This window comes from Drosophila montana, unplaced genomic scaffold (assembly GCF_035044405.1).
Source record: "Drosophila montana isolate Dmon_TW-CO22-7 unplaced genomic scaffold, ASM3504440v1 contig_2438_1, whole genome shotgun sequence".
In the NCBI taxonomy this organism is placed as follows: domain Eukaryota; kingdom Metazoa; phylum Arthropoda; class Insecta; order Diptera; family Drosophilidae; genus Drosophila; species Drosophila montana.
In genome coordinates this window covers 74,560-135,507 of record NW_026997315.1, presented here as the reverse complement: position 1 = coordinate 135,507, position 60,948 = coordinate 74,560, and the positions used below count along the sequence as shown (strand labels likewise).

Genomic DNA, 60,948 nt, shown 5'->3' with positions numbered 1-60,948 from the left:
CTATGCTCCTCATATATATGCAAAATCTTATCATCAAAATGATCAATATGTATATATATATTTAGGTTTCATTTTTAAATTAGAAGTGACATTCAGGTCATAGTCCATGTTAATGCTCCATAATTATCAAAAATAACATAAAGTCTTCTAAAAGTCCGAATAACATTTATTTCAACAGTATTTACACAGTTTATAGTCATTTAATATTATATGTTTTGTTTAAACTCAATTAAATTTTTAAAACCTGTGCAAATTTTAAACTTAAATCAATTACGCAACTTAGCAGGGGTATTCATACAAACAGCATTTTATTGCATCCACTTTCGTCGGCTTTTCTGCGCGTTTTTCAATTGTTGCCCATTTATCAAACTCCGCGTCCGCCCAGGGCATTCCGTGCAACATTTTAGGTTCTTGTATTTTAAAAATTTTATTCGTGTTATTTCGTTTCTGGTTTTATGCTGTATACACACACCAACACACAGAGCATCAGCCTGAGGCCACTTTGAAGAATATTTTAGTGACTTTGGCAGCGTTTGAAACGTTTACCTTTCAGCAGAAGCGCAAGCAACAAAAATAAATAGAGTTTTCATGTTTGTTTGTTTTTTTTCTCTGTTTTTATTGCAGCAAAGGATATTACGAGTGTTTTTGCATTGCCCAAGCAGCCATCAAATAGCAGTGCACCTGTTTGGCTAATAGATTTTAAGCCCCATGCAAACTGGCTTAGCTCCGAAAAGCATTCAATTTGCTCTAAGCTGCTCCCAGCAGCCAAATCGTGTTGCAAGAGGCTCATTCATGCCACATCAGGCACTTTGCATAATTAAAATTGCACCTACAGCTGGACAGCTGGACAGTTGGACAGCTGGAGAGTTGGACGGCAGGAACTTGATTGGTGGCCTTTGGCTGTTGGTCAGCAAATATTTTAGACAAAAGACCAAGTAATTATCATTATATAGTAGCTGCCCACGGGCTGCCTGTCAACGTTGACCCGATGACTTTTGGCATTTGGTAAACGTATTGTCATGCATGAATCAAGCAAATTTCAGCAGTTGACTTTTGACCCACAGATGCAATTAACTTGGCCTGCGGCTTGCCTCATAAACGTTTCTCCCATTGCCAATGGCAACTGGGCAAAATGCAAATACTCATATCATTATTATGCGCACCTAGGATTTTTGCAAAAGCTTAACAGAGAAATATGCAAACAACTAGCAGCTGGCTAAAAGAAGTTGGTAAATCCTTGCAAATGGGTACAAGCGCAAGTTGAAAGTTGCAAGCAAGGGGAATATGCATAAAAGATTCCTTAAAATGTTTTTGCATTACTAATTTAAGATATAAAATAATAATTAAAATAATTTAAATAACAATTTGTATTCACACATATTGTCGATCAAACATCCGAATAAGCCAGAACTTATAATTTCCTTCAACAAAAACCGTTATCATCTAAAAAAGATTTAGTCGATTGAATTAAGAAAAAAAACAATTTAGGAAAATTATGTGCCATATCTATATATCTTAATTCAATAACAAGTAAGAATGCTCTAGTCGGGAGTGCACGAATAGGGGATACTCTGAACATACTTCAACCAAGTATGAAGGATACTTACTCTGTATATACTAGCCATTGAAACCTAAAAGATTTGCCAAAATTTCGCGAAAATTTGAAGTTTTTAGTTGTGAAAGACAGATGGACATGGCTAGATCGACTCGAATATTGATGCTCATCAAGAATATATATAATTTATGGAGTCGGAGATGATTCCTTCTGCCTGTTACAACAAAATATTATACCCTTTATTTCCATGGTTTTCGGGGTATAACAACGATGAGCTTAGCCGCAGAAGCAGTTAGTTAAAAATTATATGTAAACAAAATATTACATTTTCACAGAGAAAACATCTCAAAAATGTTTATTTTTTTTGGGTAAAGCATTGAATTGAACCAACAAAATAGTTTAATTTGATTTAAAACTAATTCCCAAAACGTATAAATAATTTACAAAAGGCTTTCCGAAATTATTTTACTAACGTTTCAAATGTATATCATATCTCGCCCCAATCTAGTTAGTAGCTGTTCATTATTTACCCATAGAAACCCAGTCGAGGAGCAAATAAAACACAAAGCGAGTAACACATTTAATCTCAATTTATTCTTAAACTCACTGACAATGCAAAAAGTTTTCGTACATTTATCTTATTTGCCAATTTTACCAATTTCGAATCGATCGATTTTTGCGGTAATTTCGTGTTGCGAAATGTGGAGAAAGAGTTCGCATTGTAATCGTAAATTGCATTTCAATTTGTCTTTGAATGACTTTTCATTTTGTATTCTTTTCATGGTTAATTGCTAAACAAAGTGCACAGATATACACAGATACACACACATACATACACAATGATGTAGCATATTTATAAAACATATATTTGGATTTCTATTTAATTTTTACAATTTAAATATTTAGTATTTGGGCAATTTATAAAGATATTTGTTTAATTCAAATTGATTTAAATGACATGCATTGTTTAAAAGTCGAGTTGCTCCCTATTAACCAAAACTATGTGTGATAAATTTACAAACGTTTTCATTGAAAATATATATACTATATATATACAGATATTTTCTACTATAATCGAATATCAAATAAATAAATAGATCTGGCAACCCTGTTTGTGGTTTGGATTGTAAACACATGCGATTGCTTTTCAAGCAGCTAAAGTATCTTAGGTAGATAAGATAGACAAAGGGCTTTATTGAACTTTGGTCTACATATGTTGCATATTGGTCTAGGAACAGACTAGTTTTCAATTCGAAGTGTATTTTAATTTCACATATTCATATTCACAAGGTAGGTTTAAAAAAATATGATTATCCTGAAGATACTGTGGCCTCTAGATTATTGTGTCCGGAAGTGCTCTACAACTAGAATACATAAATATACAGTATACATATATATGTTATATAATTGTCTAAATCGTCGCTCTCAATATGTGCTATCAAAACATGCTCCAAAAATACCCGAAACTGCATTCTCTGATCAGCTCCAGCTTGACATACAAAACTCTTACAAATTCCTTACAAATCTATCATAAGCGACGGTTCACTGTGCTATGCTATTTCCCATATGTGCAGGAATATTGGGTAGGTTTCTAGGTGTTTCAAATTGAATAGACACAAATATTCGAAGAAATCATGACTAATGGCAACAATTGTTGCAATCCATTTAACAGGACAACTCCGTAGATCGTCGTGCTGCCTCGCTCTGAACACAATAATCGCTGTCCTTCAGCTCACGCCCGGTGATGTCTGCCAGTGAATTGGGATCCATATTCGATAGCTTATCCAAATCGGCATCGTTGAGCAGATTCTGCTGCAGCTTACCCACCAGCTTGCGTAGGCGCTGAGCGTCCAGTGAGCTACGGCGCATATTTGCATTATAATCGCTGGGCTGTAAAGACGGACATAATTTGCACAGTGAAGCGTGGTTAAAACGTAAAGTAAACTTACATCCCTCCACTGTTCGCCGGGGAAAACGGCAATTAACTCTGCATTCGCCTCCAGTGTGGAAAAATACTCCTCATCATCAATTTCTGTGCCGTCGCAGTCCAAATGAATCGCCGGCTGAGCTCGCTGAAACTTTGCGGCCACCTTGAGGCGCAGCTCGGCCAATGTTGTGGCTACAACGGCCTTGCGTATGTTACGTGTGATATCCTTGACCTGTGTGTGTGTGTGGGATGTTAATTAGTTTTCATTGCCCAAAGAGTGCGCTGTTACAAGCCCAATATTATCAAAGCATTCAAATAAATGCTTACTGACTGTCGCTTTAATTCTTCGTCAATGTCATGCCTGCCACTACGAATTTCTCTATTCCATTGTCAAAAGCAAATACGTTACATAACATGCTTGGTTCCTGTTTGCTTATCTTAGCCTTGTCATTTTCCCTCCATGTGCACTTTCCAACACTGTCCGTGAAGCTGTAACATTCTCAATACTGAACAAATTTCCTGCTGTGACACCTAATTGTTTATTCTTAAGAACTTGTGCCTTAAATTCTCTCAGCTTTTTATTTTGAAGAGGACAAACACTTATTTAAATGTCCTTGAATTGAGTTACTTCTTCGATTTTTAAATGAAAAAAGTTGGTAAATCGATTTTAATGATTGTATGGCTTAGCTCTAGATTTCCTTTAAGGGACTTTAGATATTTCTATAATATATAAGCCGATTAATATTATCTCTTTAGCAACTATTTGGAAACAAAAATTACAAGAGTATTTAATCTTTGGCAAGTTCGAAAGTAAAATTTCATTCTTGTTATTATGAAATGCTTTAACATGAATGGAGCTCACGCTGGGACACTTGATTGTATGTACTCGACAGCATACAAAAAGTTAACGACTTTCGTTCAAAATTCTCGCACCCATTTAATTATTATGAAAATGTCACTTCTTTTGATTGGACGCAGGCGTGAAACAACAAAGCAGAAGGAAAGCGAAAGAAAAAACAGAAAAAAGGAGAAATCAGAAACGATGTTAGCCTTAATTTCAAATGTGCCAGAAGCATTCTATTATGACCGCCTTCTGTTAAGCTGCCAATAAAAACAATAAAAACAAAAGTCAGCGAAGCGCAAGACTGCGATACGGAGGTAGTACTATATTATACAAGGGCAACCGAAGCCAGCAACTAATCAATTTATAATTTGCCAATGGCAATAAAGCCACAACAATAACAAAAACAACCCTAGCATGTCATGCGTTCAGGTACCGTATTGTGTTTCGGGCTCAAAAAGATGCTGGCCTGCTTAAAGATGGCCTGCTTAATATTTAAAGCGCAACGCTGTCCATGTGAAATGCCCAAATGCGAGAGATCTGAAGCTAAGTGGAGGGGTAGGATAAACAAAATAAAAGGACAAAGAAGCACTCAGCAAAAGGTAAGCAGCCCGAACGAAGCTGGCGTATTGTATGGAACGCCCTTTTATTAATATTAAGTATACGTCATGCTGTACACAATTGTGGGTGGAACATCTGATAACTGAGCCAACACGTGGCATTTGATCGATCTAGGTTTGAGCCCACATCATCATAAGCATCATTAACATCATCATCATCATCATCAACAATATTATCTGCATGGCCTTAAAGTCAATGACATGTGAGGGCGACACTGTCTGGGCGCGACAATGGAGCTGTCATTCCATTAAGCCAAGAAGCAGCACCTACGCCAGCTGCTTATCATATCAATCATTGATCGCCACGTCTGCTAAAGCAATTATGATGTCTGGCAAATCCATCAACTGGCCAACAATGTTGCGTCTGGCAACAACAATGAAAATTTATCACGCATTTTATGCGAATTTCCATAAACGACGCACGACAGGAGCAAACTGACCGCCTTCCTTTTAGTCGGGCCACTTGGCACTTGGCTTGGCTGGGCGTGTTAACCATTAAACTTATGTTTACATTTGGCATAGCCCGAACTGAACTAAACCAAGCTGAACAGCACTGAACTGACTTTTATTGTGTTGCTCAACATGTTGGCGCACGAGGTTAGATCAACAAGTTATTTGCCAGACTAATAGCTGATGTCGAAGATCGATAATTATTGATTAAGCTACCCTTCGGTAATAGGTTATACTGTTGATAGAACTTACAATTGGGGCACTATTTATTGTTATAAACTCTTTATCCTGATTGATTGACTGACTGATTCGCTTACTGATTAACTGATTAGTTGACTAACTGACTAATTGACTGATTGACTGACGGATAATTCGACACGCAAGTGCCGAAAATAGGAGGAAAACGACTGTTTCCATTGACCTGAAACTCATTTTAAGAGATTTTCATAAAATGCATTCGAGTTTGCTCCGATCAGCTTTAAAGTAATGTTCCACTTTTTACATAAATTAAAAAATGTGTGTCTTACAGATTTTGATAGGTCGCAAATTTAAACAATGAGTTCAAAATAGAACGAAAAATGAAATGTATGCATAACGGTTGAAAAAAATACCCTACCCAGAGCTCCTTGCGGATAATACATTCAGCTGGAAAATGATATCAAAAATATTTCTAGCGATAAGCTATATTAAATTAAACTTTTCCTTTTCTATATTCAATACAAATCCACAAACTCTTTAGGCAAACTTCGCTTGAGCAACGCGCTGACTTGCTGATTGCCACTTTACTGGCTGGGAAACTGGCTGCCTGGCTGGCTGGCTGGCGAACTGAAAGGAAGACTGGCTGGCTGACTGGTTGCCATATGCCAATGGCCTGTGGCTTTGTTTGCGCCAAATGCGTTCCTTGACTTTGTTTTGCTGCGTATTCGCAACTCTACATGGCCCTAACCCACAAAAAAAAAAACGAAATACACCGCAATACGTGCAGTTGTTTTCTTCGACTGAACCATGTTTTCAGATTTAGATTTTCCATTGACCCTGGCCTTGACTTTAACCTTTTGTTGAACTTAAGTATCTGCTACTCACAATATAAAGCTGCTCAATTTCAATCAATTATTCAGAACACTTTGTCACTTTGCTTGGCTCAGCAAACCATATCCGTTGTGTCAAGTGCTTTTAATCATTCTATATGTTTGTCATAAATTTAATCAAGTGTTATTGTTATGAGAACCTTTTGGATTGAGCTAATCAGACGCCTATCAAAAGCTATCAGCTAAATACTTTTGTTTTCTCATATTAATGTTTAATGTGTGACAATGAGAAAGCTTATTTATTTTGCCATTGATTCTAACAATTTTATTCCTGGTCTGTCTGGCAAAGTTATTTTTTTTAATTTAATAATTTATTTACATATAATTAATTTATGTACATAAATAATTAGCATAAAAACATTATGGATTTGCCATCTTATCCATGTGCCACAGTTGCATTAAGATATTTATCTTCATGTTAAGTAACATGATTTTCAACAGAAGTCTGTTAGCACAGCCATAACTGTTCGCTTTGATAAGGCTATTATATCAATTGACTTGTAAACTGCATCGACAAATATTTAAGCCAAGTAACTAAACTGTACAAAAGTGCCTAAATCAATGGTACAGTGTCTGTGTATTTCACCTGCTCCCGCATCAATATTGGTTCGGTAAATTTACGAAAGGCACCAGTCAACTACCAAGACCTGAAAAAAGCATACACTAAAGAGTCCAGCAAGGACAATGGACGGATTCCAATGTACTCATGCATTTATAATGACACGCGTGCGCTCTGTCTCGCTCGCTTGGTAAAGGTACGAGTGCAGGTCGTGCGGGCCAGCAATTGTCAAACTTAATCAGGAATGCGTATGTGCATCTGGATGCGAGCATCTGCAACTGAGCTGCTGTTAAGCCAAAATTAACACAAACTACTGGGCATGCAAATGCATTCGCAACAATACGGCTACAACGGGCACAGAGCCCAACAAAACTATCAACTCCAGGCGAATCTCGCTAGACAAAGGATTTGATCTAAAACAATTTTATATATTAGCACATATCTTTAAATTTAATTATTAATTGCACTTTATTTGACACCAGAAAGATAATGAATACAATGTTTAATCAACTCTCTCTGTAAACCTGACCTAAGCCAACAAATCTTTTCATTCAAAATGAAAATTAGCCAATTTAAACCCAAGTTTGACAAACGGTCAAAATGAATGTGATTATCTTAAAGATCTAAGCATCTAAGGCTTGTCATGAAAATAAGAGCATATCATATTAAATTGAATTAATTGTGACCTGCAATTCTCCGTATGATTTAAATTATTATAAGTTCTCCAGCCAGAGGCTGCACAAGCTCAACTTCAATTAGAATGCTCAATCTCGTCGGCCCTGCGGGACTGGGCCTTTGTTTATTATTGACCTTAGTTGTATTGCTATTTATTTGTTGTCTATTTGTAATTGTTAGTTCTGTTATATTCGATTTGTTCAATTCAATTCACAGAAATATAATAGGCAAGGCGTATCTCGTACTGTTGACTAGCAGTTGTTTTGCCAACGCTCCCCCTGAGCTTTCACTCCATTCGGCTAGACCTTTGTGAAAATTGACCCACTTATACGTGGCTCTATTGAAGTATGAATTGTTTGTATTACATTTCAGCACTCTGCACAGCTTTGCTTTGGGCTACCATTGCGCGGAGTCAGGTTCCTCGCCGATGCTATTTGCCGGCACTAATTTCCCACAATTGTCATCAAAATGCCATAGTAACCGGGTCCTGCCTGCAGCCTGTTGTTGTCCCATCACATTATTGAAATAGTTTACTCTCTGCTATTGCGAGACCATTAAGTATTTTACAGCAATAACAAACAAGGAAGAGCGAAGGGATGACAGCGGAAAGCATCGCAATTTACAAGCTTGTCACCGCATTGACACGCATATTATTAGCAGATAGTCAACAGACGGGCAACAGACAACCCCCTTCCCCCCTCTGGCAACTGCTGCAGCTTATTGCTACTTGGTATTGCCCCATGGAGTGGCATAGTTATGTTGCACGCTTGCTTGGACATGAATAATGCCCGCTTATTTATTTTAATGCGCAACGTTGCGTATACGCAATGTGTGCGCCTGCTTTTACCTTACCAGGCTTTTACTTGTTGTAATTGCTGCTGCTGCTGCTGTTGTTGTTGTTGTTTCTGTTGTTCTTGTCATGTTTGTAGCATGTGTGTTTTCTAACTTAATTCATTCCGGCCAGCCCTCCCACTTTGCCCGCCTGCCCATTCATTTTGCATGACATTTGTATAAGGATTTTGGTTTTGGTTCTTCGCTTTTGAACCATGGCTTTTGCATAGTAGGTAGAACCGAGCAGTTCTCAGACGACATTAAAAGAAAAACAAATGCGTTTTCCATGTCGCATTCGTATTAGTCCCACAGACAGCAACATGCCGGCGGGGAGTCCTGTTCACCACATAGGGACCTCGGTGGGCTCCACTCTCATTTTTATGACCGCATAACGAGCTATTAAGAGAGTGTGATTGTGCCGGCACAAAAGTAAGTTGAAATTGGTTTACTTCAATATGTACTCATGCATAGCAGATAACTGATTTCCATAAGCGTAGTAATTAGGCTTGAATCGGGGCTAATAGCTTTTCAATGAAAACAGAAATATACTCTTCAAAATGCAGCAAAACTGATTGGACACTTGCGTACGGGCCTTGGATTTCTCTGGAGAAAAGTCGAAGATGCAAAAAAGATATTTAAAAACAAAATAAAACAATACTTATTTGAATAAGTAATTCGAGTATTTAATAAAATATGTATGGTTACTTTTCATTGACAAAAGCAACATAAGAAAAATTTGTCACAGCGTATATTAATTCAAACCCTTTCAATTAAATAAACTTTTCTATAATTATAGCTTTTAGCTTCCTTTAAATTAATTACCTATAATTAAAAGCTAAATGAAAATTTTAAGCTCTGCTCCCTTTTTGTTTGGGTCAGTATGCTCTTAAATTGTTTTTAATCGATATACTTTAAATTTACCCATACTAAGAGATACCCTGAACCTAGTGCAAACCTTCTGTTGCAAGCACTTAAGCTTCTTTCATGGTGCGCTATCGATCATTTGAAATAAATTACATCTGTGCGGGCAAGTCTCTATGTTTTATAGTCTCTGGGGTTGACGCGCTCTTACATAAAGCTGGACAGACTCTTCTATTGATGCTGACTAAATAAATATGTGTATACTTTATAGGGTCCCTTTACACTCGTCTTACTCATTTTCAATGGGTTTAGGACTTACAAACAATAATTTGTTTACATGTAGCTTATTTTAAAGCAATGCGCATATCAAATTAAATTCAAATATTCGGATACTTCGTAAATCTCGTGGATTTTAAGAGCTTAACATAAAATATAATGGAAGTATATAATAAATGCAATTTTAGTTGTACAATATTCATGTTAATCATCTATATTTATGTAAGTCTATCGATAAATATGAATGTATTGTGAAATAAAGAACCAATTCAGGTATCCATATACAGCCTAGAATATATTACTTTTTGGATATCGCCCACCACCGGCAACATTTAATATGAGTTAGAGGTAAGTTCTATTTCACGGCCGAATATCACAAAGGATACTACCTATGAATGGAAGGCCCCCCTAGCACGAGCTGCATTTGGCGATTCTAGAAGGAGGTTCTGGGCACATTATCATAGCGCTTGATGGCATGGGGCAGAGCGTATTCTAGTCCTATTGTATTTAACATCCCCAAAGTTAAAACATATGGTATGCCAACCCACACACACCTATAAAAACGCACACGTCCCTAAATACACACGGACACATTATGTGGCTCATTTAATTAACTACAATTGTTGAAAAAGTGGTGAACGTCGGCCGTAAGGATAGTCAAGCTGTCAGATAGGCATGACATTGGATGCCTGTCAAAATCATGTCACATGCCGTGCATGTTTATTAATTAGATAAAGGCCACACAAATTGCGCATACGACACGTGGCCCTGCCAGCCACTCGCAGCCGCAGTTGATTCTAGTCGAGAAACGGGAAAAGAAGGCAAAACTTTTCCCAGACTTTGAGCGAATGACAAATTTGACAATGAAGAAGAAAAACATCTGAGAATTACAAGCTGTCAGTTAATAATCGCGTCCTGCTAAATTTACAGGCACTTGCGCGAATTTCAACTCGTGGCCAGTTATAAAGTTTTGCCTGTCGCTGATCCTTCAACCCAGTTGATTTTGTTATGGCGCTTTTTAACGTTCTCAGCATACCATAAATCGATTAGGGGCAGACAGCCAGGCAGACGACGCACACACAATCGCTCAAGGAGTGGCTCCTTGCCGGGTCCGTGTCTGGTGACGCATGGCCAAGTGGCAGCAGCATCGTTATCGGCACCAACGCGCACCAGACACGACGGCAGCTTAGTTGCGCCTCAACGACAGTGGCAGCCACTAATGATATACGAGCTATCCAGACCGAGTATGGGATGGCAGCGCGTTGCGCTTTCTGGCCAAAGTGCTGTGGCTTCTCGGGATGCTGCTCGCCTTCGCAACACGGTTAGTCCATTTTATCCCTCGGAACAGTTTTAATTAATTTCAATTGTAAGCTAGCCGCAATATTGGCTTCTCTTGGCTTGTTATTAAAACACAATTTACAAATTTCACGAAAAACCTCTACTTCAAGTTGGCCAAAACGAAGTCGCTGGCCAGGTTTAAGATGTTTGGGCTAATTGAATTTCTAGCATATTTAATGCAACCCAAAATGTTGTCAGCTGCTGCCTTCTATAATGGGTACAGTATTAATATAATATACTTAGATCAAAGATGATATAAACGCATAATGTACATTCATTTACATGTTAAAAGTCTATGAAAGGCATTGTTGCATGTTATAATGGTAACTGTGGCTAGATGGCCTTTTTGTGGCTGCCTCTTCAATTATTTAAATTTGAGTTTAACATGAAAAAGAAAAACTTGCAACCAGTTTATACAGTCTCTGGTGTATCATAATTTGATTCGAGTGTGTTTAAAATGGAGCCAAAGGGCTACATAAATCGAACGATTTTTTAGGTTTGCGATGCAGTTTTTAAAAGTATTTCCAGGGGCACTTTGTTAGGTCTTTAAATATTATGTAGTTTTGATTTATGTGAAGTAATGTCTCATGAGATATTAGCTGCGTTTTTTTCCGACTTGAGCTCAGTCGATGATGAGAAGCAAGACGAAATATAACCTGTTTTATTTGATTTGATGCTCATCTGAACTGTTATGTAGAATTTGCTGGCGTGGCCATTTATTCGATTTTGTATTGATAATAGTTGATTTTATTTATTTTTATTTTTAGAATGAAGAGCTACTATGTTAAACAATATGTGGATTAACTAAATTCATAAGATCTCGGATATCAGTTTACTTTGAGGTACAACTAAAATTATGTGTTTTTACTCAGCTCAATGAAGCTAGAAAGAACGAAGTTCGTATTTGCTGTGTTTGGTTGTTTTTAAATATAAAAAAAAAAAAACATAAAAGTTGTTAGTACAAAAACTTTGTTTTGTACTCCGATATATGCTCTGTCAGCAAATAAGCTGTGATGGAATGGTAAAGGCCGATTAAATCAAAATTTAAATTTTTTGCAAACACTGAACTATGTTTAAAGTTAAATAAATGAATATTGGTGGCATATTCTTTATCCATTTTTAAATAAATGTCTAGTGTCTTTAATCGCTATCGAAAACTGTCTTTTTTAAATAGAACATCGACTACTGATCAAAAACTTGCAACTTTGATTGTTAAATGACTTCTTTAAAGTAGAAAAAACAAATTAAGTACACAAGTTGAGAAACTGTTGGGCGGAAAACTTAACTTTTCGCTTATAAAATTGGCAAAATTTTGTTTTTAACGAATTGTGTTCCGCTGAAACTTAAAGTATGAGCGCAAACTATTTATTGAAAAAAACGTAAATATTAAAAAGAAAAAGAAGCAAATTTGTAAAATAATTACCCGGATGAAATTAGCAACATAGCTGAGCAAAAATATTTGAAAGCGTCTAAGATTTAATACATTTCGAATATTTTATTTCGACCTTTTTTTACCCACTAGAGAAGTTCGCGGCATCAAAACGCGAGCGGCTTGAGGCAATAGAATTTGGTCATGGTACGCTCGGACTGCTGCAGCACTTGAAAGTGAAAGATGCCTTAAAGGCGCATAAAAGGCAGACCCGGCACCAGAACTAGAACAAGCGGCAGCTCTCGAAGCCAAAGACTTTTGAGTGGCCAGCCGCTTGCTCCTTGCACCTTGGTCCCTTGGCTCCTTACGCCACGCTGACTGACCACTTTCCTTTGTGCAGCACGAGCGTCTGAAAGTTGTACGCCTGACGTAAACTCAGGCCAACAACAACAAAGGAGTCCGTAATTACTTAACCAATTGCAAGCCGGCTAACAATTGAGTCTGACTTATGAATAGGCAATACTGTGTGATTGTCCTCTGGCAACGGTAACGAGCACCCACCTTGAAAGGCTTGCTGTTGTCCAGCTCAGCCAGATCCTCGTCGGCAGTGGTGGGTGGTGGTGTGGGCGTGTTGGGTGACAATGCCAGCTCCAAAGTGATGCTGTCCGCCGCATCATCATCATCATCAGTAGCAGTAGCAGCAGCAGCAGCTGGAGAATCAGCAGCAGCTTTACCATCATCTACATCATCCGCATCAGCCTCATCGGTATCAGCGTCCATTTCCGCAGCACGCATCAAAGTTCTTTGTCGTGGAGTTCCTGTTGTTGTTGTCGTTCTTGATGTGGTCTGCACCAGAGACGGAGCCGTCGAGGCTGCCATCGTATCAGTAATTTCAACAGTTGTTTTTACTGCTGCATTAGTTTCTGTCATTTTTTTTATTTGACTTGATGTTTTCCGGTGTCTTGTTATTTTCCTGCTAGCCAGTCCGTGAGATTTATGACAAACAAAACGAATTAAAAAATTAAGTGATTTGTTTAGTACTTGTGGAAAGTTGTTGCCTACTTTTAGCTGTGCTTCCGATCTGCTTTCTGTGTGTTGTTTTTTATTATGAAAATACCAAAAGTCTCAAATTTGATGATTAAAAGCGAGCCAGAAATTTACAATAATGTCGCTTAGTTAATTTGATTGTTTTCTATTGACTTGTTCAAAAATTTTTAGACAAACTGTTTGTTTTATTAGAAAATTTTGCTAGCACACATTTGAAATTTTTATTTTAAAAATGTTGTGTAGTATAATTAAAAATTTAATGTTTTTATTGTTTTCTGCACGTTTAAAAATTTATTTAAAAATTAATATTCATTTATTTGAAGTTCTATTCACTTAACATTCAATTTTGTTATCCTATTATTTACGCGTTTCTTTGTTGTCGCCGTTGCCGTGGCAGCCGCACCCACCAATTGCAACAAAAGCCGGCCGAACTTGGAATAAATTGCCAGACATCTGTGCGTGCTGTATTTAAAGAAGCAGCTCCGTGACTTTGCAACCGTGTTTGCTGTCATTGCAAAAACAAAAGCAAAACGCAAAACGGACGCAGAAGCAGACGCAGACCCAAAAGCACTGCTAACAGTGAGCTTCGTCGAAGAGCGGGCGCTGTTAAGCGGCTGTTAACGCCGCTGTTAGCCGGCTGTAAGTGGCAGACAGGGCGTGTTTTCGCCTGTCCCAAACAAACAATGTTGTGTACATTTTAATGGCAACTAGGCCTACACACCTGCACCCAGGCCCGTCTGGCCAAGCGCTGCTCTTACCTGTAAACTGTTATTTATTTTTCTTTTTTTTCTTTTTTTCGGGCAGTAAATTTGCTGGCAGCGCGCCTGGTAAATTGTTGCACTTATGCTTATAAGTATATATGTACCTACGTATTTGCGGACATATAAATTTTGGTTTTGAACTTTTTGCTGCACTTTGTGTAAGGGCAAAGTTTATAAATGCAATAAAATAAAGTTGGCAGCTCGCAGGCAACACTCTGGCCTATGAATGCAGGGCTGCTGGTACAAGCAAAAAAAAAAAATCCACACAGGCAGTCGAAAAATGTCACTTCTGCATAATAGGGTCCTTGCTGGCACCGCAACTCTTAACGCATTATTAAAATTGTTGGCACTTTCAGAAAGTTCAACAAAGGTGCGCAGACAAAGGCGCAGATTTATGGGCAAAGACTGTCGATTGAACTGGGCGTGACATTTACATGCCGCCTCCAGCTACGTTGCTTACTCTCTGACATGCTAATAAGTTTGCAAAAACAATACCTAATCTTATAATATATGAAAATTGCCACAGGCACACAACGAAAACTACACTCAGCGCTTTAGCATAAATTTCGCTTTGTTATCTTTGCAAGTTACACGGCCATAAACTCATTTCTATATATATATATTATGTATTTAAGCCGATAATACGAAAATATTACCCATACGCCGCGTGAAATCCGAATGCATTAATTGTCACTCCGTCAATGCAATGCACGCAGCACGGAAGTTGCCCGAAACTTACAGCGATTTTCAGCTGATTGACTATAAGGCTGCGTACGTGACTTTCATGAAAATCACGCGAAAACAGTAAAAAAGTTTTCTATTCAATTTCAACTTAACTTGGCAGCACAGCTTGCAATAGTAAATCTATTAGATGTTCAAACCAAACTGTGGAATAAGTGGGAGAGTAATTTATATAAGTACAAATTCAAATTTTTCCAAATAAAAAACCAAATAGTTTTTGCTTTTTTTAATTGTTAATTTAATTGTGTGAAGCATAATATCAAAGAAAAGATTTAATATTTATAAAAAGCTGGCTGTCTGAATAATCAATGCTGATTATTATTTAATATTATATCCTTAAGGCACCTCTTTTGATTTCACACAATATGTAATTACAGAAATTAAACTGCTAATGCTCGGAAATGATATTTCTGAAATATGCGTATTTGCACGGATCGAAAAGTTTAAAGTGCCGAACCAGCAGAATCATTGGACCATCGCTTATTACCGGGTTGCAAGCCCTTCACAAACAATGGGGGCTAAAAGCTTGCAACGTGTTTTGCATATTTCAGCAATACGCTGACCCGACGTCAAAATATTTCGCATATTTCGCACATTTTGTATATTGCATACTTATGCGGCATGTATGTGTATATGTATATATCTATATGTATATATGTATGTGTACATCTGTCGCAGAGCAATAATTTCCGCTTGCATTTCCTTGCGGCAATCGAACGGCCTAATAATTTATGTGGCAGGTCGCTAATTGTGCATTGGGACGTGGTGCGAACGTGTTTGCATTTGACAACCTCGCTGGCAATGCATATATGAGATATAAAGTTGAGCCGCGGCAGGAGTTGAGCTGCTAACAAATTGAAATTTATGCGCCACGTCAGCCGGTGCCGCAAGTTGGGCCAGTCTCATAGTCATCATCATCATCTACAGCAGCAGCAGCAACAACAGTCATGCTTAATTATGGTGCACGACCTTCGTCTCGTCTGCAGTTTGACAGGCATTGGGCAGTTAGATTAATTAACTCACATGTCGTCGCAGCCGTGCCAGGCAGCAGTTACTCAAACTGTAACATACTCTAACAGAAGGTCACATACGCAACGCATGTGGCGATGATTAATTGCTTTCACTCTGGCCAGCCAATTTTTTTGCACCCTGCACCCAATAAAAATTCCCAAAAGGGTACATTGGGTTTGTGAAAAGACATGTCACAGTCGAACGGAACGAGCCCTTAAAGTACATAGTTTCTTGCTACACAGCTGCCGAGTATTCCATTTCCTGGATAAGGAGTACCGTTTCTCCCAAAGATTATTTGTTTAAGTCTTAACCTATGGCCTTGGTATTTACACACATATAAATGCCATTTTAATGTCTTGAATATTTCATACAAATCGAACTGTAAATATAGAAGTTATTCAAACACCCTTTTCCATAGCCTTTTGTGTATTTTTCCTCGATTGATTAAAACGGAAGCATAGTCCTGTTGTCAGGGTATCTCCCAGTCAGACACTCCCTACTAGAGCACACTTAATGGCTTATTTTGGACACTTGCCAGGCTGGAACTCAACTTTGGCATTCAGCGGCCGCGTGTGGATTTGGTGCACTTTTGAACTTGCAAAAAAAAGAAAGGAAAAACAGAACAGATAAAACGGAAACGAGTGCGAATCCGACGAATACGTACATATATTCAAATCCAAACATGAATTCAACTCCTCGGCTAAGCCAAATATTTGGGCTGCCATTCTGGCATTTAGCTACAATTGAATGAATTTAAATAAAAGCGAATGCCAAAGAAAAACACATAAAATTAAAACGTTTTAATTAAATTGAAATATGTGCGCGCGCGCACACACACACTCAATCCCACACACTCAGTCACACACACACACGCTCGAATGCGGGTTGCCTGAACATTATTTGCGGCCTGCCCGCAGTTGGCCTGAGTTCTCACTTTCGTTTTTATGCCAGTTTTATTTTGTGTTTTTTTATGTTAAACATGCAATTCAATTTAATCGTAATCGCATATTTAATTAGTTGTGCAAATGCCCTGATATTTACATATTTCCCTTTGCCTGGCATTCCACTCATTTAGTTGTCGAATATTTGTTTTAATTTGTTCACAAGCTTATACTTGATTGCTTATGCTATATGTTGATTTCATTACACTTAAATCTATTTATGATTCGCACAATATTTTATATCAACAACCATTTAAAAACATATAAATCAATTAAAAGTGATCTAGACCGTAGAGCCTGACTTTGAAATACCCTGTACAAATCTGAGGTAACACAATTCACAAAGCTTCTATTGGAAACAGTTTGTAGTCCTAAAATATAATATAAAAATATACCAAAACACATTATAAAAATTTTTTTTTTTAATTTTCGGGCGAACTGGATGGGTCAAAAGAAAGGTGACAAAAGGCTCAAATATTCTTTACCTTGACATGATTCTTCTCTGAGTTATGACAGAAATAAAGAGTATAATAATATTCATCAAAGTCTTTGCTAAGTAATTTTCAACTTAGGGAAATAAAAATTTTTCCTGAAAAAAAATCAACCTTGAATATCAGGTTCTAGAGATTTCTACAATACAAATAATGCTATCCTTTTTTAGCTGGTAGACATTTATTTACATTTTTATTCTTAATTCATATTAATAGTTTTACTTTGAATTCAATTGGGAAAAGCAAAAGTTGGATTTTATTCATCAAAAAGTTTATGTTCCTTAAAAAAGAAATGTTTCTTAAGAAAAATAGCTTTCAGAACCATGTTCTAAAGATTTCTGTTAAACAAAAATTTCTATCTCTATATATAAAACTGTTTGTCCTGACTGACTGACTGACTGACTGACTGACTGACTGACTGACTGACTGACTGATTGGTGATCAACGCACAGCCCAAACCGTAAGAGCTAGGAAGCTGAAATTTTCACTGTAGCTACCTTATGTGATGTAGGTGCACGTTAAAACGGGGTTTCGGGAAATTCCACCCGCAAGTTTGGAAAAACCGCGAAAAACGTTTGTATGTAACTTTTTTGTTTACCATCCGATCGGGCTCAAACTTATTTGCAAAGATCTTTGTTCAAATTCATTTGAGGGGTGTTTCGCACTTTTAGGAAAATCTGTTTCTCCTTGGTGGAAATGGAGGTCAAAGATTTGGTGGGTGACGTTTCGCGCTCAAATTCATTTCCAGAGATCTATAAGAAAAATCATTTGATACGTGTTTCACACTTTTCGCAGAATTCAAACTTCTTCGGGGGGAATGCGATTTAAAGATTTATTGGGCGAAGTTTTAAGTCGTGTCCGATTTGCTTCAAACTTATTTTCAAAGCTCTACATAAGAACTTAATAAGAACTTAATTCAGCGATTTGGAAAACTCCACTCGCAAATTGGCGGAAAACGTTTGTATGAAAGTTACCGTCCGATCAGTTTCAAAATCATTTCAAATTTGTTTGAGAACATTGATTTTATAACATACGTGCCACGGGCAAGGCCGGGTTATACCCGCTAGTCATTGTATATACATTTATATATTTTATCTTTAATACAATTGTGTTCAATTCTTAATGCTTTTTACCTTTTGGGTTTTTTTTTAAATTTGTAAAATTTTAACATTTATTTATTGTAGCTTTATAAAAATGTTCTTAATCACGCAGAGTCTAGAAACTGGTAATTTTTGCATAAATTAAACTTGTATTGTTTTATGGAAATTCTTCCCCTCAATTTGTTGGCTAAACTATGATCTTATAATCTTCTTTGACATAAAATTTATTGTTGTCAATGTAAAATATTTAGAGCAGTGTATAAAATAAATATTATTGAACGATATTCTTAATTTAAATAAACTCCAGCTTGATTCATATGATATCGAATAGCACAGAATAACCATAGAATAATAAATAGAGCAACCCACTTGACCACTCGTCTTGAAACCGAATTTTTAATAGGAATTCGCAAAGCAAATTTAATATTAAACATGTGACTTGCAAATAGCCGTATATTTATTTAGCCCAAAAAAGTATGCTACAAATCAAATAAGTGAATGGATTTTACGATAGTTTTCTACATCTAACTGGCAGTAGAAACTTATCAAACATGCATTTTAGAGTACAATCAAAATAGTGTACACTTAGACGACACTTCGCCAGTTGCTCCCGTTCCAATTGCAGCATCTGCTCATATTGCGGCTGATCCAGCTCCACGGTTAGCTCCATTTGGGCATTGGCCACCTCGTTCTGCCAGTCCATCATGCAGCGCTCCATGCACGTCATGTTGGTTGAAGGACTCGGCTGCCCGCTGATCGACTCCAGCTGCGACAAAAGGCGCTTGTTGAGTAAAGGTCAAAACGACACGAGTTCTACCCGCTCACATAGCAGACAAACATCAACAGCATTAAGTTCAACAATTCGTATAATTTCATGTTTGTTTTGGGCTATCACTAAAAATTTTCATTACTGACAGCTGTGTCTAGGCATTGGGCGTATACTCATTTATGGACACTGTGCCGGCAGCTAATGCCTTTGGTTGTGCAAACAAATCCGCGAGGCAAATAAACACCCAAAGACACACACACACAAACAAATACACACACACACACTGAGAGACTCCAGTGCAAGCACAGGCGACGACACAGCTCTCGGATATACACAAATACTCAGGCAAATGAGACAATCTAAGCGCTTCTTCTTGTTATTCTTGCTGCTGTTTGCCTGCGGCTCAAACTGCTGCATGATTATGACCACGCCCACAAGCCGCCCAGCGCAGCGTCGCATTGCCGCCGCAATTGTTGCCGTCGCATATGTGCCACGGGGCGTGTTAGCAATGCCCACAGCGGCATCTATTACAAAAAAAAATTGCTGTTTATGTGCAATGCGAAACTCACCCACACACACATAGTCGGTGTGCACAACACGACCCCCCGCAGGCACACAAATAAACAAGCTGCTCTTTTCACATTTATTTCTGGCCAAAAAAAAATAAACAGAAATAAAATAAAATAAGAAGCTGGCTACAAAATTGTAGAAAATTATGCGCTCGCCTGTGCGCAATGCTAAAGCTACATTCGATATGTTCTTTACTTGGCCACGCCCACGCTGCTTCCGCCCTCGCAGCAGACAGCAGCAATGTCAGACATTTGACATTTGTGCCCGATGCTCTGCCATTTGGCCACTGATTTCCTCACTTGTTTGTGCACGGACCAAGATTTGGTTACTCCATGCTTCTCACATTACACTTATCCACAAGATAAAATAGAAAATATTGTTATAGTCATAGCAATAATGTACTCGTACAGTGGGCAAAGCTCGAGAACGGGCAGAACGTTATATAAATATACAATATAATAAACATTTACATCATATTTTGAAATTTGTGTACATTAAAGGCAAACGAAATAACGTTCTAAAAATAAAAAAGATAAATTAAAAATTTTAAATTCAGCTTAAAGTCCAAGAAATCAGAAACAAATAGTTCCGTCAACCTTTTCCCCTGCGATGCCTGTGGACGTTCCAAGCCCGATTAAACATTTATTTTAATAATATAAACAGTAGAGCTTTTAAAATAAATTTACGTCCATAGTTAACCCCCCAACCCTTTATTCCAAAAATTATAAAACAGGTTTTCACGTTTGAATAAACCTTTAAAAACACTTGCGAGTGAAACTTAAAATAAAGTACAGTTCGAAATTCGAATGCCTTTTCGCTTACTGGGCAGTGCATTGATGCCCTTTGATACTCACGCAAAGATCATCTTTCTGATATTGTTCTCATTGAACAAATGCGCTGCTATCGTCAAGTTCTCGCTTATGGAGACAAAAGATAAAGAGTTACATATATTACGAAAGCACTTTTAAATTGTACTTCGCTTTAATATAACATTTAATTACCGAATGTCACAGTCTTTTCCATTGTGCAGCTGTTGGAAATTGGAGCTGCTTCTAAAAATGTCACATTTGCACTTCAAAGCGTGACCCCAGCGAGCATTCAAGCCAAATTATATTTAACGCGGGCAGCAATTTCTAAGAATGACAGAAAAAAATGCAAAAGAAAAACGCGAAACGAACCACGCCCCCGTAATACATAAAATACGCCTTTTAATGAAAATGTGGCCGCACATCAAAGCAGGCCAACGGATACGCGCCCGAACTGAGCCAGAGCCCGTATTTACATTTTAAATAATTTCTTTGCCAGTGTTGGCCCAACAAATGCGACATGTCAAGGACACAGAACCGCCAGCAACAACAACAACAACAATAAACAACAAAACGTAGTCCAACGCGAAGTTAAAAGCATATGCTGCTAAAGTGGGAAAGGTTAAACGGGTACCACAGAGACCTGGCCAAAGATTTGAAGTTCATTTGTGCGCATTCAAAATTCGAAGAGCAAATCGAATTTTGAATTAGTACACGCCCACAATGAGACAGGGGGGGCTGCAGTTGTCGTCGGATTTGGGTCAGTTACAGGCTGCAACTCAGCTGACTGCGAGCTGTGAGCTTTGAACTGTGTTACTAGGCCAGAGTCAGGCGGCAGAAGCGGGAGCAGTAGCATATACTGGCCTGGTCTGGCCCGGCCCGGCCTGGCTTGGCTGCGACCTGACCTCTTTATCATCACACGTCACACGCAACACGCGCCTTGTGACGTCACAGCTGCGACTGTGTTTTTAATGCAATTAACTGCGGCAAATTTGCGGCTCTCTCTCTCTCTCTGTTCATCTTCAAAGCTCGTTCTCTTCCAAGCGCTCTTTCCCACGCTCTTTAGACAGCGCCTAGCTTGTCTGGCTTCATACGCCCTGTTGCACATGTTGCGCATACGCATAGTTGAACCGTGCAGTAAATTATATTTGTATTTGGTTTGTTAATATGCATTTATTTAGGTATATTGTTGCTTGGTGTATGCAGTTACTATGTATATTTAATAATTCTTGTTTTGTTTTTCTTTTTTTTTTGGTATATTTATTGCTTATTCATATTGTGTTTTTCTTGCCTTTGATTTGCCTTGCTTGCTTTTCTGTATGTATACGAGTATAAGAGTGTAATTGCATTTCTTGTTTGCATTTATTGTTTAAATTTACTAATATTAAGTGTTTCGGTTTGCATTTAAATTCTTTACGTTTTGTGTTTGACTACAATACTTTTTGTGGGGGGTTCACTTGAAGCAATTTCAAACCAGGTCGAGTTCGAAGTACAATCTGTTTGTCGTACTCTCAAATAATTGCTACACATAAATACAGTCAGTCTCAATTGGCTTCAACAAATGACATTTTCAATGGCATTAGTCTAAAAACAATTTTATATGTGCGTCTGTGCTTCTTCTTATTTAACACCTTAATCAACTAAATAATTGCTAATGGCAGAACAACATACCACCATATCAAATGTAAATATATATTATATTAATTCGAATAAATAAAGAACAACGCATTCAATGATAATGATCATGAAAACCAATAACTAAAGCAGAAGAATTCTGTTTAATATAACAAATAAGAAAAAAAATATTTATGGAAAATTACAAAAGATAATTCGCTTTTCCAAATTTCATTTAAAAGGTAATTTTTTATTTAAAATACCAAGAAACCATCATTTACGAGTTCTCACAACTCCAAAGAATTTTGTATTAATTTATAAATAAATAAGAATATTTGTAAAAAATTACAATCGAAAATTCTTTATGACGAATTTTCAGTCACAATGCAATTTTTTACTAATGCCTATTTATCCAAAAAAAGACACTTCCATTTTCGAGCTCTAACTACTCAAAAAAAAAACATAATGTGAATGCAATATAAATCAGAAAAAATACCTTGGAAAATTACAAATGAAAACTCGTTATTTGCAATTTTCAATTTATAAGAATGTTTTCTACTAACGCCTATTCAACCAACAAAAACACTTTTAAATTCGAATTCTAACTACACAAAAAGTCGTTAAATCCCTTTTATAGCCGCTACGAAGCAATTCGATTCTTTTTAACAATAAAACATTTTTTTAGTATTTCTTTTAACTAATGTGAATAATTTCATAATAATGAATATGATATTTTTTTATAGTTCCCTCTGCTTTTACTCCACATATGATATATATAAATTTTTTATGTTTATTGTTGTCGTTTATTTTGATTCTTTAATTGTGTTTTTTAGTTTGAAGACACCTGTCTTCAATATGCGGGCTGACATGAAGAAGCTCTGACAAAAACTGTCATCAAATTTTTAAACATGTGTTGCTTGTATTTAGAATTCAGTGTTATTTGGAGATTGATCATAAATGGCCATAGCTTTAACGTAGAAATATATTTTTTGGTTTATTTAAAAATAGATTTCTTCCGATCCTGAGCCTTTGCTAATTGGAAATTTTTTAGAATTCTATGCTGATTCAATTTAAAGGAAATAAAATCGTTAAGTTTCGATTTTAATAAACTCAGATTGGATAAAAACCATGATATCTTCAATATTATATTATATACTTAAAAAGAAACTTGGGCGTGGGTTACAAAAAAATTTTAATACTCGGGATCGCAAGGAATTTTATAATCTGTGATCTAGCGTAATTTTAAAGCTTCTTAAACTGTAAGAAAGTAAAATACTACACTGCATTTCCTCTAAAAAAAAAGAAAATGTATTCGCACATTTAAAAGGAAAACAACTTTTTCCAAGCACTACTGAACTCTCAGAACATTTCCAAATTTAGATTGATGCCCAAAAATATGCCGCCATAATATTGCTGCCCTCTTTTTAGAAAGGGCTCTTTTTTTTGGTGATGATTTTGCGATGATTTTATGCTAATACGTGTAATATTTCGTTAACTTTCATTTGCTCTTAAATTCTATGAAGCATTTCTGAAGATTTTGTTACGTTACGTTTCGTTTTAATATTGTGTGGCATTTCGCAGCTCCTAATTATATGCTACAAATACGTGTATGTTAACCCAATGTTGCAGGACTGATTTTTCGGTTCGTTTACGTGAAACAACGTTTGATAAAATTGTGCCTTAGTTTGGCTACTCCTTGGCGGCCAGGCTTCATCTAAGGCTGCCCAGAATGGGCAGTCAGATGTCGCCATTCGAATTGGCATTGACCTCATTGGCGGCAGCCGTGGCCGCCGCCTCGACAGCCGCTTCAGTGGTGCTGCATGTGGTGGTCGCCTCGGCAACGGTTATTGTGATGGTGGTATTCTGATTGTCGCACTGCACCACCTCGATGGTGCGCGTATTGCTGGCGGTTGTTGTGGTCAGCTGACCGCTCTCCGCCTCGTTTAGCTGACGCCCAATCTCACGATCAATGGCCTCCGCATCTTCCGGATAGCGTTCCGAGCAAAAAATGGCGCCCGCCTTTAGCAACTTCAACAGATTCAGGCGATCCTCAGCATTGCGTTTGGCACAGAGCGGTCTGCAAATAGGTGAAGGCGAAACATAAAAGATATAAGAATGGATATGCAATTAAGTTTCATATTTGTTAAATATATGTTATGGGCGGTGTTACCCGGCTTTGACCGGGCGTTGTTTTTGCCTTATACTTTAGACATCTCTTTAAAATCGAAATTTAATAAAATGATGAGTGCTACATTATTTGATCCCCACATTTCTCGAGAAGAGGGTTTTTCGAAGTGTGAAAACCTCTTAAATGGTTTCCGTGTCCCACAGAAGCAAGTGGAATTTTCCAAAAGCCTCATCTTAGAGTGCACTTCGCCTTGGGCTGTGTGTTTATCATCAGTCAATCAGTCAGTCAGTCAGTCAATTCTTAATAATATGTAGTGTTAAGGTAACTTTTACTCACCTTCCGGCATCTTTGAGCTGTTCCATAAATTCTTTGCCAGTTATGTCTACCAACGAGTTGGGGTCCATATTGGAGAGCGAGTCCAAGTCCGCATCGTTCATGACGGACACATTGCACAAGTTGTTCTGCAGCTGGCCCACCAGCTGGCGAATACGCGCCGTCTCCGAGTTGTTGGCATCCGTGGTGTCGCCGTTTTCTGGATTGCCAGTGATGCTGCCATTGCCCGTGGCATTCGGCGTGGTTATGGTCACGTAATGGGTTGGCTATAAAGCATATAGGATATATTTCAGTTAAAATTCGGCTACGTGACGTTTAACTCGCGACTGAAATTGAATTATGGCAACGGAAGAGTCGCGAAGCGCAAACAATAAAATATATTTACATTGATTCTGAAACCCAGTTATGCAACCATTTGACATAAGACATACTTTGAGGGATTATTCGTAAATGTAATTAAAGTACAACAGAACTGAATGTTTTTCATTCCATTTTTAATTAATTTGTGCGTAATGCACTTTGCGGTTGATTAAATGCAAAAGCGGAATTCAGCGCCTGAATTTACGCTCCGAATTCCAGTTTGACTTAAATCAAGATTAAGCAAAAACCAAACTAAAGAATCTTAATTAAATTATACCATTAAAAAAGCCTGCTTTATTGCAGCCTGTGCCATAAATGATGATCACAGAGCATCGCGCTTTGCATTTTTGGTCTACTCACATCAATCCAATGCTCGCCAGGAAAGACGGCCACCAGCTCCGTGTTCTCATCGAGTGTACGAAAGTATTCTTCATCATCGATTTCGGTGCCATCGGAGTCCAAATGGATTGTTGGCTGTTGTTCACACTTGTCAAATTTCTCGGCCACCTTGGCGCGTATTTCCTCCAGGCTTGCGGCGCAGACGGCTTTTTTAATGTTGCGCGTGACGTCCTTGACCTAGCAGCCAGGCGGTAGGCGGAGTAGGGAATGGTACAAGGATAGAGGAAATAATAAACAGTTACACGTTTGCAGTCACATATGCTATGTTAAGGGCAATACACATTGAATGAATAATAAATTAATACAAAGACATGAGCTGCTGCTGCTGCTGCTGCCAGCAGCAACGGGCCTACATGAAATATTTAAGCTGGACCAAAAAATTCAACCAACGTTTTGTTTTTTGCATTTTCTTTTTTTTTTGGCCTGCCTCTGGCTGTGGCTTAATCAACTTGGCATTAGGCAGCGCGTACAGATGGGAATGTTTTTTGCGTCTTTTTTGGCCCAGTTGCCACGCAGTTCCAACGCATACGTGAACTCATTACCAAACTCAAAGTTTGCCAACATTTTGGCTATTATGTGGGCGTAAAATACACACACACACACATACACACAGTGGCTTAAGCCTAAGCTTAGCAACTCCTGAAAGTAGGCCTAGGATAGGCAGGAGCTACAACAACTGCGTGACGACCTTGACGACTCACATGGTTAGAGCAACAAGGATTGGAGGATAGAGTCAATATCTCAATATATATTAATGCAAATTTACCACCCAGCTGAGTGCATCATTAGGGAGAAAACTGATTTAAGACTCCGTACAAAATAGAAGTGCCAAAAAGGTCTGCAACGAATTGCGAGAGTTGTGTAAAGTTATCTCTGATGTTTAAAAATATGTTTTATGCTTTATTTTATAGTCTAGGCTATAGGGACTTATGATGGACATTTGTCAAAGCCGTTCAAAGTATTGAAAACACGAAGCACACATGAGATTTTTCCCAATCTCAGACAGAAAGTCGACAGGTTCCTCTATGCAAGAAACCCACCAAGTTTTTTTTCATATTTTCTTTTTTTTCTATTGCAAACTTTGGAGACAAAATTCAAGCACTCAAAATCAACATTTCAGTGACCAACAAAATGCTTACAAATTATGGCTAAATATAACGTTTGAACCGAAAAAATTGCTTTTGAACTTTTTATTTGCTTTTGGCCAACGGAAATCCCATAGAACTTTTTCAACTATTTATCTGTTTTTTTTCTTCTTGTTGTCCTAACCTCGTTATGTGTATCTTTCATGCCTCATTGGTTTTTCTACTTTTTCCATTAAAATTCAAGCTAGATGCTGCCCGGAAAATGTAGTTGAAAGGTTTTTAAAGCAGCGCTGGTTTGTGGCCAACATATAATTAAAGTCTATTACCGATTGGCTGGCATCACATACGCATCGCTCACTGCCACGGCAAATGGGGCAGCCATTAAAGTCAAATTTTCGAGTAATTTAGAAACCAAATACCAAGTAATTATGCCCTCGAGCCACAGACACAGACACACGCACACATACACATACACTCGTAACAATAGCAAATCGAAAAGCCAGAGAAAAAAGTGCAAATAATAGGTAAAAGAAATATTGCGCATACGTCACGTTGCCCTGTCAGCTGTCGACTGCTGTCGACTCTAATTGAGATTTATGGCAAGCGATTGCCTAATAAATAAATGACCGGCATATCAAATACATAACGTTAGCTATGCACGAAATGTACCGTGAATAAGTATTTTTTAGCAAGCGTTTGCCTGGTAAATAAAAAAATATTAGATCAAATGCTATGCACGGAACGTACCGTAAACAAGGTTATTCTTGTTGAAACTTCTTAAGAGCAAAGAGACTTGACGAAATTAATTCGAAATTTAATAGAGGAATACATGTGCTTTTTATAGTTGGCATGCACGTTTGTATACGTATATTTTTGTGTATTTTTTTAAACTCTTTCCGGCAGTTTGCATGCGCAGAAAACTTGAGCAGAGTTTGACATGCACTCGTCTGCTTGCCGCACAAATATTTGTCGTGTTTGCTAACAAGTTATGCCTGTCAGCAGTTTAATGCAGCATACTTTTGAGCGCATGCCAGAAATACATGCCACAACCAGCGGCAGCAGCAGCAGTAGCAGCAGCACAAGGACATTCATCGCTGCCTGGCTCTATTAAACTTGCATGTTATGTTAAATGGCGCCTGAGCGTTAAGGTTAAACTGAACATAAATTAGATGTGGCCAAGACTGAGCGAAAAAGAGCGAGCGCCAGCGAGTTGGAGAGAGAGGGAGAGAGTAAGTGAGATATGCAACAGCATCGAAGGCGGCCACACGGCTGCTCGGCAAATTTATCACTCTGGCTGGCAATGTGCAATGTGCACCTGCAACGAGCCTTCATAAATAATAGAGCAGGGCGTGCGAAATGAAATTGAAGTTCAGTTTGCATCACAACATTTTTATTACAATTACCCACGGAAAAAAAACTAACCGGGTAAAAGCAGCAATTCGCCTTCAGATCCCATCAGCTGAAACAGTAAGCCGAAACTCGCGAGCAAAACTCAAAGGACTGCGCAAGGTCCTCGTTGAAGCGCCAGCGAATAAATTGTCTAGAAGCTTCAACATTGAAAACTTTTTCTGCGGCACTTGCACAAAACTCACGCCAAAAATTAATCATATTAAGCCATAAACTTGGCAACAATCAAAACTTGCGGAAACTATTGAAGCGCACTTTGCAGGAAGCTTTGTGCAAAATAATAAAGAGATCAGTTTTTCGTTTATTATACCCTGTATTTGAGAAAATTGAAAGGGCAAACCAGTTATAAGCTGAAGCAGTTTATGTCCGGAATTTGCTTTCTTTTTACCATGAACCCAACCTTACTCTGAATTATTTGGGTAAAAACAGACGAACCATAAACCGAACCGAACCATATATTATAAAAGTAGTTTAGTTAAAAACAATGCTTTTTAGATAGTTAACTATTTCAAAATTTTGTGTTTTATATAAGTTATGAAAAGTTAGTTCATTTCGATAAGTTAAAACAAACAAATTTAATAAATTCAATTGTTCTATTGAAAGTTGTAGAAAATGCGCCGAATCAGTGCTTGAATCAATACCTTGTTTTAATATAAGTAAGAAATCGAGTTTACGAAAAGAATCTTAAGGCGAGGCATTCGTTCGATCTGTGAAACGAACTACCAAATTATTGTGTTGGAAAAGAGCTGCAATAGTTATTAGAGAAATGTCATCTTTAAATCGTTAGAGTCGTGCTGTAAAATTATCAATTGGTTTTATTAATCGATGCACGTCCAACATATATCTATCGACAGTTCTTAAGACAATAATGAATAGGGATATTTAAAATATTACTTACTGGCAAATAAAAGATCAAACTCAATTTAGTCATGCTTAAAATAAAAATGAATTATAATAAAGAACCAATAACAATGGTTGAGGCCATTGAAAATATATCAGTTCAAGAAGTATTATTGACTAGGTAATATGAAGCGGTCATGTAACTAGCTTATGCTTGTACAACTATCTACCGAAAGGAAAAGAAATAGTATGTATACCTAAATATAAGTATAGATCTAACTTTCTTAACCAAGGCAACGAACTTCGCTCAGACTCAATGTTTATATGTTCGCACAAAAATAAAAAAAGTATGTCATAAAGGGTATTGGCTAGTCGAGCAGACTCGCAAAACACTCCTACCAGCTCACTTTTGTGTGTTTGCTGCAAGCCACGAAAACTTTTTTGGTCGATTCAATGTCGTTTTCGCAGATTTTGACATTTTCAATTAGGGTAAGAAAAAAAACCAAATGTGATTTAATTTGAAAAATAATTCAATTTACTGCAATTTTCAACTGAATTCATTTATTGCAGAGTATATTGATAAATATTTTCGAAATTGTGGCTGCTGCGGTTAATCGACAAACTTTCAGGCTGAAAACCAAACATACGTTTCAGTTTATATGCATGATGGGATTACATACACAACTTGTCGATTGAAAGAGGTTTTAAAGGATTCCAAAAAATAAAAACATGCTGAGGCTTTGGCAATGCGGTAAGGTCGTGAGGGGGAGAAGCTAACGAATGACTGACAATATTCTTACCAGACTGATCTGTAACCAGATTCGAATTGCTCTAATATAACTATGTTCGTTCTGACTTTTAAACACACACAAAAACATACACACCGCGGCTGTGGTTCTTCCTTGATGGAAATTTTTTTGAAAATTATATTCTTAAATTAATAATAACCAGCATAAATACATATTAGTATGTAATATCTACCAAATGTTATGTCTCAAGTCCTTATAAACTCAGGAAGTAGGAACAAGTTTCAATTACTTGTTGATTGTTCTCTAAACTGAGGTATACTTAAATGATACAGAGATATAACCTCTAAGAGCTGAGAAACAATGCAAAGTACAAGAGGGGCTCAGTTGCAACTTTCACGTACCCGTTCGAGAGCACATGCCACAAATTGAAGCCGCATCCGATCAGAAATCACAGCTTATTCAGCTGTCGGTACAGCTCAACTATCGGGCAATCTTCAAGAGCATCCTGGACCGCAGCTACAGGACACTCAACACGTAACACGTAACATATCCTGTCCACTGTGTTTACGTGACTGCGTCTCAGTTGTGGCAGCAGCAAAGCAGGCACTGAAGACACCTGCAGCTGCGATTGGAGGGCGAGGGTGTTGGATAGTTAATATTTGATAGGTCTAGAACGCAGATTTGAATGCCGCTGGGGAAATCAGGCGGCAAGTTTAAATTGCTGCTTGAACTACGGCTGCAAATTATGTAAATTGTTAAATATATTATTAATGCGGCTGTGGCTGTCAGTGTGGGCGTGAGCGTGGGCGAGGGCGTGGGCGTGGCATTTAATAATTACACAGACATGTCAACTGAGAAACTTTTTTTAATGGCATTTCGCATGGCTGTCTGCGTATTTAGCTTTTAAGCCGATTTATGTTTGGCGGGATGCTAAATTAATTATTGTAATAAGCAGCGACATTTTAATGGACCCATCACACTGAGAGCGCCTGGGGAATTTGTAGTTGTTGTGTAGTTTGCACACTGATCAAAAAGGACCTCAACACAAAGCGGCCACAGGAAAGTTTCGAAATATTTGTCAAAGAACGGAAGAGGAAATTTCTTTTTGCGGCTGCTGCACGGATTTACTTTGCTTTAAGCCGGGCTCTGTCCAGGATAAATAAAACGAAAACGTTCCTTAAACGGCTTCGAGTTATTTAGATAGCGGCTAAACAAATTAGTTGACAACAAAGGCGATGCTGGCAAACAAACAAATGCCAAAGACAAACAGTTCCCAAGCGCTCAGAAACTAAAAAATAAAAACAAAACAAAAAGGCACAACAAAATCTGAACCCCAAAAATTCATGTCAAGTATTTTGCATTTGCAAAGTCAAAGCAATTACTGTGCTCTTTTTTTTTGTTTTCACTCTCTCACACTCTCTCCGACACTAGCTCTCTTGTGCTCTCACAAATAAACAAAAGTTAACAGAGCTTTTGCTCTCTTGTCTCGCTCACAGCAACTTGAAGTTCACCCAGTTTTTATGTGGGAATTTTTAAATAGCGCAAATGCGAAACATAGCACGCGGTTATAAACGATAACAGCTACAACAACAACTGCGACACAACGCCCAAAAAGGGCATGGCATTGCATTACAGCTTCAATGCGGCAGCCTTTTATTGAAATAAAAACATTTAACAAACTTACTTTGAATGGCTTTTTTGAGTCATTTGTTGTTATCTCCGTAGCGTTGGGCATTTTGATTATAATTAATTCTAATCTATACGATGTAGTTAATAATATTCAAAATTCTTTTAAACAGTTAATGGCACATTTGCAACACTACGCAGCATTTGTTTTATTTTCTATGCTTAAATAATTTAGTATAATTTGTTTACACCTTTTTGCACACACAACAAACTGACAACAATTATTTCTTTGTGCAAACTGCGCTCAAAATGTTTTTTTCAGCTTTCCATTTATAATTCAAGCACTGCCCGAGCTTTATGTGCAATTGGCAAAAACGCGAGCGAGCGCCGGTTTCAACTGAACTCTCTTTAACTCTGGCGCTGGCTTTTATAGCTGTGGAGCAAAAGAGAGTAAAAAGCAAGCAATGGTAAATGGCAGTGATGCCAGCTTTAGGGCGGTTAACTTCGGCTCTAGCTGGAAAGTTGAATAAAACTCTTAGTTTGACAAGATATAAATATAGCTTTACAAAAGTCTAAGCTTTGTATTATTTGTGTCAAGTAAATAATTAATTTATTTTCCAACATTTATTCAGATTATTCTTGACTTTACTAACTGTGAGCAGAAAACTTTGCAGTACTCAACACTGTTGATGACATTACCGACAAGAGCAGAGAGCAAAATCAAATCAAAGCTTGCAAAGAGCGCTCAAAATGTAGAACTGTGTCTCGCTCTTTGGCTGGTCCTTTAACATAAGGCTGTTAACTGAAACAGGTGCTACTATGATTTTGCTAGAAATTTGGCGAACAACTTTATAGGCATTATTGTGCTTTAAAGGAAAACCCAACGGAAAAAAATCACATTTTTAAACTAGTTGCTAAGTTAGTTTAATATGGATCAGGCATGTGCCAACAAAGTTGTTACCAGTCAATGCCTTTGGGTAGACCTTTGTATCCCTGACTATCCTGCCTGAGCTAAGGTAAACAGCACTTAAACAACGCTTAACTTTGCTTAACTGGCCAACACCCATTTGAATCTATGACGTTAACATCAATACGCTATGTGTGTGTGGGTATGTGTGCTATAGAATGAAAAGTAAACTTTTTGACAAATAGCCAAAAGGCATGAATGCCAAGCCCAAGCCCAAGCCCTTGCCTCATCCCCGTACCCACTCCCAGCCGGAAGGTAGCCAGTTGGTTGAGCAGTCTTATCGTTATTGTGCCTCATTGGCTGTGGACAGTGTGCCTTTGCCCCGTTTGCTGTCATTGCACTTGCCGCAGCAGCAGTAGTGGCAGCAACGTCGACTGCCGCATGTGCAGTTGGGCGGTTGGGCGTTGAGCTCAAGTGACTTGAAATGACATACAAGGACATCGCCTTATAGGTGTTGCCAGTTGCCAGTTGCCGAGTCACGTGCGTGTGCCAGTGCATTGACCCAGTATGCCAGCAAACTTGGTCAAACTTGGCTTTATGAATAGCCTCGAAGACGCGGCAGCCACTCGAAAGTTCCCACCAGAATTAAAAAGAAAAAACTCAACACTGTTTTTTTTAAATGTAAACAAGGCTCAAACCGTCCCCTTTTTCTGTGAAACATAAATAGAAAATCCGAGAAGGCTGAGAATAATTCAGGCAACGGAAATGCTTTGTATATGCTATAAAATTTATTTTCCTATGCTAATTGATAATCAACAAGTCTCAGGGGAAGAATGCCCACGAATCCTGTTAACTTAATACCCTGTAGCACTGGTACGCTGTTAAAAAATCCGGAAGTACACTTGCCCAGAAGTGAGGCTTGAATTATCATATTTTTAAATCAATTATTATTTGATTTAATTTTTACCAGTCCTAGATCTGTGCTTTCATTTCGAAACCCGTTTTGAAGCTTTGTCAGTTGTGCAATTAGGAACCATAATTTGTTATCCATTAACGTTTTGAATATATAGAAAATAAAACCTCCAGAAATTAAATGCTCTAATCGAAGAGTTTCGACTGCTTTTTACTGCTCAATATCTGTCAAAATTCCTATAAACTCTTCCCAAAACACGTTTACGTGGTATATATGCAAAAGACAGCGCCCAATTTAACTATCCCACGCTCGCTGCCCGGCCATAACTTTTGTGTTTACACAAAGGGCGCACAAGCGAAACAAGGTTAATCAGCAATTTGATAAGCCTGACGCCCCCTGTTAAGATGCAATTAAGCAGGAAGGCGGCTTAAGCCGTCTTTAGCTAGCCCGCAAATTAACAGCGCTTCGAATACTCCCTTAACATTACCCCTCGCTGTTAATGAGAACGCGTCTGCTATTTAACAGTAGAGCTTTGCTTTACGCGTGCCTCTCTGCCACTTCACTTTGACATTCGCTGGTAGCTTCATGAATATGTTAAAATTTACGCAAATGCTGCGAAAGTGAAGCAGGACGACTGGGCGCTGGTTGGGCGTGGCTGATGGCGGCTCTAAATGGGAATTTAAAAGCAGACGTTGCCAAAGTTTTGGCCCATAACATTTATCAGGGTGTCATTTGGTTGGTGGGGTGCCTATTGAATGGTGGTGGGTGAGCGGGTCACGTAGACCGCGACCCCACACGTTCATTGAACTCGGCGTACACAGTTTAAGATTACAAACATAAACATACAGTTTATTCTCATTGCCTCCAGTCATATACATATATTTAATCACTAAAAGCTTTTACTAGTAGTTCTCCAGTATCAGTTTGGGTACCACATTCATGCTGGTGAGCTCCTGGAAGAGCAGCTTGCAGGCATACGGCATGGATATCTTGGAGACATGCGCCGACGACTGACAGAAATGGCACCAGGAGCAGTAGGCCAGTCTGCCGCAGGTACGGCATACGTCTACCTCAAACGCGTCGGATGATATCATGAGGCGTTCCATTATCAGCATGCTTGCTCCATAAGATATTAGGCAGTCGCGCTCCATTTCGCCCAGACGCAGGCCGCCCTCACGACTACGACCCTGAGTGGGCTGGCGAGTGAGCACAGCCTTTGGGCCACGTGCTCTGGCATGCATCTTGTCCTGTACCATGTGCTTCAGCTTCTGATAGTACACCGGGCCGGAGTAAATGTATGCCTCTAGTGGTGCACCCGTTATGCCCGAGTAGAAAAAGTCCTTGCCCATATAGTTGAATCCATGACGCACCAGCTCCGCCTGCACATCCGCTGCCTTAGAGCCGCCAAAAGCTGTGCCATAATGAAATTTGCCCTCCAAGACGCCAGCCTTGCCGCCCAGCAGCTCTAATGTCTTGCCGACTGTCATACGCGAGGGAAAACCATGCGGGTTCATGATCATGTCCGGACATATGCCATAGTCATTAAAGGGCATGTCTTCCTGATCCACAATAAGTCCCGTAACACCCTTCTGTCCATGCCGCGAGCTGAACTTATCGCCAATCTCCGGTATGCGCGTCTGGCGCAGCAAAATCTTGATAAGGAAGTCCTCCTCAGCGTTGGCCGAGACCATCACACGCTCAATATAACTGGGCTCTGGTCCCTTGTAGCTGATCGGTACAGCAGTGTAGGGCACCTGGGCGGATTGACCTAAAAGCAAAGTGTAAAAAGTAGTATATATTAAGAGTTATATAAATATTTTGGCACTGACCTTCGAGTGGATTTATGGATGTCACCGCTGGCATTTCCTTATTAATCATAATTTGCTTGTTTAACACCTGTTCGCCAGGTGCGACAATGCCATCCGTGTCCAGCACATCATGTTTAAAGATCACCTTGTTGGTCAGCGCATCCTTCACCGGCCCCATAATCCTGTCGAATGTCTGATTCGCGTAACGCTTGACGGTGCACTTGGAGTTCTTATAGACCAAACAACGCCCGTAGCCGCGATCAATCGAAGCCTTGTTTAATATGAGCGCATCCTCAATATCATAACCGGAGTAGCTCATTACAGCCACCGTGGCATTTTGGCCAGCAGGCAGCTTATCAAAGTTGGTCAACTCAATTGTGCGTGACTTGACCATTGGGGCTTGCGGATAGACCAAGTTGTACATGAGGGAATCGATGCGATTCTTTTGATTGTAGCCAATCATGCCCATGGCTTGTTTACCCATGGCACATTGATAGGTATTACGGGGGCTCTGATTGTGATGCGGATACGGCACCAGACCAGCACAGACGCCCAGCAATGTGAAGGGCTCAATTTCCAGATGCGTTGTGTGCGGCTCAATGTGCTCCTCGTTCCAGGCAATAAACGAATCGTTCTCCTCATTCACATCCAAGTACTCAATCAGTCCGTCATGCAGAAAGTCGTCGAATTTACGTACGCCGCGCAGCAGTTCATCCAGATGACGCTGCTGCACCAGGGGACGCGATTTCTCCACTATAATATATGGACGGCACAAGCGTCCACCGTCCGTATGTATAAAGATGCAGCGCTGCGTGTAGGAGGTGTGTATGGAGACGAAGCTTCCCATGCGTCCCTTGCGGCGCATATAGCGCAAATTGTGCACCAGATGCCGATGATTAATGGTCAGGCCCAGCACGTTGCCATTGATGAAGACAAGAAAAACGTGCGGATTATTGATGGGATTGCCGCTGACTTCGCGTATATCCTCGACGCCAGCATTGTATGCCAATGTCATGACTGGGCGTTCGTCCACTTCGGTCGTTATGTGCGTCATTAGCGCCAGATTCTTAACCAGGCCGCAAGCTTCGCCCTCGGGCGTGTCCGAGGGGCACAGCATGCCCCATTGACTCGGCTGCAATGAACGCGGTCCGGACACCTTGCGCGTCTTCTCAAACTGGGAGTTCACACGTGTCATCATGCCCAGCGCCGAAATGTAGCTGAGCCGCGATAGCACTTGAGTAACGCCAGCGCGTTCCATTTTAAAACGTTTGATTGTCCAATTTCCGGAACTAATAGCGGACTCGAGGCCAACGGTGATCTGTGCCGCTCTCATATGCTTGACCACATCAAACTGTGCCGCCTTCACCTTGGGTATATTCTTGTCCGCTATCATCTTTAGCTCCCAGTTCATGCGCTTGAACAGATCCTCAAACATTAACGAAATCAACGAACCAGCCAGCTCTAATCGCTTATTGCCATAATAGTCGCGATCATCGAATAGCGTTTTGTCCAGCTCCGCGGCCATCACTCGACGTACCATTAGCGATACATAAATCGCCTTCATTTGAAAGTTGAAATTGTCGACGGGCACGTGAGCCAGAATGGTGGTCAAAAGCAGCTCACGGGCCTCCTCCGAAGGTGTTTTATTGGTGGCGCTCTGAAAACGCTTCACCACCAGCTTGGATCCTGTGAAGACACGATAATGAAATTGATTTTAGTATATATTTTAGCTTTGCATTAGTGCAACTCACCCATGTAATCCAGGGCACGCTGCTGTGTGAAGACCTTTAGATTGAAGGCTTCCAAGAGGGAAGCTCCAAAGCGATTCTGTGAACGCGCATCTAGGCCAATGTGAGACATTATCTCCTGATCGGAAACTACGCCCAAGGCCTTGAAGATAACCACAATGGGTATGTCGTCGGTCATTGAGTTGTGCTTAAGATAATATTTTCCATGCTTGCTCAGAACCAGCGTGCGCGATTTCTTCTCATGTGTCGACGAAGTGACCTGGCATTGGACGACCCCGTTGAAGTCCTCGGTTAGCATTTTATTCCACGACAGCTGCTCCTGTATGAGAATTACTTTCTCCTGGCCACGCACCACAAAATAGCCGCCAGGATCAAGCGGGCATTCGTTCAACTTGGACAGCTCGAATTCGGATTTTCCGGTTAGCACACAATTGGAGCATCTCAGCATTAGGGGCATGCGTCCAATGAGCAAATTGTTGCGCTTAATACGCTGCGTGCCGCGTGTGTACTCAATGTCCACACTGATGGGCGCCGAGTAGGTGGTGTCCCGCAGCCGGCACTCATGCGGCGTGGTCGCTTTGGTTATGTTAAAGCCATCGTCAATATCCGGCTTACCCACGCGCACGTCCAGATACTTCAGGTAGAAGAGTGGGTCGGCGCCGCTGGTCACAATTTCGTTGGCACGAACAATTTTCTTTATGTCCACATTTATAAAATGATTGAACGAATCGATATGCTGTTTAACCAGGCCTTTCACCTGCAAAAAAGCCGGCACTAGTTTCCATTTCTCTTGCAGTGGCTTGATAGGCTTGCCCCATTCCTTGCTGTCGCCGGGCTCCCAAGTGTTATCCGCTGAAAGGGCATCAGTTTTTTTTAGCTCGACCATTTATAAAGAACTACTCAGTTATTAACAATAACAACGCGTGGTTAGTGGCGGACCAACATGCATGGCCATATCAGAAAGGTATATCGATAGTTTATTGGCGCTATCGATTGTGCCCTAACTTAAAGACAAGGCGCCTAATTTAAAAACAATTAATCTCAGGTGGCAGCGCTGCCTAATTGTCAGCGCAATTCGCGTTTTATTTCAAAACAATGCAAACAGAATTAAAATCCAAAGAATATATATATGTATTAACAGGCCTTAGACCTTTTTCACAATTTGCACCACATCTTCGTCATTGAGTATATGCTCAATGCCCACCTTTTGCGGTTGATGCTTCACGGAAGATCCCCAGACCAGCGCACTGTAAAAGATTATAGAAAGCATTTAGACTCAAAGAAAGTTACACAAATCGAATTTCTTACTATTTAAATTCCTTGGCAATAGACCGATGCAGCTTATTACAAAAGTCTTCGATGCTTGTGCGTTCATTGTGCAGCACCACCGGCGAACTGTAGTCGGGCAACTGTCCCTTGGGCTTGGTATAGATTCGAACCAGTCTTAAGTATTCCCACATCAACTCCAGCAGATCATCGAAGTTCCAGTGATGATGCGCTGATATAGGCACACAATGCGGTATCTTGTATATGACATCCAGTTCCTCAATGGAAATCTGATCAATCTTGTTCAGCAGATAGATGCACGGTATGTAAATGCGATTGCCCTCGATAACATCAATCAGATCGTCGCTAGTAGCATCATAACGTAGGGTTATGTCCGCATTGTGTATCTTATATTCCGACAATATAGTTTTGACCAGATCGGTTTCCAGCTCAGATTGGGGCACCATGCTATTGAGATTTATGCCACCCTTATCCTTCCGCTTGTAGTAAATATTTGGCGGTTTCTTGTTCAAACGTATGCCAAAGCCCTCCAATTCATGCTCTAGCAATTTCTTATGACCCAGTGGCTTGAGGCAGTCCAAAACCATGAAGATCAAATTGCAGGTGCGCGCCACAGCAATCACCTGACGACCGCGACCTTTTCCGTCCTTTGCACCCTCAATAATACCGGGCAAATCGAGCAACTGGATCTTAGCGCCCTTGTACTTAATACAGCCCGGCACAGTGGTAAGCGTTGTGAACTCGTAGGCTGCCACCTCAGAGTAAACACCAGCCAAATTCGATAGCAACGTCGACTTCCCCACAGAGGGGAAGCCGACGAAACCCACCCGCGCATCGCCCGTTTTGGCCACCTCAAAGCCGGCTGCAAATTAACGATTGAAGCTGCGTATTATTTCAAATCGAGGCTCAACTTACCTTCACCCGTGCCACCGCCACCGCCCTTTGGCGAGATAAGCTCACGGCGCAGCTTGGCCAGCTTGGCTTTCAGCAGGCCCAAATGGGCAGACGTTGCCTTATTCTTTTGCGTGCGTGCCATCTACATATACATACATACATTTAGAGGGGAATAAAGTGGGAGACAGGTTAGTTTTTAGTTGGCATATATTGGGATTCGTCCACTCACCTCCGACTCAATGGCCGCAATTTTTTCCAGAATTGTACTCATCGCTGCTACGTTAGTTGTTTAATACCAATGTTTAGTTAATTTAAAGAGCGCTATTTACAAAATTGTTATACATTGAAACGAAAATAAACTCGCGTGGAGAGTGTCGATACTTCGTCACTGCGATAATATTAAATCGATTTGTACAAGTCCAGTCGCACGTAAACTAATCGAAAAATTACCAAAACATGCAGGGATGCAGAAAATATTAACATTAGAACCTATAACAACAAATACGGTCACCTTGGCGCCAAAGTCTATTTTACTGTGTAACTGTCATTTTTCCAATGCAAAATGTTCACCCATAAAAGTAAGTAAAAGATATTGTGTCATGATTATATTTAATAAAACTTATGTGCAGCCAAAAAAAGTAACAGCCTGGCCACCAACACCCAGCAAAAATTCAAAGCCGAGCTAATGGCAAACGGACAAATGTTTGTCAATCGCAGTTTTGAAACTGCCTCTGGATTGCTGCGAAAAACTGGAAGTCAGCTGAAGCAAACCAAATTGAGCCTTTGCCAAAAAGAAAACAAGCTTATATTTTCCGGATTTGTTGAAGAACCACTGAAAGTTAAGCCCAAGCACGAGTTTGTCTATATGCCTGCTCCGAAAGGGCTCAATAAAAGTTTTGGCTATGCCCAAAACGGCGCACGTCCAATGCTCAAAGTTGAGCCGCTGGCAGCGTTGCCAACTTCACCAATGTCCAAGCCGGGACGTAATTTATTGAGCTTAATTGGCCGTGTGGACTTTTGCATTAAAATGCGTCGAAAGCAGCCTCATTTGAATGCACTTTGGAGTGCCTATGGTAGGCTGTTAATATTTAAACATTTTTCAGACTATATAAAGTTTTTTAAATGTTCAACAGGTAAGCTTTTGCGCGTTATTCCGGGCAAGCGAGGCGACCGAACACTGCTGCTGCGCAACGAGGATAAAGGCCCAATATTGCAGGCCATTTTCTATGATTTTGAAGATGAACTAAAATACTTGACAATTGGTAAACATTTGTAATATACTTAAGCCCTATTTTCTAATATTCCTGTATGCAATAGGTTGTTATGTGAATGTTGTGGGCCGTTTCATAGGCGAGAACCGTTTAAATACCTTCAGCGTTTCACAGGTAAGCATCGCCGATTGGCAACAGAATTTTACGCGCATAGAGAACGTAAATTCATATATATTAATGCAACATTCTAGTAGTAGCTTTTAGTTAGTTCTTTTAATATACAATTTAAGTCTAACTTTATAATTTTTGAATGGCAAAAAAATCAAATTTTCTTTTTAGTACTCGTAACTATTTAATCTGCTTAGTATCTATAAACAGAATTTGTTTTACACATTTTTCATTTTGTACTCTCACATAGGTTTTACACTTTTGCATATATAAATATTATTAGTATAATATAATTCATTTAGTTTAATTTATTTACCTAGCTGATAAGTTGATAGATTTAAACGCGCCTTTAAATTGGCCGTTTAGCTTCTTTAGCTTCTACAAAATTCGTTTATAAATACAACGCTGTTAGGTTTTGCTTTAGGAGCATTGCACAGTTACAAATATATAATTATATATATGTATACATATATAATGCTTCATATAAATAAAAAAAAATAAATTAATCCCTAATTTGTGGAAAGGGGGAGTTTACGATTATTAAATCGGGACTGAGTTATATACTAATACTGCTGCCATATTTGACTTAAGGAAATGCTCGGTGTAACTGCAACGTGCAATTACACATCCACATACATGAGAAATGTAACCATTATTCCCGCGCCCAGCGCGCACCAATAGTTCAGCTGCACAGCTGAGCTCCTTAGACGAGATCTGCAAAAGCAAAGTTCGTTAGAAAAACCTATGTACCATATTTATTTAGCTGCTTCCGCCGCTTAATCTTACCGCTGTTTAGAGCGAGGCGAGAAGGGCGCTGGTGGAATAACGCCTGGCACAGCGCTGTCCAAGTAAACAATGGCATAGCAAAAAACAGACACAATAACGCCCCACAGCAATGGGCTCAGCTTGGAGCGCATTTGGTGCTGCTCCGACCAGTCCAAGGCAGCGCTCAGCTGTGCCTGCACATAGCTGCTCAGCTGCTGTACGTTGCTGCCGTTGATGTAGGGCACTGTGGGCGGCAATTGGAAATAAGTTATTAATAGACACGCTCGCCAAGGTCAGCGATTTGATATTGGCTTGTATCAGCAGCACGATAAACGCACAAAAAAAAAACAAACAAATTTGTTTCTCACATCTGCTATTCACTCGCCAATTGCGAAAGCAGGCAGAAAATATTGAGGAAAACTCTTAGCTCGACCAGTTCTGACGCCTACTCAAGTACTGCACAGTGGGACATCATAATAAATATATAAAGTAACTCAATTTATAAAAAAGCTCAAGATTGTGAAAAGACATACTGTTGCGTTAAGATAAGAAACATTCATTATTATGATTAATCAATTTAATTAAAAATATATTACTGCTAATAAATAAGTTCAATTTTACGTCAATGCAATCCAAACTTCTTCCACTGTGCGTTTTCGGTCGCGTGACGCGGTTGAGTTCAAAATACCGTTAAGTCACTCACAATATAAAAAAGAACTTGACATGTTTGTATGTAGCTAACACATACTTAGATATGTATATACATATGTAAACAAAGCCTAAAAGATGATTTTTTAGCAATTAGTCAAATATCGCTGATGGCTTTCAGCCTTGCGTATGCAAATGAGAATTGGCTGTTGGCTACTAACAAAATGCGCAACAGTCAATTGGTGAGTCTTTATTTAGATGCTTAGAGCATTTAAAGGAGTGGGGGGAGAGAGGGGGGGGGGGTTGTTTGAGTGACTGAGGAGAGCGCTGGAAAGGCGCAATACGAAGGTGAAACACAAAAGCAATGAGAATGAAAATGGGCATGAGATCATACAATTTGCCATTGCCCGTATACATCTACATATGCGCATTCTGCTATTTTTAAGCCACTTTGTAAACAACAACAAAACAAAAACACAAGTGCAGCCTTGATGAATGCTGCATGAATGTACTCACTTGTTAAAGTGATGATTCTGTACCCGATAATTATAATGCCAAATAACAAAATTAGAGCTTTCAGGCGCACATCAAAGGTCGGCTCCTGCCCCTTGACACTAGCAGCACCGCCACCGCCCACGCAAATGTAACGTTTTGTTGTTGCTTTGGCCAAATCAAAAAAACCAATGGCGTCGTTGCGTTGCTGCGATTTTCGTTGCTTGTTGAATTCGTTTATGGGGGTTGAGGTGTATATGCGCTGCTGCTGCCTGTTCGGCTGCACGTTGGTTTCCATACTGATAGCAGCGGATGGGCTTGTGCCTGACTTGACGTCGATTCGCTGCCGTGTGACGTCACTCTCAGCTAAAAATGACTGAGTTTCTTGCAGCGACTGCATGACCAATGCTGGCTGCATAGTAAGTCCTTCACTTTATGGTACAGCCCTTTCTGGGTCTTTTTATATGCACATTTATTCACTTTTCATACAGTTTAATTAAATTTTACCAAAAATAAAAAAGAAAAACAAACACAAACGACGCACCCCCGCTGCCGATACAAATGCAATTGAAGCGTTGCCAAGCTGCGTGCGCATAGTGGCAACACCCCGTAGCGCAGTGCTACCGTAGTATTTTAGATTTGTTGCGCGCGTAGCTCATAAATTTGAATTGTTTTTTGGACCATTTTATTTATAATTACTTTTTTTAAAATAATTATTTGTATTTGAAAAACAGTAATAATAGTTAAATGTACAATTTTTTTTTTCTTTTCTCCAAATATTAATGTTATTTCATTACGCTTACAACAATGTTCTTCAATTGTTTTAATACATTTTGAATGTATTCTCTGTATTTTATGAATATGTATGTTTTTATGTTTTATAAGAATATTATGATTAATCACGCATTTTATATTAACTAAATTTTAACTGCGTTCATAGAAAAGTTAATATTAATTTCTTCTTAATAAGGCTTTGTTACTTTACGTCGGGGCATACTTTTTAACTAATTCGCATTCTAACTTCTTTTATTTAGTTTTTATTCGATAAATTTGTGTTATATATCTAAAAATAATTTCTTTCAAAATAATGGAAAAGGTTTAAAATGAAACAAGCCGGAGGAAGGAGCATAATACGAAACAGTACACAATTAAAATATATAATAAAATAATATTAATAGAGGTAAAACTATGCTCTTTCAAAATTACAACTAAAATTAACAAATTAGGCGACACTATCAGAGATTTTTATGTTGCCATGTTGGTTGGTCTGTTTGTTACATCCATCCACACACAACAGAGGTTACAATAATTTCAAGGATGCAATTGTCTGTCGGTTGAGGGTTTCTTGTTGGTCCGTGTGTGTGTGTTTGTTTGTTTGTTTGTGTGTGTGTTCTAATCGTAGTACCCATCTACGTCTTAAATATTTAGTTAACTTAGGGCCTAGACTAACACTAAACTAACAAGTAGCCGCATTCTTCTCTACGATTTGGCGGGCGCTGCGGCACCGCCGCGCGTTCGCTTAGTCATTGGCTCCGTTGTGTCTGCGGCACGTATGTTATCAAATAGATTGTTTTCCTACAAACAATTTAAGCAATTACAAACAAATTGTAAATGGCAAGCCGTGTCAATTTACCTGTGAATTGTCATCATCCATAATTGCCAACGCTGCAGCCCGTTTAGAACCAGCAGCAGTTGCATGTGACGTAGCCGTTGTCGTCGTCGCAGAGGCTTTACTTGTCTTCGCGCCCAGGGTGTATACGTCCAACGGTATATAGATTTCATTATTCTGGAAATTTGCAACGGCGGGCAGTTTATAGTACATTTCAGGCAGCGCCAGTGGCATTGAGAATGCGCTCGAATTGCCATCACATTGACCAACTTTAGCATCGATTATGTGCATGGCGAGATCACAGAGCGCCCACATTTTCTATTTAAACAGAAGCAAAATTACAAGTGTTGCCACAGATGTTGCCATATAATAATAAATACATACATAGTTATTTTGCATTCTATCCTTGTCCGTGCTCTGGCTATACTCGCGCTGTTTGATCAGCTGCAGCAACTGTTTGTAGAAGCCATAGACAAATGACTCGCGTTTCGCCATCAGCGGTTCCAGTATGAAACGCAAACACTTTTCCATCTTGCGCAGCTGCACATAGTCCTCGTGGCTCGTGAAGCTGGGATCGTGCACCAGCACCGGGATGGCAAAGGCCAGCATGTAGTCAGGTAAAATATGCAGCGACTGCGATTCCGTAGAGCTGTCCGGTGCTATATAATATAAAAGTCTTTCGTTTACTTTTCTTTGCTACGGTATTCACTACAACTCACACGTCATGGCCACAGTCTTAAGATATTCCCGTCGTTTATTCACATCCGCTTCCACATAATGTCGCACCTGGTCTTGCAATCTGTGTATAGTAAAAATAAAGATAGATAGTAATTGGAATTATATTCAAAGTCGACTACGTACTTTCTATTGGTCTCCTTGCCGCTAAGCACATAGTAACCCATAAAGTCCAAGGGTAAGCAATTGCGCGGTAGACTCCTGCCCAAGCCCTTATGCAATTTTCGAGCAAATATCTCACGCACTTCCAGCACCGGATCCTCCTGCATTAAGATACAGACTTCAACGTATAATCGTGTAATTTGCTATATGTACTCACCATTAGTTGGGAAAGCTGTAAATACTGCTCGGCACTATATTGATCGCCAACACCCTTCTGTTCACACACCTTGAGCATTGCGCAGGCTGCGCCGAGACGCAACCAGGACTTCTCGGCACCACACAGTCGATTCTGGGCAAGCAAATCGCCGCGCTGATTAACAAAGGCTGCAAGCATGCGGAAAGTTTTCTGCGCTGCATGCTCATCTGAACGTAAGCCAAGTAGCCAACGCGCCATTGTCTTAAGAGCATCCAGCTTGCAGAGTGTATCGGGCGGCAGCTCATCCTGCTCGCACCAATCGCTTTCAGGCAGTTCGTGTTCGCGTTGCGCCGGAACTTCCTGTATGAGAAGCTCTTTGACAATTCGACGGGCAATCATGTTCTTTATGGGTGTTAGGAATGCCTGCGGCATGTTGAGCGCGATGTGTCCCAATGTGACAATCTTGGTGCGTTGATATTCACAATTGGGTGCGAGTTTAACCCTCAGTTCCTCAATGATCTCATTGAAAATGGGATGCACCGTTTGGGTTGTAGTTGAGGCACTGCCGCCGCCATCCGTCGTGGCCGTCGATGACGATTGACTATTGACAAATATACAGCGCACCGCATGTTTTGCCTGCTTGGGCGTACCCATTAGCGCAAAGTCCTTGCAGATGGGCGCCAGTTCATTCAGTATAGCCGGATTGGCATCGTCGATAAGCGGCTGATAACGACCTAAATGCGTCAGCGTTTTCAGCACCAACGGTGCCACATATTCGTACTCATAACTTAGTAGCGCAATTAGATGTCGCAGTGAGGTATCCGTAAAGAAATGGGCCGAAAAGACATAAGATAGCATCTGAAAAAAATACCAAAAGCTAAAGTTCTGAGGACGCCGTATATTGCTTCAATTTGCACTCTACTTACGCTTAACAACTTTAGGCCGCGTTCGCCTGCTTCGTGTGATGGTATTCCAATCTCGTTGCAAATTTCACCGCCCTGAATGCACTGCTCGATTAAGCTGCAAAAAACAGAGTCATTAAAGAAGGAATTGGGCTTTCGATAAATGTGGGTACACAGGTTCGTTACCTATTAGTCGACTTACCCGATCAGCACTCCAATTGACTCCTTGTCCACCATGACGGACGCCACTCGTTCGATGAGCATCTTGACTGTGTTATAGTAAAGATTAGTCATAACATGAGCGCCTAGTTTTTTGAGCAGCACGCTCATTGTGTCGGCGCACTCGCGACAACTGACATCGCGTTTGAGAACAATGTTTATGCAGCGTAGCAGCTGCGCATCCTTGCGCAGATGTTGACTGAACTGTGTGATAAACTCACTAGCCTTCAACGGATCCGGCAGCAATCTAAAACAAGGATTTAATATGTTATTTAGAGTTCTTCCAATAAACATGTAGATATCTGATCTTACTTGGCAATATTGGCCTGTTTGGCGGCCAATTGGCTGAGCACGCGTGGTGTAAATTCCTTGGAGTGATGCAACTTTATCCAATCGCTAACCGTGTGGCGTGATTTCATCTGATTTTTTTGAAGCTCGACAAACGCTTTGGTCGCATTTGTATCCAAATCACCCAACAGATGATACAGCTTCTTCATTCGCTCCTCAGGCGCCAGTTTATACGGCACCAGACAGGTGATGAGCAGCCGCTCCACCAATAGTTTGTCCTCAAGGCAAAGCTTATAGTAGCCATGCATGATTTTGTTCTTTATCCAATCCACCTGCTGTTTCACCTCTGAACTTAAGTCGTTTGGCTCGCAAATTGCGCGCTTGTAGATGTAGCCCAGTCCGTTCATAGCATCACGACGTATTTTGTATTTCTTGTCCATTGTGCGTTCGCGCACAATTTCTAATAGTTCCGGCGATTTGACAACAATGTCAAAATTTCGTTTCCCTGTTTCCACAATGGCCATCACAACCTCATGGCGCACCAGCTCGTCCAGATCGTGATGACGCATGCGGAGCTTTTCGGTTATTTCAGACTGCAGGTGCGGATGATTGAGTAGAAAATGCATTGAAGATTGAACGCATTTAACGCGCACAGGCTCAGTAATGTCACAAAATCGACCAAAAAACGTACGCAAAAGCGATGGATACTTCTTTGACAATTGTGAGTCCTTCTCAGAAAACATGCGTGCCAGCAGTGTTGTGGCTCCTATTCAAAGAGGGCAAAAGAATAATTAGTTTTTCATCAAATATCAAGCATATGTGATTAGAGAGAATTGATAAAAACTTTAAGACCAACTCTGTCAAGGTCATATCATAGGCAAATATTAACCAGCAGATTTTCATATGGATTGACGAAATAACAAAACGTTTGGTCAAATTAAACAAATACAAACTATAATTATATGAATATGCATCACCACTTACTCAATCGCTCGGCGTCGTCGGTGGAGAGAAGCTTATTTTCCAGCTGCGGCAGCACCGAAACCAGCAGGTCGCTGTTGATTTGGTTAAGCTCATAGATGATATCATAAATCTTGCTCGTAATGGCAAGCTTGTTATTCGGCTTGTCCATGACCAACGAACGATTGAAGAACTAAGTAAAAAATCATATTATAAAAACTTAATTTGTAGATCTGATAATAAATATTTGCTAACCAATTTGATGGTTGCCTCGAAGGCATCGCCCGTTTTGACCAAAAGCTGCTCCGTCAGCTCGTGGGCATACTTGTTGGTCGACTTGTTTGGCTCCACAATGTTGATAAGTATAAGATCCAAAAGTTCGACAGACAAATTATCTGCCTCGGTTATCAGCGGACTCAGCACATCAAGGAAAAAGTTCTTCACTTTCACGCTGTGCTGATCACTACAATTATAAATATTTGTGTCATAATAATTATTAACAACGCAATAATTGCAAACCGTTCTTACTTGATGATCTTAAAAACGGTGCTAAAGAGCTCATGAAATATTTCCTGGCAGTCCTCCAGCTCGAAGCACATGTTAAATGACTTGACAAAGGCCAGGTTTTCTAGCAAGTAAAAATAACGCTTGAACGAGGGATCACGCGGATCCTTCAGACCATGGAGTTGCTTGATGAAAAACTTAAAAATCGCTTTGATTTGATCCTGCTCCTTGTAGGGCGCTTCGGGCGCATAAACGCGCAACACATCCGCTATGCAGCATGCAATCAGCAATTGGACATCCCGCGACTGATGCTGCATAAAAAAATCATCGAGTAGGTGCAAGGCTAGAGGTATATACTGCTGATGCAAATTGTCATCTTGATCCATTGTCTGCAGCACATTGGCCAGTGTCTGCGGGGAATAACATTAGTTGATTAATTTTATTAGGAATAGAACTATATTTGCACATACCTTAAGGCGGCGTATAAGCTCATCTGTGCCCAGATCCTCAACCAACGGCCGACAGCCGTTGGGATAAACAATGTCCGCCATTGTTAGCTGCTGCTAAAAGTTCTCTCTCTCCCTCGTCACGCTCTTACCTGTAGACAATATGCAACTGTAAATGTAAACAATGAAGGCAAAACAAGACAAAAATTAAAATCAAGAGCGACGCGTGCTAAGTGCATTCCCTATGATAATAATAGAAGAGATATATTCAAAGTATTAAAAAAAAAACAAAAACAAGCGTGACCCTCAAGTTGCTAAAAAAAAAAAAAAAAAAAAAAAAAGCCACTGCAGCGCCAAAGCAGCGCGGCAGCATTGCCAAATCAACGGTTACAGCGGGCGGCAGCATTGCCAAGCCACTCGCTTGTGCCACACACACACAACACATTTATATATATATATATATATATGCAAACTACTAACAACTTGAGACACAAATAATGGAAGTTTTCTTTTGCACATTAATATCAAAATATCAAAAGAAAAGTTTTTTGCAAGCCGTACACTATATGGCATTTTCAGAGTTTTTCATGCAAATTAGATTCATTTTGCAGCTGCAAATTTTACGGAGAGCTGGTCTTACTTTTCACAATCTAAGAGCAGCAGCCAGCGGTAAAAAATCGCCAAATTCTATTAGTCGATGCCGAACTTTTAAAGCACAAGCACGCTTAGTTTTATCCGAAAATACACCATACAAACACTTTTTATGCACACTATGTTGTCATTTTCAACTATTTGTATTATTTCAGCTGTAAATTATGATGCGTTTGTTGTCAGCAAGAAAAATTTCAACAGCGCACTTTTTGTGCGGAATGGCACGCCATTACTCTTCTGCACAGTGTGGCCAGACGGTGTGAAATGTGGCTGATGGCCAGCAACCATGCCAGTCGAGTTGCATTTCCATAGCTTGCCTCAAATTTGCGCTTACATACTTCGTTTACTCCGATTCGCGTTAACATGCTGTATTTTCATTAACAGCTGTCCGAACGCTATATGCAAATGTTTTTCTTATCTGTGTGATCTGAGAATGATAATGCAAAGTTTAAATGCGCCGACCGTTAGCGCTTACGGCACAGCCTCTAACGGCGTTGCTCGTATTTAAATTTCAAACTGCCAGCAAAACACGCTCTCATGACAACCAATAGGTGCGCATGGCCACCAGAGTCGCCAAGTGGAAATCAACAAAGTATCCAACCGGCTGGGCTGTGGTAAGTGCACTCGCTGTGTTGCTCTAATAATCAGCCACAGCCCTTCTAATACTTTTTAATTTAATTAGGCACTACAGCGCCGAGTGTGCTTGTCCCCCAACGCAAGCGAACCAGTTGTCAGTTGCATGAGGTGCCAGCGTCGTCTCTCAAGTTGAAACATATTCAACGCAAAACTTACGTAAATTCTGCATATGCATTTTTAAATATAGACATACGCAGGTAACGCCATGTTGCAAGGAATGCCCTACAATCTGCTAAAATTATATGCAGCGCCTAATTAATCAAGCAAAGAAGCCCAACGCCCAGCATGATTATGGCTTCTTTGCGCGTAGTCAATAGGTAAAAACATGTCTAAGACAAGTGTCTTGCAACAAATACGTACAAGTATAACAGTATAACAGTAACCTAATATCTTGCAGATTAGTGTGTCGTGGCTTTGTTGTGCTGACGCTGCTGCTCATGTTTTTCAATGAAGTACTTATTTACTATATAGCGCAGTCCAGCTGGAACCCAATCGATTGCAAGCTGGGTAAGATCTTTAAAACGGTTCAACAACATTAATGAGTGACCTATTCCGTGATTTCTTGTAGAAAACTGCACACGTCTGCTGCTTATTGCAGATCCACAAATCCTAGGCACCTCCTACGATCGTTCATCGCACAGCCCGCTTGCGCGTTACGACTTGGATCGTTATCTACAGAAATCCTTTGATCGTGCCGTATCCTTTACACAACCTCACATTATAGTATTTCTAGGTGATTTGCTCGACGAGGGTAACATAGCTACCGCTCAGGAATACAAGCAATATGTGCAGCGCTTCAAGCGTATCTATAGGAATAAGAAGCTAACAAATGTATGTGATCAATTGCCTGCATTTATTCCCTACTCAACCGATGTATATACTTAGTTTCGCATGATTTCTGCCTACTTTCAGCGTGTTCATGTCCCTGGTGATAACGACATTGGCGGCGACAATGGCGACTACATTTCCAACTCAAATCAGCGACGTTTTGAAAATCACTTTATGAGCGAGGATCTGTTTGACTATGACAATCATTTACGTTTCTTCAAGATCAATCGCATGCTATTGGATTTCACAAATCCAGATAAGGAGCACAATGCCGAACGTCTACGCATTGGAGTCACCCATGCACCACTGCTTATTGGCGGTGGGCCGCTGTTACGCGCCGTTATTAGCGATTTGGATCCACATATTATTTTTTCTGGTCACTGGCACGAATCGCGCATATTTATATACCCGTCGACAAAAGTAATTAATTTTTATGAGAATGCCGTGCGGCATTTTGATCTGAAAGCGCTCAAGGAACAGGAGCACAGCTACCTGGAGATTATGGTGCCAACATGCTCGTATCGTATGGGTAAATCCAAGATTGGCATGGGGTATGCGGTGCTAGGTGAGTGTGTGACGACCTAAAAGGGGACAGCATTCAACTTATTTGCATCTTTTTTAGAAAATTATAATCTAAGTTACACGGTCCTGTGGCACCCCAATCGCTTTATACTGCTCTTCACATATGTGTTTTGGGGCCTATTTGTGCTGTGCAGTGCCATTGTCTACAAAATGATGACACGATGTCCCTTCCGAGTGGCCAAACGGCAATCTGTTTATAGTCGTGTAGCAAATATACCTCAATTTTAGACTGTATAATCCTACATATATTTATAAGCAATAGATTCTTTTTATTAACTAGTGTAGCTTGTTATAATCAAAATATATCGCATATTAAAGAACTGAATAAGTAGAAGCCTAACAAAATCAATGTCATAACTGAGTATTATAAAGAAGAAAGAATTGCGTCATGGATGTCTGTTTGACTGTTTAAAAATAAAACATAATATAAGGTGTAAATTCAATAGTGAACACTGCTCGATAGGAGCATAAAACGTAGTGCTGCGCAGAGTTCCATTCGCCGCGTAGTAGTAGTCTACAGAATACTGGTAAATACTGGGTACAGTTAAAAACGCATGCGTCGACCGGCTCGTGCCGCCTGGCAGCCTTAAATTAGCTCGTTGCGGCGTCAGTTCAATTTTGAATGCGAACGCATGAGGTTATCGGCTGGAATATACTCTGCCCCTGGGTTACGGACTATGCAGCAGGATAATTAAGCGTGACGCGTGTGCGTAACATAAAAATAAACATTAAGCGGCAGTTTGGCCGCCACTGTGCCAAGTGAAATGAACTGAAGCTGCGCTGTGGAAAATTGAAAACGAAACGGGCGGAAACGGAAAAATTCCTGCTACACAAATTATAAAGAGAAGGCCCGCACACCGGTTTTTTTTAAAATTTTTTTGTTGTTCTTTTTTTGCGAACCTCAAAAGAGAATTAAACAAAAAAAAAGAATAAAGAAAAAGGAGAACGCAAAATCAAAGAAATTCTTCAAGTCGCACCATGATGAAGTCACAGATAAACGTGAGACGGCTGTTCCTGGGCTACGCTCTGATCTTCTGCGCTTGCAGCTGCCTGCGCGGTGAGTTAACATTGCTTGCCACCGAATGTTGCAACAACTTAACCGTGTATCTTACAGCATCGCCAGCGCCACCAACGGATGTCAGCATCACGCAGGGCCCCAAGGGGTGGCTGACCGTTAAGGAGCAGAGCGTGCTCCAAATCCCCTGCGTCTATCAGCTGCCGGATTTGCTCAGGCAGAGCAACAGCGTCACGTTGCGCTGGCGCAAAGATGGCAAAACCTTGCGCCTGGTGGAGCTGGGCCAGGCAAGCAGCACCACCAGCGAGCCGCAGCTGGAGACATTGCTGAGGGAGGATGCGCGTCTCACGCTCAACAAGGAGACCGGCTCGCTGCACTTTGCCAGCGTTTTGGCCAGCGATGCGGGCGTCTATCAATGCCAGTTGCTTGTGGAGGGGCAATCGGCGGTCAGCTCGGGCAGCGGCACACTGGAGGTGATCGAGCAGTTGAAATTTATGCCGCAGCCGACATCGAAAAATCTGGAACTGGGCAGCGTTAGCAAGGTGCATTGCAAGGCGCAGGGCACGCCGGTGCCCCAAGTCAAATGGATGCGGGTAAGTGAAGAGGCTACACATAGACGTAAGTTAAAGCCAACTATAGCCCTGACATCTTCCTTTAGGAAACACAATTGCCACTGCCGGCAAATGTAACGGACCACAATGGCACGCTGATATTTCGCGGCGTTGCCAATGAGCAGCGGGGTCAGTATACCTGCTTTGCGACGAATAGTCAGGGTCAGATAAGTGCCACAGTGTCCATCAATGTGGTGGTGGCGCCCAGGTTCAGTGTGCCGCCCGTGGGGCCCATTGAGGTGGGCGAAGCGGATGTCGCCGTCATGCACTGTCAGGCTACGGGAGAGCCCAAGCCAACGATACAGTGGGACAAGGATTTGGCCTATCTGAACGAGAACAACACAGATCCGGCACGCTTTCGTCTGCTGGAGAACGGCACACTGGAGATACACAATGTGCAGGCGGAGGATGAGGGACGATATGGCTGCACCATTGGCAGCAGTGCGGGCTTCAAGCGGGAGGAGGTGCTGCTGGTGGTCAGGAGCAATAAGTCTGCCTCGAATTCAATTGTGACGCGCATTATAATCGTAATCATTTGCCTGGCATTTCTCTACTTTGTGCTCGTACTGGGCCTGAAATTGTGGTATCGCTATCGTCGCCACATGGGCAAGGTGCAGCTGGATGATGCGGCGCATGCAGCAGCAGACGCCGATGCCGATGTTGATGGTCATGAGCATGCCGAGCATGAGCCCTGCCTGACCGAGGCGAACTCCAGCAAGAACCTGAAGAGCAAATTGCGCGAGAGCACCATACTGGAGCAGGAGTCGCAGGTGGCCGATGATATTGTTTAGGATATGGCAGTGGAATTTGGCTCTCCAGTTTGCCACTTTCAATGATCTCTTTTGGCTGGTCTCCACTGGCCATTCCACATATGTTAATCCCATTTGTTTGTTGAACGTGTGAAGCCCTTACCTCTAAATCTATTTGTATTTATATTTATCTATATATATACATATATCTATATTTATATTTATATTTATATTTGTGTGTATCTGTGTGTATATATATTCATGTACAGTTATTTTTTTAGTAGAATAAATATTTTATAGCTCTCATAGAGCCCCCATTTTATAGTGCAACCGAAAATTCCACTTGAATGGTTATGGCGCGGAGTTTGGGAATTCTATCGTAAATCTCATGTATCGCTTGGAACATTTTACGGCCGTACATTCGCTGCCCACTTGGCGTACCCATAAAGCACACGATGCGGCAATGCTCAACAGTTTTTTATGTACTTTTTATGAGCGCTGCAGCCGGCAAGCAATGAAATGTGCCAAGTGACGAGTACAAGACAATCCCCCATCACCCATTCCCAATCCCCAGCACAAATTCCATTCAGCTGCAAATGAAAATGCCATAAAAAAACCAAGCAGTTACATTCCCCTGAGCAATGTCTAAGATGGCGAATCTGATATAGATGAACTGAAACGTCGAGATTCCATTCTAACTTACCCTAAGCACTTGCAGAATACTCAAGCGGTGCTCAAAATTGTTATAATATAATTATATACTTTGTTAGTTACAAATATACTAATTGTCATAATATAATTGTTTAGATCATCAAGGTATTCCAATGCTTGAGTTTATAAACAGAAGTGAATAATGAAAAGTAACCTTTGGAAATACTTAAAATATTCTTATATTGTATATTGAATAATGTGAGTTAATCAGATTTAGAAATCTCAAAATGATTTTGAAGAAAGCGGATTATGGATTATATGAAAATCTTAAAATAAATTTGAAATAAAATTGTTTCTCGATGTAAAAAACAAATTTTAATGAAATAGTTATCTTAAATAAAAATATATTGAGTTTTTCTCTGCCAGTTTCCCTTCTAAGTACGGGGAACATTTGAGAAATATGAAATATGACGAGTCGATCTAGCCATGTCCGTCTATCTAACCGTCTGCCCGTCCGTCCGTACGTATGAACGCAAGGATCTCAGAACCTATAATAGCTAGAGACTTGAAAATTTAGCTGTAGGTCATCTTAGTCCCCGCGCAGATCGAGTTTGTTTCCGATATTCGATAACTTGCCCCGTTTCTAAGTAATCGATAAAAATCGATATCGAAATCCTGTTTTTTGAGCAATTTCGGCAAATAACATGAGCTAGAGTTACCAAACTTGACATGTAGCTTCTAGAAGAGTATATATATCAAGTATCTTTAATTTTATACCTATTGCCTGTTGGAAGAAGAGGGTTCAGGGTATCCCCTAGTCGAAAGCTCCCGACTAGAACCTCTTGTTTTATATATAGACTCCATATTGTTGGTATTCTTTTGCCCGCTTTCAATTACCCTTTAAGTTCTCCAAGTTTGCCATCTTTATCCAACTTTTGACAGGAAACCCTCTTATCTGGACGTGGTTCACTACCCACCGAATTCCTTGATTCGCACAACGACAATTTCCAGTCGATTGCCAACGTCTGCACTTAATCGCTTTATTTTCAGTTTTCGTTTCGAGTTCCATTTTCATATTCATTTCCATGTGGCTTGCCTGCTGTTCAGCTTCAAACGCAAATGCCTTTTTGCCTATGCGTTTTATGCATATTTTATGGTTTTTTATAGCTCGCGCATAAACAAATGCGCCCATAGCCCAACCCAACCCAGCACAGCCCCAGCTCCAGCCCAGGCACACATCAAAGGCAACTACACATGCGCAGGTTAACTGACAACCGGAGCTGCGGGCAGAGCTGAAAGCAGAGCGGCACCAACACATGGACACAGATAAAAAGCGGCAAGTGCAATTAAACGATCCCTCCTACCACCCCTTCCCTCATTCCCCCCATTCCACTATCCCTATGCCCTACACCGCGTCGCACTGGTGCCTCCATTGGCTGCCTTTGATCTGCGGCGGCGCTGGCGACGACATCGACATGCATTAAAACTCGTTGCTGGGGCCTCTGCCCTTCCGTATTTCCCTTATTTTTATACCTTGAACCCATCGAAAATGGGTAACAAAAAGGGGCATACTAGCGAGTTGCAAGTGTTTGTAACGGACAGAAGAAGACTTACCAAAAAATATATATATATATTGATCAGAATCAACGAATTAGCTATGGCTGTCTTCCGGGAACTATCGATATTCTCCATTTCTCGAGAATTGCAACTAGCTAGAGTCAAATTTAGTATAAAGGTTTGAAATCACAAAAAAAAATCATTTATGTAACTATATCTTTGGGTTTTGGTATTTATACATATTCGGATACCATATTTGTTCCCTGAATATATCAGAGAGATTGGCCTTTTAACCTCAAGTTGACCTTTTAACCTCAAAGTTGCAGGGTATATTCTAGTCGGGCTCAGCCCCGACTACAGATCTCACATGTTGTTTTACTCTCTTTTTGTATTTTTTTTTTCGTATGGATACTTTTTCGTCTCATTTGTTTATAGTGAGTGCACGGAGAGAATGCAGCGAAACACCTCCAAAAGTTGTTCGAAATATGTTTATTTTGTTTAGTCTACGCAAAGGCCGCATTACTAAAATTTATTTTAATGCCTTTAAATGTTTGATGTCTGCAGACATTGCCGATATATATATAAAGGTATATATAGTATAGTAAAATTATACGAGGCGTTGAGTTAAGGTAAGCAGCGTTATATATAGTAAGTAGTGCTACTCCGGCAGCAAAACACATACATTATGCTTAGACGTAAATACTTGAGTACCTATTTATTCTAGTTTTTTTTTGTTTGATCAGGCATAGACGGTTTTCGCTTTGAACATTTTCAGTATTCTAAACAAACTATGCACAAAGCTGGAAAACGTTTTTGAAGCGAACCGGTTTAAATCCGGAACCAAGAACCAAGATTAATTGGCCGAATCGGAACCAAAATCGACCTTACTAAGTTAGTTCCCGAACCGAACCTTAAGTCGAGCCTTTGCTTGGAACCAAGAAGCGAACCACTAAAAAAAAGGTTGTTTCAGCTTGCAGCCTTGATTATTAACACTACATTTGCCTTTTCTGGGGCGATCCTCCCTGGCCCCTGCCCCGTGGCCCGCTCGTTTAAACAATGAAAATATAAACCCAAATAGGCAGACAGACATAAATCTCCAACTTTATGACATCAATAACTGTCGCTGGGCATAGGAATGGCAACGCGCATTGACGGGCCCAACATTTTGGCTGGCGTTTGATAACCGCAGTCCCAGGCTGTGCCGCTGTTAATCAGGAAGACCACCCCTCAACATATATATATATGTATACATATATACAAATGGCAACGGCATTTTATGACCTTTGGGTGTCAGTCGGTCGGCAGGCGGCGCGTCGACAGGATCTGTTGCAATTGTTTTGGGTTCGCTCTTTTGGGGGTTGAAAGGCGTCGTAAAAAAAGCGGAAAACTATAAAATGAAAAACACACAGAGTCCAACACACACACACACACACACACATTTAATCGGTCGGACCACGCACAGTAGTCAACAGTCGCTTTGTGTCTTAGACGGAAGCTTCTTGCAGCCTTCCAGCCGTGCGTCCGCTCATAAACACAGCAAGCCACCCACCCATCCAGCCAATCCTCTTCCACACGAGTCCAGCTAGCCCAGCTACTTTATATACATTGTAATCATCGCCAGCTCGTGCTTGGTCATTAAGGCGCATTATTGTTTGGGTTTAGAGTCGCGGCTTGTGCCGGGCAAATGCTGATTATTGATAACTTCATTTGGCATTGTCTGTGTGGATCGAGAGAGATTAGCCCCAACTTCTAATTGGCACTGATTTGAAAGCTGACATTGATTTATGCATTAATCCTCAAGGCGTCCACTCAGGCTGGAGTTATGTCGAAATCTTAAATACATACTCCCATGTTTATTCCGTAATAATCTAAAAAATAATAGATAATAATCGTGTTAAGGTAAATACGCATAAAAATAAGTCCGAGCGTCGGACTAACAAGCGAAAGGTTGCCAGCTCAAATTGAGCGGCAACTGTCTATTACTACACATAAAATTTCTGATCGATAAATAATTAAATAGATAATGCTTAGAGAGACGCTTAAAAATAAGTTTAACTAATACATAGCTTGAAATATTTGGCTTTGGTACAGAACTATATTAGGAACAGAACGAATATTCTAATATATAAAAATGTTAGCAACTGACAATAAATATTTTAACTTGAAGAAATGCTGCATTCAAAATAATTTAATCCAAACTTTAAAAGACACCCAACTTTAATCGTTGTATTTACAGTTTTAATTGTATGTACAGTTTTATAGCCTGTTCGAAGAGAGTTTAACTAACTCTTTCGCTCTTTTTCATCAACAACTAAATTTTCCATTTCTCATTTCAAAAGCCGCCCGTTTGCGCGCCAAGCAAGGCAGCCCAGTATTTGCCAGCAGTGGCACGGCAACACTGTTCGAAAACATAAAAAAAAATACTGGTCACACACACCGAGACCGGCAGACAGGCGCAGAGCTACAAAGTAAGAGGCATTCCCAGTATGTGGCAACATTAAAAGCCGGTTCCACAAACAACTCCGACTGCCGCAAGTCTTCAGTAATAAACAGACGTCGAACGCACGCGGTTCTCCTGAATTTGTATTTTGTGTATCTGCGACCGTGCCGCTACGTATCTGTATCTGCCAGCTGCTACGGCGACCCCTCACCTATCGCGCTCGCGCTCGCTCTATAAAAATACACAAAAAAAAAAGTGGAGGAAGAAGAAGCAGCAAAGCACCCACCAATAACAAAAATAAAAGCCGGTTCGGTTCGCAGGCACGTCAAGGATGCAATGCATTGAATATTTTGTATCTTTGGGATACAAATTAAGTTGATTTGTTGCGCTCGCCTTGTGTGCGCTTCGTACGTCTACCACGGTATTACGGTTCGGCTTAAAGCTGCCTGCCCGCCGCCTGTCCGTCGCCTGCCCGCTGCTTGGCCTGGGTAATTGAACTGCAACCCATTCCACACTGGCAATCTGCGGCCCCGTCTTCGGCATTGCATTTTGTGTATCTAGATACCTTTGTCGGTGCCGGTGTCGCTGCCATTACAATTTGATGACAGCACAGCAGAGCACAGCGCAGCACCAGCAGCGGGCAACGAGTATCTTGGCTGCTTGTCGCTTGTCAATCTAGGCGCTGATAAAAAACGCAACCACGAAACATAAACCAAGCCAGCAACAGCAACAACAACAACAGCAACAAAATAAAAAGAAATTAAAAAAAAAAACAAGTGCCGTGAAACGTCTGCGTATCTTTGCTGCTTTTGGTCGCCGTGTTCAGTGATAAATGCATTTCATGCGTTCCAACTATGTAAATACCAATTTAATTTGAGTGTCTATAGTAAATACCAAGCCCCGCCGCACGCCCGCGCCCCTCCCCAGATACAAAGCAAAGCGTTAAAAAAGGCAGTCACCAGTTGGATTCGTCGTCGTCGTCGTCGTCCGACTGTGGGCTGGCCAACCAAATATTGAATATTTACACATGCGTTGAGTGGAGTGCATTTTCGAGTGGCTGCACTTACGAGCATACCCCACTGTGCTCAAGGGATATACCAAATACACACATACATACATACGTACGTGCATAGAGAGAGTAATATATCCAGAATCAACGTGAGTGTTTCCGTGTTTGTGTGTGTGTGTCGTGTTATCATATAGTTTGCTAATTGGCTCGCTCCGAAAGACTTCGAGACACTCGACAAAGAATTGACTGAGGATACCCGACATGGATATGAATATGTTGTTAACGCTCAATCTGGCGTTTGCTGTGCTGGGTAAGTGGAAAAAATAGATATAAATAAATATAAATAAGTAAAGATTTTAAACTAAATGGCACAAGAGAGTGTAGGACATGTGTAAGCAGTTGTGGTTGGAGTTGAAGTCCTTCAGACTCCGGCAGTAAACGGCTCGTATTAATACTGAGCACATATTCATGGTCAATTAAAAAAGTAATTGAACTCATGTGTAACAATAAGTTGAGGGCATCGAGTAGCATTCTCCATTTAAGTAATTAGAAATATGTCGACAATCAAATCAAACTTGAGAATCAATATAGAACTCTTATTGGCTTTTCTCTCTTAGTGCAAAAAAGTCGTCAAATAGTATTTAAGTAAATGCTTTAACAAGTGAAGTTATTAAAAAAAAAAATGAAAAAATAAAGTTTGTTGTGATTAAGTGAGACTCTAATCTAATACTAACTATTTATAGTATAGCTTACAGCTTGTATATATAGTATAGCTAAACGTTAGTTATTAAAGTTACATTTTAACTTTGCCTGAGATTCGAGCCCGGAACTGCGAATGGAATTTAAATGAAAACTTTGTTCATCAACTATGAAGCTTTATTTAAAAGCCATTCACTAGGCAACAACATTAAACTCAGACCATTTGAATTTAGCCTACCAAAGAAAAATATATATATATATTAATACTTGTAATACAAAGCCGGCTACCGTAATAAGTCGTCTCTATTTTCTATTTGCCTGCTTAAGCCAAGTAGTAGGTGCTCATTGTGCGAATTCTGTGCACTTCAAAAGGTTTGGCTTCTCAAAGAAACCAACCACATTGAGCTCATATTACGAAACCAAGCCGAGAAGTGAGCCGCCGGCCGAGAGACCACAGCAAGCGGTGCAATTGAATTTTGAAAGCAAACGGCGCGCAAAATGAGTCAATTAACAGGCAGCCGGGCGGACCGGGACCACAGAGGACCACAGAGCTAGTCGAGAGGAGGCCCCTGAAAAATGATGAGCGCAACTGCAAGGATATGCCGGCCAAGTTCAAAATAAAGTCGTTAGGCAAATAACAATGAGCAAGAAAGGCAAACAATGCCAAGAACACACACACACACACACACTTAGACAGACTACCAGGACATGCCGAGAAAGGATCTCCATTGACACTTGAAGTGAGACAAGCGACGCCGAAAATTCAGCTAATCAAATGCAGTTGACGCTCGGAGATTACAAGGAGCCATCGCAGCTGGCAGCGCAGCACAATTATGCAAAACTACACGCACACACACACAGATACACACGTATATGCCATATAAATGCCTGTGTGTGCGTGTGTTTTTGTGTTTGACAGGACACGCTGAAAACTGCCGACTGTTAAGTAGCACAAAGGCAAACAGCCGCAGACAAAAGGCAACCGGAGCCAGGCAACAGAGTCCCAGTCCGTTGTCGTTGCCTGTGGCATGGTGCACATTTGAAATCTGTGCAACGCTCAGCGTCCATTATTTGTATGGCAAATAATAAGGCAGTCTCTCTCCTTCTCTGTGCAAGTCTTTGTGTGGCACTCATAATTTGTTATTCAAGCGTGCAAAATGCGGCATGCAACATGCCATGCCACAGCCAACCCACACAGACACAGAACGAAATGTGGCCTGGCAGCTGACATGAGGCAGCAACTATATGAATATGCAACCCATAATACAACTTGCCCCCTTTTCAGACCAATGGCAAACTTTAAGTTCATGTCGAGCACTCATAATTGCATGAATTAGACGTGTATTGCAAATCTCTAGGGTCCCTCACACCGTGCATTGTTTCGTTGTGTTCAGATTAGATGGTCTGAAGCCTCGTTGAAACTACTTCAAATTATTAAACGAGTTTCTGGAGGTCTGCAGCTGGTGAGGGGGGTGGGGGGATGACTGTAAAAAGATGCCTCATAAATATATTTTTGAGCTCAGCTCTGGCCTTTGGTAAATATGAGCAGA

General features: G+C 40.3%; 11 protein-coding genes across 14 annotated transcripts in view; 4 read left to right on the top strand and 7 right to left on the bottom strand.

Moving 5' to 3' along the window:
• Positions 1-2,522: 2,522 nt before the first annotated feature.
• Positions 2,523-13,580, bottom strand: Drep3 (DNA fragmentation factor-related protein 3). 2 transcript variants are annotated; one of them, XM_064681932.1, is made up of 4 exons: positions 13,453-13,580; positions 12,952-13,363; positions 3,505-3,714; positions 2,523-3,445 (listed from the first exon to the last, which is right to left on the bottom strand). In XM_064681932.1, exons 2-4 carry the CDS (start codon positions 13,318-13,320, stop codon positions 3,221-3,223), a joined length of 804 nt encoding a protein of 267 aa, XP_064538002.1. In that variant the 5' UTR covers positions 13,321-13,363; positions 13,453-13,580; the 3' UTR covers positions 2,523-3,220. The 2 variants fall into 2 exon arrangements, with proteins under 2 accessions (XP_064538002.1, XP_064538003.1); XM_064681933.1 differs by lacking the exon at positions 13,453-13,580 and having other exon boundaries at positions 12,952-13,378.
• A 5,321-nt stretch (positions 13,581-18,901) lies between these two features.
• On the bottom strand, positions 18,902-19,458 carry LOC135428150 (uncharacterized). The gene is made up of 2 exons (XM_064681969.1): positions 19,308-19,458; positions 18,902-19,248 (listed from the first exon to the last, which is right to left on the bottom strand). The coding sequence occupies exons 1-2, from the start codon at positions 19,356-19,358 to the stop codon at positions 18,988-18,990; spliced, it is 312 nt and encodes a 103-aa protein (XP_064538039.1). The 5' UTR covers positions 19,359-19,458; the 3' UTR covers positions 18,902-18,987.
• A 4,089-nt stretch (positions 19,459-23,547) lies between these two features.
• On the bottom strand, positions 23,548-31,543 carry Drep1 (DNA fragmentation factor-related protein 1). The gene is made up of 4 exons (XM_064682047.1): positions 31,227-31,543; positions 25,423-25,638; positions 24,706-24,968; positions 23,548-24,318 (listed from the first exon to the last, which is right to left on the bottom strand). Exons 1-4 carry the CDS (start codon positions 31,275-31,277, stop codon positions 23,979-23,981), a joined length of 870 nt encoding a protein of 289 aa, XP_064538117.1. The 5' UTR covers positions 31,278-31,543; the 3' UTR covers positions 23,548-23,978.
• A 2,266-nt stretch (positions 31,544-33,809) lies between these two features.
• RpIII128 (RNA polymerase III subunit RpIII128) lies at positions 33,810-37,465 on the bottom strand. Its single transcript, XM_064681753.1, has 3 exons — positions 36,548-37,465; positions 34,818-36,482; positions 33,810-34,756 (listed from the first exon to the last, which is right to left on the bottom strand). Exons 1-3 carry the CDS (start codon positions 37,428-37,430, stop codon positions 33,891-33,893), a joined length of 3,414 nt encoding a protein of 1,137 aa, XP_064537823.1. The 5' UTR covers positions 37,431-37,465; the 3' UTR covers positions 33,810-33,890.
• A 120-nt stretch (positions 37,466-37,585) lies between these two features.
• On the bottom strand, positions 37,586-39,120 carry 128up (GTP-binding protein 128up). Its single transcript, XM_064682090.1, has 4 exons — positions 38,955-39,120; positions 38,747-38,867; positions 37,853-38,693; positions 37,586-37,791 (listed from the first exon to the last, which is right to left on the bottom strand). The coding sequence occupies exons 1-4, from the start codon at positions 38,994-38,996 to the stop codon at positions 37,689-37,691; spliced, it is 1,107 nt and encodes a 368-aa protein (XP_064538160.1). The 5' UTR covers positions 38,997-39,120; the 3' UTR covers positions 37,586-37,688.
• A 75-nt stretch (positions 39,121-39,195) lies between these two features.
• LOC135428241 (uncharacterized) lies at positions 39,196-40,565 on the top strand. The gene is made up of 4 exons (XM_064682093.1): positions 39,196-39,303; positions 39,355-39,798; positions 39,859-39,987; positions 40,043-40,565. Exons 1-4 carry the CDS (start codon positions 39,288-39,290, stop codon positions 40,198-40,200), a joined length of 747 nt encoding a protein of 248 aa, XP_064538163.1. The 5' UTR covers positions 39,196-39,287; the 3' UTR covers positions 40,201-40,565.
• Positions 40,518-42,502, bottom strand: LOC135428242 (uncharacterized). Its single transcript, XM_064682094.1, has 3 exons — positions 42,034-42,502; positions 40,891-41,113; positions 40,518-40,818 (listed from the first exon to the last, which is right to left on the bottom strand). The coding sequence occupies exons 1-3, from the start codon at positions 42,425-42,427 to the stop codon at positions 40,725-40,727; spliced, it is 711 nt and encodes a 236-aa protein (XP_064538164.1). The 5' UTR covers positions 42,428-42,502; the 3' UTR covers positions 40,518-40,724.
• A 655-nt stretch (positions 42,503-43,157) lies between these two features.
• On the bottom strand, positions 43,158-48,850 carry pds5 (cohesin associated factor B pds5). 2 transcript variants are annotated; one of them, XM_064682087.1, is made up of 14 exons: positions 48,611-48,850; positions 47,995-48,139; positions 47,549-47,934; positions 47,276-47,483; positions 47,045-47,213; positions 46,085-46,826; positions 45,756-46,019; positions 45,578-45,671; positions 44,673-45,509; positions 44,480-44,616; positions 44,338-44,417; positions 44,003-44,277; positions 43,643-43,936; positions 43,158-43,584 (listed from the first exon to the last, which is right to left on the bottom strand). In XM_064682087.1, the coding sequence occupies exons 2-14, from the start codon at positions 48,073-48,075 to the stop codon at positions 43,489-43,491; spliced, it is 3,663 nt and encodes a 1,220-aa protein (XP_064538157.1). In that variant the 5' UTR covers positions 48,076-48,139; positions 48,611-48,850; the 3' UTR covers positions 43,158-43,488. The 2 variants fall into 2 exon arrangements, with proteins under 2 accessions (XP_064538157.1, XP_064538158.1); XM_064682088.1 differs by having other exon boundaries at positions 47,995-48,122.
• A 76-nt stretch (positions 48,851-48,926) lies between these two features.
• Positions 48,927-51,010, top strand: Mppe (Metallophosphoesterase). Of its 2 annotated transcripts, none has more exons than XM_064682091.1 (6): positions 48,927-49,235; positions 49,304-49,574; positions 49,655-49,764; positions 49,826-50,088; positions 50,143-50,650; positions 50,708-51,010. In XM_064682091.1, exons 2-6 carry the CDS (start codon positions 49,543-49,545, stop codon positions 50,893-50,895), a joined length of 1,101 nt encoding a protein of 366 aa, XP_064538161.1. In that variant the 5' UTR covers positions 48,927-49,235; positions 49,304-49,542; the 3' UTR covers positions 50,896-51,010. The 2 variants fall into 2 exon arrangements, with proteins under 2 accessions (XP_064538161.1, XP_064538162.1); XM_064682092.1 differs by having other exon boundaries at positions 48,965-49,235; positions 50,170-50,650; positions 50,708-51,005.
• Positions 51,011-51,567: 557 nt separating this feature from the next.
• Positions 51,568-53,221, top strand: otk2 (off-track2). The gene is made up of 3 exons (XM_064682089.1): positions 51,568-51,724; positions 51,782-52,275; positions 52,341-53,221. The coding sequence occupies exons 1-3, from the start codon at positions 51,646-51,648 to the stop codon at positions 53,082-53,084; spliced, it is 1,317 nt and encodes a 438-aa protein (XP_064538159.1). The 5' UTR covers positions 51,568-51,645; the 3' UTR covers positions 53,085-53,221.
• Positions 53,222-57,942: 4,721 nt separating this feature from the next.
• The window catches only part of LOC135428011 (tyrosine-protein kinase-like otk), an 8,935-nt gene continuing 5,929 nt past the window's right edge, over positions 57,943-60,948 (top strand). The window contains exon 1 of the mRNA XM_064681798.1: positions 57,943-59,009. Within this exon, the coding sequence (XP_064537868.1) occupies positions 58,961-59,009 (49 nt within the window). The 5' untranslated portion in view covers positions 57,943-58,960. The remainder of the gene's footprint in view (positions 59,010-60,948) is intronic.

Excerpts from the sequence above, each read along its gene's own strand:
- Drep3 (XM_064681932.1), bottom strand. The coding sequence starts at position 13,320 with ATGACAGAAACTAATGCAGCAGTAAAAACAACTGTTGAAATTACTGAT. Across the intron at positions 3,715-12,951 it reads ACAACAGCAAGCCTTTCAAG|GTCAAGGATATCACACGTAA; the intron begins GTGGGTGCTCGT and ends ACACACACACAG. Across the intron at positions 3,446-3,504 it reads CCGGCGAACAGTGGAGGGAT|CCCAGCGATTATAATGCAAA; the intron begins GTAAGTTTACTT and ends CCGTCTTTACAG.
- LOC135428150 (XM_064681969.1), bottom strand. The coding sequence starts at position 19,358 with ATGAAATTATACGAATTGTTGAACTTAATGCTGTTGATGTTTGTCTGC. Across the intron at positions 19,249-19,307 it reads TGTTGATGTTTGTCTGCTAT|CTGGAGTCGATCAGCGGGCA; the intron begins GTGAGCGGGTAG and ends CTTTTGTCGCAG.
- Drep1 (XM_064682047.1), bottom strand. The coding sequence starts at position 31,277 with ATGCCCAACGCTACGGAGATAACAACAAATGACTCAAAAAAGCCATTC. Across the intron at positions 24,969-25,422 it reads CTGGCGAGCATTGGATTGAT|CCAACCCATTACGTGACCAT; the intron begins GTGAGTAGACCA and ends TATGCTTTATAG. Across the intron at positions 24,319-24,705 it reads CAGCTCAAAGATGCCGGAAG|ACCGCTCTGTGCCAAACGCA; the intron begins GTGAGTAAAAGT and ends ACCTATTTGCAG.
- RpIII128 (XM_064681753.1), bottom strand. The coding sequence starts at position 37,430 with ATGGTCGAGCTAAAAAAAACTGATGCCCTTTCAGCGGATAACACTTGG. Across the intron at positions 36,483-36,547 it reads GCGTGCCCTGGATTACATGG|GATCCAAGCTGGTGGTGAAG; the intron begins GTGAGTTGCACT and ends GTGTCTTCACAG. Across the intron at positions 34,757-34,817 it reads ATCCATAAATCCACTCGAAG|GTCAATCCGCCCAGGTGCCC; the intron begins GTCAGTGCCAAA and ends CTTTGCTTTTAG.
- 128up (XM_064682090.1), bottom strand. The coding sequence starts at position 38,996 with ATGAGTACAATTCTGGAAAAAATTGCGGCCATTGAGTCGGAG. Across the intron at positions 38,868-38,954 it reads TTGCGGCCATTGAGTCGGAG|ATGGCACGCACGCAAAAGAA; the intron begins GTGAGTGGACGA and ends ATGTATATGTAG. Across the intron at positions 37,792-37,852 it reads ATTGCCAAGGAATTTAAATA|TGCGCTGGTCTGGGGATCTT; the intron begins GTAAGAAATTCG and ends AATCTTTTACAG.
- LOC135428241 (XM_064682093.1), top strand. Across the intron at positions 39,799-39,858 it reads TGCACTTTGGAGTGCCTATG|GTAAGCTTTTGCGCGTTATT; the intron begins GTAGGCTGTTAA and ends AATGTTCAACAG. Across the intron at positions 39,988-40,042 it reads ACTAAAATACTTGACAATTG|GTTGTTATGTGAATGTTGTG; the intron begins GTAAACATTTGT and ends TGTATGCAATAG.
- LOC135428242 (XM_064682094.1), bottom strand. The coding sequence starts at position 42,427 with ATGCAGCCAGCATTGGTCATGCAGTCGCTGCAAGAAACTCAGTCATTT. Across the intron at positions 41,114-42,033 it reads CAGAATCATCACTTTAACAA|TGCCCTACATCAACGGCAGC; the intron begins GTGAGTACATTC and ends TGCCGCCCACAG. Across the intron at positions 40,819-40,890 it reads TCGCCTCGCTCTAAACAGCG|ATCTCGTCTAAGGAGCTCAG; the intron begins GTAAGATTAAGC and ends TTGCTTTTGCAG.
- pds5 (XM_064682087.1), bottom strand. The coding sequence starts at position 48,075 with ATGGCGGACATTGTTTATCCCAACGGCTGTCGGCCGTTGGTTGAGGAT. Across the intron at positions 46,827-47,044 it reads CGACGACGCCGAGCGATTGA|GAGCCACAACACTGCTGGCA; the intron begins GTAAGTGGTGAT and ends CTCTTTGAATAG. Across the intron at positions 45,510-45,577 it reads GCGGCCTAAAGTTGTTAAGC|ATGCTATCTTATGTCTTTTC; the intron begins GTAAGTAGAGTG and ends TATTTTTTTCAG.
- Mppe (XM_064682091.1), top strand. The coding sequence starts at position 49,543 with ATGATTATGGCTTCTTTGCGCGTAGTCAATAG. Across the intron at positions 49,765-49,825 it reads CCCAATCGATTGCAAGCTGG|AAAACTGCACACGTCTGCTG; the intron begins GTAAGATCTTTA and ends GATTTCTTGTAG. Across the intron at positions 50,089-50,142 it reads GGAATAAGAAGCTAACAAAT|TTTCGCATGATTTCTGCCTA; the intron begins GTATGTGATCAA and ends GTATATACTTAG.
- otk2 (XM_064682089.1), top strand. The coding sequence starts at position 51,646 with ATGATGAAGTCACAGATAAACGTGAGACGGCTGTTCCTGGGCTACGCT. Across the intron at positions 51,725-51,781 it reads CGCTTGCAGCTGCCTGCGCG|CATCGCCAGCGCCACCAACG; the intron begins GTGAGTTAACAT and ends TGTATCTTACAG. Across the intron at positions 52,276-52,340 it reads CCCAAGTCAAATGGATGCGG|GAAACACAATTGCCACTGCC; the intron begins GTAAGTGAAGAG and ends ATCTTCCTTTAG.